A 71,329-nucleotide genomic window follows, 5' to 3' on the forward strand; every position below is an offset into this window, starting at 1 on the left:
AAAAAATAAGATAAAAAATAAAAAATTAATGAAAAAATATCAACTTATCTATAAAATCATACACAAAAATATGTTTTACAGATCATAAGAAATAAAAAGCACAAACGTAGATAAATAAGATAATTAATGTTTTTCATAAATATTTATAATATTTTAAACTTTTAAAAGGTTTCGAAATATAAATTTTGAACCTTTTAAAAAGTTTCAATATTTATAATATTTAAACTTTTAAAAAGTTTCAATATTTATAATATTTTAAACTTTAAAAATTTAAAAATTATAATATTTAAAAACTTTTTAAAAGCTAAGAACTTTTGAAAGTTTCAATATTTATAATATTAAAACTTTTAAAAATTTTAAATATTATAATTTATTTTTTGAAACTTTTGAAAGTTTTAATTTGATCAAAAAAACCCGATCAAATCGAATATACTTTTAAGCTTGGACGCCTAATAAATCAAGTTTTTCTGCTCATTCCTTGTTGGAAGCATATTCATTTTATTTATAATGGACGCATTTAGAAACTTATATTAGTATAGATTTTAGTTTTATTATGTTTTAAATAATTTTCAATGGATAATAAACTAATAATTATTAGAAACGTGTTACATATATATTACACACCAAAGCACACCATTTCTGATTATTTTTAATATATTCACGTCTTTGAACATCTCAGATATTTATCAACATATATCATCACATAAATATCATCATGATGACGCATATACACATACATGTATGCGCATAAAATTAGATATTACGCTGTCTCTCTTTCTCTCTCTCTCTCTCTCTCACTCAATTTCTCTGGGAAAAAAAAAAATCTCAAGTTCTTGAGTATGGGAAGCTTGATGATCTAACAGATCAAATCATCAATGTGATCTGTCTTCTCAGTTTTGCTAATCATCTTCATCTCATTCGCTGTGTTGATTCCTTAGACTTTTTTTTTTCTTTTCCAAAACGGCGGCGATGCCTTTGACAAGGTCAAAGAGTCTTCCGGCGACGGAGAACGGTGGATCCGATCGGGAGAAGCTTCAATCAGGAAGATCAGTAGCTGGGATTGTCTACAAATGGACTAATTACGGTAAAGGATGGAGATCTAGATGGTTCCTACTCCGCGACGGAATCTTATCTTACTCTAAGATCCGTAGACCGGAGAATGTGAATATGTTATCTCCTTCCGATGATGTGAGGTTAATCGGAGATATTTCTACCGATCGTCTCTCCAGGATGAAGAGTTGTAGTGGCCGTAGTCGTCGGAAACATCACAAAACCATCGGCATTGTTCATCTCAAGGTATATATATATTAGTTCGATTTCAAATGTTGAGATTGTTTCGCTTTGGTAGTTCCCGGAACCTTTGCTCTCATGATTGATTTGGTTTGTGTTCTACAGAACCAATTGGTGTGTGATTTTTTATTTTATTTTTTTGTGTGTGTGTGACAGAGTAAAGTACTGTTATATCATCGTCTTCTTCTCTCTATTGGTTGTACTTCTGTAGTTTGTCATTATGCATTTTCAATTCTCTGGTAAGCTTTTTTTGACTAGCTTGCTTATCTGTAGTGGGCCAGATGAACAGGTATTGCAGTACTAAAGAGTGGGTTCTCAACAGTTTTTAAAAGTTCAATTACAGATAAATCAAATAGCCAAGATACAAAAACATCTTTTTTGGCCTGGTGTCTACTAGTACAATCTAGTATTGCAGGACCAGTTTGTTGAACACATTTTGACTCATTTACACATTTTTTACATCCGTTAAAATTTTGGTTTATGTTTGTAGTAAAGCCAATAAGTGTAGAAATTTGTCATCTTTGGTCACATGTAAAAGACTCTTATCTTTTGACTTCTTTTTTTTTTGTTCCTCGATCTTCTTTCCAGGCATGGGTTTGAGAGTTCATTATGATTTTTTTTCTTGGCCATCTTATCCTTGACCAGTAGGTTTTGTCATATCTTTTTTTTTTCGTGGAGTTACAGCATGATTGGTGAATGGTAGGTATAAATAGTCGGTAGGAAATAATGAAGTGTGGATAAATAATGGAGTGTGGCTGTGTGGGAGCTGAAGGCCACCACTGTGGGGAAATTCTGGCCATATATATTTTGTTAACTTTAAGAGTTGTATTTGCTTAATTTAAATAAAAGCTTATCCAGACATAAACTTTGCGTGTGTTTTTTCTTTTTCTTTCCGGGTAACTGCATTATTGTGTGTTTGCTTTCTAATTGTTCGTTGGAACATGGAACTTGTGATTTATTTGTTGTTCATAGTTCATTTTTGAACATTAGAGGTTCTAGTCTGATCTCAACTTATTTACATTTATAGTTGGAAATTTTTTTTACTTGTTTGAGGGATAAAGCTTGTAATTTGATGAATATCATTCCATTCTTTTGTTTTCCAGCAGGTTTCATCTTACCGAGAAAGCAAATCTGATCATAGAAAGTTTTATATATTTACTGCAACCAAGACTCTGCATCTGAGGACTGATTCTAGGAGTGATAGAGCTGCATGGTTACAAGCTTTAGCATCTACCCGAGGCATAGTTCCTCTCCAGTCAGTTAGTGGGGATTTCTCCTTCGTATCACCAAAGGATTTATCCATATCTACCGAGAGACTTAAGAAACGGTTGCTTGAAGAGGGAATGAACGAGAGTTTTGTAAAAGAGTGCGAACAGATTGTGGATTCAGAGTTCTCTGAAGTTCAAGAACAAATTAAACTTCTCCACGAAGAACGGACAAAGTTGCTTGAGGCATTGAGGCAACTAGAGGTAAAACTGCTTTTCTTTTATAATCTTATTTGTTTAGTTTGGTCTTGCACATTGTGTTGTGTCTTTTCATATAATGACCTAGTATTCCACAGGCTTTACAGTACAGTTGCATAACTTGCTTTGGTAACATCTGAGCATTTGCACAAACGCATGCTAGCTATATTTGACATTGAATCGCTAATGAGAAGGTTATTCAAATATATGTGTTACATTCTTTTATCTCCTTTAATGAGGATATCTCGTCCATTGAGTTAATAATTTCTGAACTTCATAAATCTATGCCTAGGCATAACACAAATTATGTATCATGCATACAAAAATTTGAATGTCATTTAATGATATCTGTGAATCTTGCGAAAGATGTCTCACTGCTTTTCAAATTTGTTAAAGATGATTCTGTTGCACTTGCATTCGGTTATATTCTTGTTGACTATTATACAGTGAGAATTTCTTTGTGTCCAGATGGCTAATCTTGAAGCTGAAGCCTCAGGGATCCATGACAATCCCTACCAATTAACAAATCATAACTCTTCCAGCTTAAGACGTGGAAAATATAGTGGTACACACAATTTCAACTGCTTAATTACATCTCTGTCTCTCTTTCTCTGTTTCAGTCCTGCCATTAACCAATCTAGCTGCCGAAGAACTTTAGCTCAGAGTAGAATAATACTTCTGTTATGATATTCTATTATTTGTTTCCTTAATGATAGTTCTTCTTATGCTTCTTTTACATAAACTCAGTGGAATTGCATAGAGATCCCTGTGTTTTTTTGCTTGACATTATTTAGTTTCTAGAATGCAGTACAAGTGCTTCATCTGATGATAAGCAAGAGTTTGAGGATATATCTGAGGAAGACGAGGCTTCATTCCATGACACAAAGGAATCATTTGGCGAACCTGATGTTGGTTCTGTGCACACGCATATCAAGAGACGAACAAAGCTTCCTGATCCAGCAGAGAAAGAGAGAAGTGTCAGTCTCTGGTCTATGATCAAAGACAATGTTGGAAAGGATCTCACACGAGTTTGTCTTCCTGTTTATTTCAATGAACCAATATCCTCTCTCCAAAAGTGTTTTGAAGACATGGAGTACTCTTATCTCTTGGACCAGGCATATGCATTCGGAAAATCCGTAAGTGACTTCAACAACTTACTGTTTTGTGTAATTGGCTTCCCTCTGGAAATGCGAATGTTTTCTCTACTCTATACGTAAGTTTAATACCAATTACTAAAGATTTTGAATACATAAGTTCTATGATCTTGCATGATATGATAGGTGGTCTAGACTTATGACTTTATCTTGAATTGACCTCTCAGATTGTTGGATTAACAGAGTTTTTCATCATCAGGGGAACAGTCTCCTTAGAGCCCTGAATGTTGCTGCTTTTGCGGTCTCTGGTTATGCTTCCACTGAAGGACGGCACTGTAAACCTTTCAACCCTTTGCTTGGGGAAACCTATGAAGCTGATTTTCCTGACAAGGGAATTCGTTTCTTCTCTGAGAAGGTAATCTGACACATGCTGAAGTTTTAATGAAGTGAACATATATGTCAATTTTCTCCAACACATGATTAATGATCTATAAAATACAAAATCTGTGATTCGTGGGCAGAAGCTCTCGGATTCAAGAGCAGCTCTTAGTATTCAAAACACATAAATTTGCTTGTAATGGACACTCAGCTTCACTCATCTGCATTAGAAAAAAAATGAAATTTATGGAGAAAAGCTAAATTTAGAATCTTTTCTTAAGAAGTTGGGCATATAATTCGTCAGGGTATTGTGCTCTCATAATAGGTCAGCCACCATCCAACAGTTATTGCCTGCCATTGCGAAGGTAAAGGGTGGAAGTTCTGGGGAGACACAAACCTCAGGTCAAAGTTTTGGGGGAGATCGATTCAACTTGAACCTGTTGGAATCTTGACTCTGGAGTTTGATGATGGAGAGATTTTCCAGTGGAGCAAAGTATGCAATATATATAAACTACAAAGCTCCTTTATTTTTCTACGTTTTACATCTGTCCCTGATACTGATAACCATTTGCTTTTTGCTCTTAGGTAACAACAACTATATACAATATCCTACTTGGTAAACTGTACTGTGATCACCATGGGACAATGCAAATCCGTGGGAATCGCCAATATTCTTGTATGCTAAAGTTCAAGGAGCAATCAATTCTCGATAGAAATCCCCACCAGGTGATTTCACTGAGATACACACTGTAAATAGTTTTCTAGGTCTTGAATACATGAAATAACTTCATAATCATATATATGTGTATAGGTTAATGGTTTTGTAGAAGATGTAACTGGAAAAAAGGCTGCAACGGTTTTTGGTAAATGGAATGATAGCCTTTACTATCTTGCTCCTGGGGAGGGACTCAACAAGGAAGGCGCCTCATTACTTTGGAAAGCAAGAAAGCCACCACCTAATATCACTAGATACAACTTAACATCATTCGCGATCACACTAAATGAACTGACACCTGGTTTGGAGGTACATTACAGTGTGTTGCTTTCGGTTTATATTTACAAACATGGATTTTTGGGTTTCTGCTATACTTACATCTTGTTCATAATATTGTTCATCTGAGTTAAGGAAGAGCTCCCTCCAACAGATTCTAGGCTCCGACCAGATCAACGTCACTTGGAGAACGGTGAATATGAGAAGGCAAATGAAGAGAAGCAACGATTAGAGAGAAGGCAAAGAATGGTACAGAGAGTATCTCGACACTAGTTCTCTAGTCCATGAATTTTTTTATGTTTTAACAACCATAAATTGCTTTTGATACTGCAGTCACGGCAAATTCAAGAAAGCGGGTGGAGACCGAGATGGTTCGAGCCACAAGGTGAGAGCCAAAGTTACAAGTATACAGGCGATTACTGGGAAGCACGGGATAAGAGAAGTTGGGAAAATTGTCCTAACATATTTGGAGAGTTCACCGATGAGATGGCAGATTGTGCTTAAGCTGAGGTATTACGATATGCCAAAAGTTGTGATGCCCTTCAAGTGGTTCATACCCTCAAGAAACTTGTTCAACTGGAGTCGATCCGTGAATCAGCTTAAGATTATCGAATACATTTGGGATCTAATTTTGCTATGGTTCAGAGCTAAGGAGGAACTTGTGCCGCACTTCTTCCTCGCCCTAGAGATTGTCTCTCGAAAATGAGCACAGAGCTTTCTGTTTATCTTAACTTGGGAGATCTAAAGATGAAGTATTCTTTTTCAGTTCTTTTGTAATAATGTTTTTTTTTTGGTTATAGCTTCAACTTCAAGAGCGTCTTATAAAGAGTTTATAGAGAGCCTCACTGTAAAGGGTCACCAAGAAAAATTTAGTGTGGTTCCAACATTTGGACAAATATTCATTGTGATCTTCTATTTTGTACTTAATTCTATACAGAAAAAGCCACTCAAATAATCTGAAAACAGTACAACTTTGAAAGATTATTTTCACAGACAAGCCTTAACAAATATCATAAAATTTGCAATAGTAACAATTGATACAACAATTTTTTTTTTTTTTTTTTTTTTTTTTTTTTTTTTGCTGTTTGGCTCAACTCAGAGACGTGTTTGTTGTCGGCCAAAGATGGATATTTTATTAATATGAAATAAATAATGGCTATCTCAAGCTGAGTAGTCCATATCTCGTCGATGTCAATGAAGTCGTTTTTGTATTCAACATTAATATGGATCGTCGTTTTTTGTATTCATCATTAATAGGGATCGTCTTATGTTAGATGTTGACGATCATAATTTTCTAAATAAAGGCTCTATATGTTTGGAGTTTTCGTAGGAATTGATGCTATGCCTGTGCGGTCCAAATAGACTAATAAATCATTATTCTACTAAAATATTAGCGGTTTCAAAAAAATGTCAATCCGATGACGACTGAGATTAATCCCGACCACAAAATAAGAGATATTTGTTTACATGTTCTAGCAACCTGCAAAAACATTACGACAATGTTTTCAGAAGTTAAATGTATCATGTATGTATGCGATATAGTGTATGTAGATGTAAGTAGATCCATATAGCAAGTAGAGCTACTTTATTTAGTAGAAAGAAAAAGAAAAAAAAAAGGGAAAACTATTGATAAGATCATTACCAAATTATGAGAGACATTTGATAAGGACGAAATGGTGAAGGACAGTATGTGTGTGTTTCAATATAGATATATCATAATACATGCACTTGTCACAACTCACAATCAAGTCAGGTAATATAGATGTAATTATAGAGTTTAGAGTTGAGTTTGTAAAGCTTAATTATTAGTTTTATTACTTTATATACTTTACGTACTCATTAAATAGATGATCAACTATTACCACGTGTGCGTACATGTAAACATTAAAATAGAATAATTTTTTTTTGCAATCTTTCTTACCAGTTTACTAAAAAGTATGCAAGTAATTTTCAAGAATGGCGAAACACGTAAAAATAATTTAAAAAAAAATGATAACTTTATCAAAACGTAAATAAAGTTTCCTTAAAAGGAAAAAGTTTGACGAAGCAAATGTGAAACTTGGGATCTATTTTTGTCTCATGAAGAATCTTATCATAACTTTATCAAAAAGAAACCCTACTAACTTTAAATCAATCATCAGTCGAATATATAAGAGTCGATAGTACACACAAAAAAAGACGAGGTTAGTCTACGTTTGAACACTAATTGTCATATGATTAGACCCAAAACTAAGTTTTAACTATGCAATTAACTGATATATAAATATAGTTCTAAGCAATCAAAACTAAAATTAGGAAAAAAAATTAAGGTATGCATCTAAATTGTATTAATATAACCCAAACATATGAAAGACGTTGTGAACAGACTCATATTTTAGACAATTAAAGTAAGAAAAATCATTGATCTTTCCGAAAAAGATTTTTTTACTCTTCTTTAAAGTCAATAAACAAACATTTGTCTTCGTAAAAAATATCATTTTTTTCAACGATGATACGACCAAAAATAGTTAAACCCGACAATACAACAAGATTTTTTTTCGAACTTCTTCTAAAGAAACAAAAAAAAAAACAAGAAAATTGTTAAAGAGGGTATGTATTTTGATTGGGCAGCTATTTAATACTTTTCGTATTTAGCATCTCATCACTCGATCAAACGTCAATATCATTTTAATTCTAGATATTTCAAATAGTTGTCTTTCCAGCAAGGTGCTAACTTGTAAATTGTAAGTAAGGTCTTTAAAATACTTTTAAATAGCATATTTATTTATAGTATTCTACATATTTGGCATTTATCCCTTTTTCAAGTAAATAGAAAAATGAATATATATGAATAATATCCACATTTAATTATTTTTAATATCTGAACATATATGAATAATATCCAAGAATGGAACACAAAAGTCTAGAATTTCATATATAAACTGGCTTTAAATGTTACAACTCGTTTGAGTTTTGTTTGAGTTTTTTTATTCAGCTAATTCTTCCATTCCTTAATCAAAATGATTACAACTGTAGTATAATCCCTCGAAGTTCAATGGTACAAATATTTTACTTTACACATGTGAAAGGTAAAACAGCTCATCTCTGATTAATGCACGGATTAATAAATCTATCGAAACCAGTATTAAATAAATAACCTGCTGTATCATCCGTCGCAACTCATAATCATAGACATTACATGACATCACATGCAAACTTTGAGATTCGTTGGTTTATTTACAGACGTAAAAGGGCAAAGGTAATAGGCAGAAAGTATTTGAGTGCATAGTATCGGTTCAAACCGATGGAGGCAATTTTTCACTCGGTATATTAATCCGAAGAGGTAAAAAATTTCTATAAATATTACCTTCTCTCCAACGAGAGAACTCAGAGAAGGATCCAAATTCTTACTCATTTTTATTCTTCACTCGTGGTTATATTTTCCGTTATTTTATGTCGCGCTGAAGAGCGTCAGTAAACACATGCATTATCCAAGTAGAAAATCGACGCGATGAATACATGTAATTCGGATAACACCTTCAATTTTCGTATTCAGCTAGCTATTCATCAAAATGCTAGTTTATATTAGTATTGCTAACTACTTTTTGTTTTTTCCTTTTTTCTTTGAGTCGGTTTTTGCGACTACTAATTTGTAAATATCTTTGCAAGACTTATAATGGAAAATTCTCCAGTGTCCCCACATACATCAATGTACTTCTGTCATTTTACATCATCACGGGTCATACCACCCGAACCGAAGAGACACAAAAACATATTCTTGAAAGTTCCTTTCACGCCATCCTAGGTGTCAAACGTTGATACGAATAGATCGAGTTCGACCTGAGTATTCGTACTAACTCTCAATACCATATTAACCGGTCTCCAATTTCTCGGTTATGTTATAATGAGCTAAACCGGAGAAACTTGAGTTTTAAAGGAATCACTTCTTCAACAGTGAATAAACGAACACTAGCAAAGCATCAAAACGTTCGGCCAAGGATTGATTTCGGTTTAAACTTATCATACCAAAAACTTTCGGTCATAGGCTAATGAAAGAACATGAACACCATTGAACCTTAATGTTCAACTACACCACAATCTTGGAGAATGGTCTATTCATACTTTAGTGTTTTATAATACAATTTTAAGATGATTGAAAGTTATCATTTAAGGGATATGTTTTAAAGAAAAAAAAATTCTTGGCCGAGAGCAAGAATTTGAAAATGAGACGTTGGTTACAAAATCTCTTTCATTAAACAGGTTGAAATAGAAAAAGATTGCTACAAATTAAGATTCACACATTTATAATTCATTTTAACAAATTCAGATTCAAACATAAACTCTATTTTACATGCATTTATTCAAACTGAAATAATTTTGAAAAGTATATTGTGCACGGGCATCACATAGGTGATATCGTTCAAGCACACTCGAAACCAGACGGAAGCTTTTTCTCACAAACGTTGAGAAGAACGGTGAGAGATATAGGAACGTTAAGGTTGATTCCGAGAATGTTGGCCTTAAGAGCAGTGCATAGACAAATCGCAGCGTCAAGGTCAACCAAACCTTCGATGAGCGAGCAACATGATTGAGATGATGGCTGACCCAACTGGATGTTGAGTAGACTGCTTAGGACATTTCCACATAGAGCGAGCTTGAGGGCATCTATAGGGCACTTTCCAGATGAACCAGGGTTGCTCGGAGGTGTGACCGGCATAGGGTTAGGACTTGGGACCGAAGGACTTGGGACTGGAGGAGGACATGGCTTAGGCTTAGGACTTGGGACTGGCTTGGGTTTAGGACTTGGGTTGCAGCTGTTACAGTTAGTTGCAACGGTTAACGTGAAAAAGAGAATGTTGAGAGCAAAGAAAAGAGCAAGAGAAGCTGAGTTCTTTGAAGCCATTTTTCTTTTTATTTTTCTTATAAAGATAGATACTGTGTTTTAAGGGTTATTGGATGAATATAAATGAAGAGAGGGTGTTGGTATTTATAGGGTGTAAGAAGGAGAAGAGAACCAACTTGTTCAATTTTATTCGTAGATATATATAATTATCTGTACTTATCTACTTAAATATTTAAATTATGACCATTTATTTTCCTACATGCATGTAGCTACGTCGTCGAACCTCGAAATTATTTGGAAAATAGTTTTTATATTTGAATGTCATTTATATTTTATAAAAATATGCGATTTATGCAGTCATATATTACTATTATATATAAGTATATATAATGTCATATTATTATATATGCTGTTATTATCACCACCATCATTCAGCTTCTATTGTCTCGTAGCCATTTTACTTGACGGCTTCTATACGTCAAGGTTGGGTACTAAATTCCAATCCTTTTCCGATCCTTGCTTGGGTGACACACCAAAAATATTTCACACGAAAAATGTTATACGTGAATGTTTTTGAATTTAAGAATGCATAACATATATATATATATGAAGACATTAAAACAATGCATGCATTCGGGTTTGTCAGAATATGGTAGTCGGGATTTAAGGGTGTACTATCTAGAACCTCCAAATATGTTCTCTACCCAAGGTTTCAAACGATCAGTAGTGTTCTATATGACTATATCCTTTTATTCTAAGAGTTGATCGAGCAATTTGACTAGGAAAATCTCATGAAAATCACAACTCATCAATTTTGAATATTTGTTTTTAATATTTACTCAATAGTTAGATTAGTTTCTATCATCTTAGTTATATCATTTAAATAAATCCAAAATTAATCAACTGATAGTTTGAGAAACCATGTTCACATATAAACAAAATTATATATGTTTGCACTCGACTATCTCTCTACCAAAAACCACTTCCCTGACAGCCCTCACAACGTCTCCGTAACACGTCCCTCTATTTTAAGAGAGTGTATTAGAATCACAGAAGTAAGTAAAATATTTTTATCTTTGGTTTAACATTTTGTTATGTAAACATTTAATATGTAATTATCAAAATCCTGTATCTTTACTTGTATCCTTCTTGCATATATTAAACTCGTAAGTAACAGATTTTTATTTTTGGTTTAACTCAAAGACGTGTTTTTTTGTCGGCCAAGACTAGATATTTTATCTTTCTTATTCGCTATTATTCAGGTTCACAATTTTAAACAAAGGCTTTATATGTTAGGAGTTTTTGTAGGAATTAATTGACCATATGCGGTCCAAATATAAGCAGAAACCTTTAATTGAGCATTAATCTACGTACTAAAATATTTGTGGCTCCAAATAAAGTCAACCTGACGGCGACTGATTAGTCTTAATCGTTCATTTTCGTGTTTTTTTTGTAAGCATTCGTTAAATGCACAGTAATAATAATAATTATTATTACTTTAAAATTTATTTATTGTGAAGAGAAGTATTTTTAGTTAAATTTATACAGGATCACAGCTGCAACTGATCTCCTCTAAATCGTATTACTTTGTATAGTAGAAATTAGCTATGGATCGCTACTTGCTAGCTTGCATGTTTTGTCAAACTGCGAACAAATTACAAGAATAACTAAGTTTACATGTACGATATAGCTAGTTCTTGTAGATATACATAAACTTGTCACAGTCAAGCCAGTTACTATCCATATATAGATGAAAATAAAGTTTGTATATTAGAGTTTAGCTTTTGCCTTTTGGAGTTAGGATTTACGATTTGTTGTTTCAAATTTAACGTTTAGGGTTTAGCTTGTAAAGTTTGGTTTGATATGGTCTAACTGTACATTAGTGGCGGATTTAGGCTTCTGAGGGGTGGAAAACGTGCCCCATACTCATTTTCTTAATTCTTGTAGTTGTTACTTGTTACTTATGTTTTTTAGTTATTTGTTAAAAATTACAATAAATTTCGAAAAGTTATGCTCTAGGTAAAATCGACTTCCGCATCCCCCAACATTGGAGATCGATCAACTATAACTATGTTTATGTAGTTAAATCGTGTTCGTAGATATATATTTTGAAAGGAAAATTTTCCTTACATGTAGAGCCAAAAAAAATTCTCTATCAAGCAGTACTACCGAAGCCTTAAATCTATCACCCTCCTCCGACGCAGATGGAGCGTCGGGATCTCACTCCATCTGCTCTCCTCGTTGTTAAAGTTTCCTCTCTTTTTTTCTTTATATTTTTACCCGTTTCTTATTTGATTACAAATCTTCCCTCAAACCTCAGATCTCAGCGAGATATCAATAGACAGAGCTAAAGGGCGCTGCAAGACTCCATCGGGCTTGGTTCTGCTGGAATTTTGCTTATCGGAGATGTGTTTAATCCTGCAAATCTACTCACCGTCTCCGACCAGCCACCGCCGCTGTGCTATCATCACAACTAGGTCAACCAAAAAGAGCAATGGGCTTCTTTTGGTGGGCCTTGACACTTTCGTCGGCCCGTTAAGATTTCTAACAGTAAAGGCCTCAAGGAAAAAGCCCAATTTTGCCAAATCTGAGTATCCACGAAGGCATATCATATCGTTATCTCGTTTTGATTGTAAGGGCAGAAGACACCTTTTTAGATCTGGTCGATGTCCGTGAATGCCATCTCCAATCCCTGACTCAAAGCAATCCACTGCCGACCACTCTCCATCTAAGCTCTAGGCTCTTGAGAACTTTGATGTTGGTCTCTAATTACTTCTGCGGAGTGATGAAGAACAACATTATGACCATGCCTCCATAGAGCGCTGGTTACCGAATCTTCCTCACTCCTCTACTTCCATATCCCGTGATAGCTGCATTTAATCATGTTCAATTGATTCTTCTCCGGGAAAAGGCTCATACAATGGTGGCTCCAATCCTAAAGCTATTTCAATCCAGGTACACTACTTTACAACTTATATTGATGTCGATACTTAGCCAATGGTGTGATCAAGATTATGCTCTCTATGGTTTCCATCTGAGAGGTAATTCATCATTGTTGCTTTGGCGTCACTTGCTCCTCCTGAGAACCCTGGTAATAGTAATCTGTTCGGCTCTACCCTTTAAACCCTATCGCTTGAGTGTCTATGGTATTTGGGTCATGAACTCAAGTTGTCCTAGCGTTATTTTCGGTTTTGATTTTTCCAAGACCATTTTAAACCCTATGACAACTCTACTAGACATCCTTAAGCCACAGAGCATACCAACCTTTGCTCGAATTTGTGTCAAGCTCTTGCTCCTACCACGTGTAGACCTTCTCAAACCGGTGAGAAGCTCAGCTTTGACCCCTTCTCTAACGCCAACACGTCATATGGCAGTGGCTACCTCTCATCCATTGACTTGGTCATGGAAGAGTTTGTCGACAATCTTGATCTCACATGTACCAAGATCCTTCCAAGATTCTGGCTCAAAGCTCTCAAGAACCTATTGCCGACTATCTTTATCTCTACTTTGTTTCATTGTTGTTGTGGCATTGGGGAATGCCCTTGTTTCTTCTTGTTGTACAATCTTTGCTTTTATGAACCTTCTCCTTTCAGTAATAAATGCAAGTGGTTTGACAACAAGATATATATTTTGAAATAAAAGAGAAAATTTATGCAATCCTTTTTTTATAATGTGTTCGTCTAAAATACAAAAAAAAAAAATTCATTATCTAAACTTATGTTATTCAGTTCAGCTATTATTCTTTAATCATCTTTGATTTCTTCGTAAAAATATCTTTGCAAGACTCCAAATGAGTGTCCCCACATATACCTCCATTTGCTTCTGCCATTGAACTTGTAACTCACATTCACACCATCACGGGTCACGGGTCAAACAACCCTGAAAATGAACATTTATTCGTGTGAGTGTTAATTAGATCCGAAAGTAAAAATGAACTCACACACAAAAAAAAAAACATTCTTTTGAGTTCTTATCACGCGTTTCAAGATTCTATACGTTCTTACAAAGTTGTTGTGAATTTTTACCAATCACGTTATGCGTGGATGGAGTTCAATCTGCCAATTTATAACCTTGGCTCGATACAAATGAGAAATTGAAGCAAAAGAAAATTAAAGACAGTCGATTAACCAAGTCAGGATATTCGAGCCGAGATATTTATTCATCTTGGCTAGAAGATCTAGTAATTCAATATTAAGAATTTGAAACATGCAAAGATCTCCAACTCGTGACAATAAAGGTTTAAAGCAGAGGAAGAAAAAGCAGAGTGAAAAAATCTTCTATTCAAATCTTATAATATCAAATCCTTCATCCGAATTAAAGACTCCCTCTTAAACCTTAATACTGAATTAACCATTCTCCGGTTTTCTGGTTATGTTTTAATGAGTAAGACCGAAAAACATGAGTTCTAAACTACTCACTTCTTCCACAGTACCGCTCATTATGGATCAAATAGATTAATAAAAAATCAGTATGGCAAGAACACTAGCACGTATAACATCAAAACATTCGCCAAGAATTAATTTTGGTTCAAAATTTTTGTCACAATTTTTTTCGGTCAAGGCCTTTTAAACATGGACTCATGACCACACATATTATCTTCCGATATCATAGGCTATGATTTAATGAAAGCACATAAACATCACTGAATTGACATGATCACTCGAACTACATTCTCTTTCACAAACGAGAACAAAACTTTGATTTCACTAACTGAGCTATTCATTCTCAGATTCGAAAACTTTGATGTTCGTTGGAGAATTGTCTACTAATAAATGTCTTAAATATAGTTTTAGGATACTTGAAATTCATGTTTGAAAGGAAAAAAATTCAAACGAATCTCGAGATATGTAATATCACAATGATCAAGATTTGTCTTAGTAGAAAATAACTGTCCAAGTAAAATTAGCATTTGACATCATAAAAATGTTAATCTGAAAATTGTAATAGTAATCTAAATGCAAGAATTCGAAAATGCGACGTTGCACAAAATCTCTTTCATTAAACTTGTTGAAAATAGAAATAAATTGCTACTATAAAGCATAGACGCCCGGAAGACGGGAACGTTTACAAAAACAGACAAAAGAAAAACAATAAAACCTCACACGTACATTTATTATTTCACTATTAAAAACAAAAGTTTAAAGGCAAACTGTAACTTACACCCATTTATTCAAACTATAATAATGCGCACGTACGCTTTGTATGCTCATATCATTATTCAAACACATTGGAAACCAGACGGAAGCTTTCTGTTACAGGCGTTGAGAAGAACGCTGAGAGATATAGGAACGTTAAGGTTGATTCCCAGAATGTTAGCCCTAAGAGCAGTGCAGAGACAAACCGCAGCATCGACGTCAACTAAACCCTGGATGAGCGAGCAACATTGTTGAGCTGATGGTTGACCCAACTGGATGTTGAGTAGTCTGCTTAGGACATTTCCACATACACCAAGCTTGAGAGCATCTATAGGGCAGTTTCCAGATGAACCAGTGCTCGGAGGCGTGACCGGCCTAGGGTTTGGACTTGGGACCGATGGACTTGGAACCGAAGGACTTGGGACCGGCTTGGGCTTAGGACTTGGGACAGGCTTTTGTTTAGGACTTGGGTTGCAACCACAATCAGTTGCAGCGGTTAAGGTGAAAAATAGGATGTTGAGGGCGAAGAAAAGAGAAAGAGAGGTTGAGTTCTTTGATGTCATTGTTGTCTTTTTTTTTTTCTTTTCTTTTTCTAGGATGGGTGTTTCAAAGATTGAGTATGTTTAAGAGAGTGAGAGATGAAGAAAAATGAAAAGAGGATGTTGGTATTTATAGGGTTGTAGAAGGATAACAAGAGGACCAACTTGTTCTAGTATAATTGATTATTTTAAAAATATTTGTAATTTTACAAAACATCTGTTTTTATTTATTTGCTTGCGCTTATCTTCAACATATACAAACTCTGACCTTTTTATTTTCCTTTATGTAGATTCAAAGAACCTTGAAATTATTTGTTAGATCGTTTTTGTAAAACGATTATAATTAATAAATAATATATGATTCGTGCATTCATATTAGTATTATTGTGAAATTGTCAATGCTGTTATCATCACCACCATCATGAGTTCATGACCCCATTACACATTTTATCATATTCTCTTTGGCTTGTAGCCATTTTACTTGAGAGCTGTTACATCTTAGGTCCGTAAGATAGTTGCGCTCTGCACTCTTTCCCGAACCTTGCTTTGGAAGAAATGTATGTATTTATCACAAACTAGTCCCAGTAGAGGGAGAAGCTAAGGGCCCAAAAGTTTCGAGAACTTCCTTGAAAATATATGTTACATGTGAAACGTTTTCGAATTTTTGGATCCTCTTATGCATAAAGAAGGAGACATCAAAATCATTCATGAACCGGGATGGTCCGTTTACATGGTAGCCTCAAAATTACAAGTTTACAACTAGCTAATCGCAAATAGCAAGAGAATTTATACTTAACCTGTTTTTAAGGTTGTGTATACAGAACCTCCAACTTTTTATAATGTACATAAGGTAATAAGGTTGAAACGATTCATATTATCTTTTTTTTTTTTTTTTTTTTTTTTTTTTTTTTTTTTTTCTTACATCGATTCGTATTGTTTACGACTTAATATGTTTTTTTAAATTTTTTTTTTTACGACTTAATATGTTCCTACATTTTAGAGTTAGAACTATGGAGGTTTAATGATAAACTGATATTATATACAATGTTCTTTAATCTATGCTGTTATTTTCCATTTAGAAATACAACTAAAATTTTAGAAAATATTTTCACAAATAAAAAAACACAGGAATCTAGATTATGGGCATAATGCAAACATGAAACTAAAATGTGAACACTCATAACTTAGAGTAGCGCAAAATCATTTATTTTCTGGAAAAGGCTGGTTCTAATATTTATTAAAGTCAATAATAAATTTTGTCCTCCAAGAAAATATCATCTTTTCAGCAATGTTAGGAAAAAAAAATCAATTTGAAAAAATAACATTTATGACTTCTTAAAAAGAAACCAGGAACAAGGAAAACAAAACACAGTTTTTTAGGGAGTAGAAACACATTAATAATAAGGTTTCACTGTGCATATACTGTATCAAATTTTTTAAGGGATTTTTGCAAAAGAAACATGCAAATCGCTGTTTATTGCAATTTATCTTCTAAATCCAAAAAATGCAGGTTAATCCTGAAAAAGCGATATAATCCATTGTTATCACTGTCAAATTTGTAAAATATTGATAAATATTATGTATATAGTATATCAAACCGAAGTTTCCACAAAAAAAGTCCAAATCCATATTTTCAAATTTTTAAAATATATATTAATATACGTGACTGTAAAAAAGTTTAGAAAATACGTATAAGAATTATAATATATACGTAAACGGTAGTAAGCTAAGAAACTGCAGCTGGCATTAGCATTCTCGGACAATAATCATTTGATTGGCCAAACATGTTTTGTGGCTTAGTGGTTGTTGGATTTGGGGTAAGACGTCAACTCGCTTTTTTCGGATTCAATTTTTTATTCGAAACAAAGTTGTATGTATGCTGGGAATCGGGATGTAGATGCTTAGACTATTTATGTTATCAGGCGGCTATGTTGTATAGTCTTTACAAATCAAGTCGAACTAGATTCCTCCAGTTTGGTGTTGGAGTCCATTTGATTTCATATGATTAGTCGAATAGCTTAAGTTGTTTGTGGTTAGATTATTTTATTAGTTCTAGACCCCATTTTGATGATCACTCTGCTCACCCAAAATTAGAAAAAAGAAAATAATTTGATTGTATTGAACCTCCAATCCAAAATACAAAGGGAATATTTTAATACATAACGATTCACTATGTATATACTTTTTTTTTTGTCAACACATCCACTACGTATATGAAACATTTTTCATTTAGTTTAAGAACAAAATTACAACAGAAACACATATACGCGGAAAAGCGTTTACAAAATAGTGCTAAAGATAACTTAGACAAAAGATTAAAACATTAGACACTTCACTTGCATACATGCATGCAATTATTCGAACTCATGTAATGATTATAAAGAGAACACTGTGCGTGAGAGTAGTATGCATAGCTATATCGTTCAAGCACATTGGAAACCAGATGGAAGCTTTCTGTTACAAACGTGGAGAAGTACGCTGAGAGATATAGGGACGTTAAGGTTGATTTCGAGAATGTTAGCACTAAGAGCTGTGCATAGACAAACCGCAGCATCGACGTCAACCAAACCTTGGATGAGCGAGCAGCATGATTGAGATGATGGCTGACCCAATTGCACGTTAAGTAGACTGCTTAGGACATTGGCGCACACACCGAGTCTGAGAGCATCGATAGGACAGTTTCCAGATGAGCTAGGGGTGGTCGGAGGCGTGACCGGCCTAGGGTCAGGAGTTGGGACTGAAGGAGTTGGGACCTTAGGACTTGGGTTGCATCCACAATCAGCTGCAGTGGTTAAGGTGACAAAAAGGATATTGAGGGCAATGTAAAGAGCAAGAGAGGGTGAGTTATTTAAAGCCATTATTACTTTCAAAAGATGTATTTGGTGTTTTAAGAATTATTAAGTGTGTTTGGGAGAGAGAGATGAAGAAAATGAAGAGAGGTTGTGGATATTTATAGTGTTTTTTGAAAGATGTGAAGAGGACCAACTTGGTTTAGTTAAATTAATTATAGTTACAGATATTTGTAATTCTACAAAATATCTCATATTATATTTTCACTTATCTGTTGTACATATACATATTTTAATTTCTCGTTTTTGTTTTTTGAACATCAAACTTGATCATAATATTAAATGGGGCAAAAACATGTGGTGGTGCGGTCGATAATGGGGTCGATCCTATACATATGGTGGTGGTGTATGCGGCACTTACACCGAGTCGGAGAAGTGAGCTTTGGGAGAGGTTAATTGTGGTTTTGCAGGGGGTTAGTGAGCCGCTGATAATTGGTGGCGACTTTAACTATCGTTCGCCTGACGAGAGATCATGAGGCAATGGGCAGTTGTCTCAGGATTTCCTAGCTTTTGGATGGTGGATTCACCATAATTCTCTAATTGACATGGGTTTAGAGGGTAACAAATACATTTGGCGTAGAGAACGGGTGGTGAATACTTATGTTGCTAAACGCCTTGATCGGGTCTTATGTTGTGCACATACACGTTTGAGATGGCAGGAAGCGTCGGTAACTCATCTTCCTTTTTTGGCCTCGGATCATGCTCCGTTACATGTGCAGTTGTGTCCAATGGCCTGAGGGAACCCGAAGAGGAGACCATTTCTATTCGAAGCAGCGTGGTTGAATCATCCTAGATTTAAGGAGTTACTTGCAACATCCTGGGATTGAGCGGTGACAATGCCACTTGCTTTGCAAAAGTTGCAGGATACTCTTAAGGTGTGGAACCATGAAGTTTTTGGGGATATACTAAGGCGTAAGGAGAGCTTGGCGAATGATATCAAGGTTGTACAAGATCAGTTGGATATTTACCAATATGATGCACTATTACGGAAAGAAGAAGACTTGAACAAGGAGCTGGATATGGTTCTAGAGCAGGAGGAGATCCTCTGGTTCCAGAAATCTAGGGAGAAGTGGATCACTTTGGGAGAGAGAAATACTAAGTACTTTCACACTTCCATAGTTATACGCAGAAGAAAGAACAGAATCGAAATGATGAAGAATGCGGAAGGTAGATGGATATCTGATGCACAAGAGTTGGAGAATACGACAATAGACTTCTATAAGAATCTCTACTCTCTTGAGGGGGTTGATATGAATACAGAATGCTTGCTGGAAACAAGCTTTATGAGGTTGTTGCAAGTGGAAATGACTGAATTGAATCAAACCTTCTTTGTAGATGAAGTGGTGAAAGCGATTAAGAGTATGGGTAAGTTTAAATCCCCTGGTCCGGATGGTTTTTAACCTGGGTTTTACCATCAGGGCTGGGAGGTAGTGGGGCCATCGGTGATACGTTTTGTGTTGGAGTTCTTTGACCATGGGATTCTACCGGAGGCAACAAATGATGCTTTGGTGGTCCTGATCGATAAGGTGATGAATCCAGAGGTAATGTCACAATTTCGTCCCATCAGTTTATGCAACGTTCTGTTCAAGACGATTACAAAAACGATGGTGAACAGGATGAAGAAGGTGATACCTAAGCTTATTGGTCCTGCCCAGGCCAGTTTCATTCCAGGGAGATTAAGCACTGACAATATTGTTGTGGTTCAAGAGGCGGTACATTCAATGCGGCGTAAGAAAGGTAGAAAGGGGTGGATGTTACTGAAGCTGGACCTTGAAAAAGCATACGATCGTGTAAGGTGAGATTTCTTGGAAGAGACTCTGAAGGTTGCGGGTTTTTCAGAGAATTGGTGTCGCTGGATCATGCAATGTGTTGAGAGCCCGTTAATGACGATACTATGGAATGGGGAAAAACAGAGCCGTTTACACCATCGAGGGGACTGCGACAAGGAGACCCTGTCAAGTAACGCAACGGTAAATTCAACCTTCACTACAAGAAAACATGGAATTGCCGACTGCAATTTGCGACTTAAAACACAATCGCTAAATTTAACGACTGAATTGCGATTGTTTTGCTACTCAATAGCTACACAAATAAAACAGTCGCCAAATAGACGCTAATTCGAGACTAATGTATAATGTCGCATTGTAGTCGCCAATTTGCGACTAATTTGGCGACCGGGTTTTCAGTCGCCAATTGTTGCGACTAAGCAGGTACTATTTAGCGACTGGTTTATGTAATTTGGGCCTTAAACCAAATTTGGTCCGTAAGAAAACGGCCCAAACCCAAATCGATCTCATCTTAATCCCAAGAAAACGCTAATCCCTCATTTCTCTTCTTCCCCGAAAAAACCTTAGATCTCAATTGCTCTCAATCGAGAACCCTAAATTTTCATCCCGTTCTTGTTTCCCTTTTGTTGTTGATGGCCGGAGTAAAGAAAAGAGGAGGAGGAAGAAGAAACTCCCTAAATCCCACCTTTTTATGTATTTTCTTCTTCTCCTTCGTCGCAACATCATTTCTCACTCGTCCTCATCCATGGCTAGTGGTTTTCAAGAGAGAGTTGAAACGTTGTTGGCCTTGTCTCTGGATTCTCTGTAACTAGTTTCCTCATCACCACACCCACCCACGGTTGGTAAGTTCTCAGATCTACTCGATTTTCATTTTTTGTTTGTTGTTGTTTTCCTATTTTTTTTTTCAGTTTTAGATGTTCTCAGATCTACTGGATTGCATGTTGTTTTGATGATTGTAGCTGATCTCGACAGGGCAGATTTCTTCACCAGGAGATCTTACTATCGAATGCCATCATCACCGTTGCAGATCCGGCGGCTGTGGAGTCCGTGAACCCTAATTTTTTATGGACTTGTTTTTGTTATCTAATTTGGGCTTGTGTATTGTATAGGGCCCATGATTTATTGGATTGTAATTGTAAATTTTAAGGTCCATTATCATTATTTTGTTCTAATTCGGTTCGAATAAACCGAAACTGAATAACCCGAAATAACCGAATGCCCACGTATTACAAAATCAAATAATTCAATTTGACCGGATTTACAAGAAAAAACCTGATAAATCGATAATTAAACAGTCGTAAAACAATCACGAAAATGTACACGGATCAGTAACCAAAACAGTCGCAAATGAGTAACCAAATCAGTCACTAAAGCGTTGCAACTCAGTCGCCATTTTAGCGACTGTTTCGCGAGGGAACAACGACCAAAACTATCAGTCGCCAATTCGTAGCTATTTGCCGACTATTTAGCGACTGATTTTTTTAGCGACGCTCTGTTTAGCGACTACAGTTTTCAGTCGCCAAATAGTCGTTACTAAGTATTTGCGACTGTTTAGTGACTGTTTTTGTAGTCGGCAATTCTATGTTTTCTTGTGGTGCTTTGATCTAAGTGTTCTTATATGTTTCTACTTAGGAGATGAGTAACAATAAAGTAAAAGACCCCAAGAATTTAACGAGTTCCCCGATTGGTTACGGGTACGTCTCGTGAGGGATCTCTTGCCCTCAAACTTCCACTATAGAAATCAAGGTTACACAAAGCTCTCAAAGAGATTACAAGAAACGACTTAAGAGAAGATAAAAAACGATACATAAGAAGACAAACCCTAGCTTGTATATAAAGGCTATGTTTCCCTTCTACGTCTTAACCGACTTTGTACGTGTGGACTTCTATTACCAAAAGCCCAACTCCTCTTCTCTTTATTCTTCTTGTAATGTGAGGTCCATTTTACTTTGGCCCAAGAAGAAACAAGTTGTGGACTGGTCAACTCTTTCAATCTCCACCTTTGACCAAACACAACTTTGTCTTCTCGGCTGGACACGCTCGACACTCTTCTCTTCTATAGTTTCATGAGACAATTTTTAACATCTTCGATTATGTCTCAAACCGTTATCGGCGTCACTCTCCGTATGTGTCTATCCCCAACCCTTCTCCGATTTCTATGTCTAGTTCCGATGTCTCTGACTCCTTCGGTGTCATCTCCGTCGTCGTTCCTCACGGTGTCAATTTGCGACTCCGATCTCCGAAATTGAGAATGACGAAATTAAGCTCCACATTCTTCTTAGAAAATTTATTCTCCTTGCTTAGAAATTAATTCCGTTAATTGCTTTGAAACACAAGCTAACCCACTTTTTGTTTCACTCCTTGCAATTTCTCACGCTGAATTCTTCACCGATGTGTAGCACATGTAAAGGATTCTAAACTTAGTTTCAGCTTTGTTTAGACTCATAAATCTTCACTTTACAGTATCTAAGATATATGCTGAAACTCAATAACTTTTTACTGTTTTGCGAGATCCAAACCACCGAACAACAATTTCTAGTCACTAATTTCGTCAGACTCTTTCATAGATTCAGCTAACCTTCCAAGACTCTTTATTCTTAGTCTTAGGACCTGTTTAGTACATCAAATAGAGCTCCCCATTTCAGCTGAACCAGAAAACTAACCCGTTTCCTTTGCTTGTCTGAGGCACCCACTGATCCTGAGCTTCTCCCCACAGCTTCAGACGACTCTGAGCTGTAGCAGACCTTCTTCAAATCGATTAGCAGGTAATGATTTAGTAAGTATATCTGCTGGATTGATTGATGTGTGAATCTTCTCAACCAAAATTTTACCTTGTTCAACCATATCTCTGATAAAATGGTGCTTCACAGCTATATGTTTGTCCTCTCATGGAATACACTGTTTTTCGCCATACATAGAGCACTTTGTGAGTCGCAAAATACTTTAACCTGTGATTGAACAAAACCCAAATAAGAACATATTCCTTTCAGCCAAACTGCTTCCTTAGCTGCCTCTGTTAGTGACATATATTCTGATTCTGTGCTTGAAATTGCAACAACTTGTTGCAAACCCGATCTCCAACTTACTGTGTTACCTCCAACTTGAAATATGTAACCAGTAATAGATCTTCTTCTGTCTAGATCCTTAGCATGATCTGCATCACAAAACCCTTGAGCCTGAAAATCCAACTGCTTTGTAAAAGTTAGATTAAGATCCAATGTATACCTTTTAAGTACCCCATGATACATTTTACTGCCTGCCAATGAGATCTTCCTAGTTTTCCCATAAATCTACTCACTAAACCCACTGCATAAGCCAAATATAGCCTTGATCCCACTATAGCGTACATTAAACTACCAACTACACTTGCATATGGAATTTTCTCCATGAGTTTAGCCTCTGTTGCTTCTTCCTCTTGACTTAAACTCTTAAGTTTGAATTGACAACCTATGGGAGTAGCCACATGTGTTGCGTCAAACATAATAAATGTTTTAAGCACTTGACTTAGATACCTTCCTTGTGATAGTTTCAGAATTCCCTTCTCCCTATCTCTGATAACCTCCATACCCAAGATTCTGTTTGATGGGCCTAAGTCCTTCATTTCAAACTCTTCCATCAGACTGTTTTTCAACTTTTGAATTTCTTTCATGTCCTTGGAAGCAACAAGCATATCACCCACGTAGATTAGTAAGTACACTTTATTTGTTTCATCCGAGCCTTTGAAATAAACACATGGATCATATTCACTTCTATGAAAATCTTGATTCTTCATAAATTCATTGAATCTCTTATTTCACTGTCTTGGACTTTGCTTTAAACCATAGAGTGATTTAACCAAGCGACACACTCTATCTTCCTTCCCTTTAACTTCAAATCCTACAGGCTGATGCATGTAGATTTCTTCTTCCAATAAACCATGTAGAAAGGCTGTTTTAAAATCAAGTTGTTCTAACTCCAGGTCTTGATTAGCTACAGCTGATAAGAGAAGTCTAATCGACACTTGTTTCACCACATGAGCAAAAACTTCATTGTAGTCTATGCCTTCCACCTGTGAGAATCCTTGTGCAACCAACCTAGCTTTAAATCTAGGTTCTTCAACTCCTGGAATTCCTGGTTTCCTTTTGAAAATCCACTTGCAGCCAATAATCCTCTTATTTTCTGGTGCTTTAACCAGATTCCATGTGCCATTCTACTTATGAGATTCCATTTCTTCATCCATTGCACCATCCCATAACTTCCAGTCTTTATTTTCCTTAGCTTCTGAGTAGGATGCAGGCTCATATAGATCAACAACTCCTGCTCCAGATAATGCATATGCTACAAAATTTAAATCCGCAAACTTTGTAGGTGGTTTGACCTGTCTCCTTACTCTATCCCTGGCTAGGAGATAATTATCTAAGTTTTCTTGATCTTTTGTATCTTCATTACTTTCATCATTGTCAGTTTCTGGAGATTCTGAATATGAACTTTCGGTATCTCCACCTTCAGCTGAATTTTCTGTTTCTGAGATAACTCCACCTTCAGCTGAACTCTCTTCTTGCAGATTTTTATTTGAAGGACCCTGAATGAGATCTTTGTTGAAAGTTACTTTCTTAGTCTTCCTTTGCGTCTGTTCTTTAGGTTCCAAAAGATCTTTGTAGACTTCCTCCTCATTAAACACCACATCCCTACTAGTCGTACACCTTAGTTCCTCTGGAATCCACACTCTATAACCTTTCACATTTTGAGGATAGTCCATAAAGACACCTTTGATGGCTCTTGGTTCTGTCTTACCTTGAGTAATGTGAACATAGGCAGTGCATCCGAACCTTCTCAAGTGTGATAAATCTGGTTTCATTCCTGACCAGACTTCTTTCAGTAGCTTGTATTCTATTGAAGAATTTGGTGATTTGTTAATCAAGTAGACTACTATAGATGCAGCTTATGCCCAAAACTTTTGCTCCAGACCAGTTTCAGAAAGCATGCATCTTACTTTATCCATGATAGACCTGTTCATACGCTCAGAAACTCCATTTTGTTGAGTAGTGTATGTACAAGTTCTATGTCTCTTGATACCAGATTCCTTACATAACTCATCCATCTGATTGTTACAGAACTCCAAGCCATTATCAGTTCTTAAACACTTGATTTTCTTCACCATCTGATTCTCAACTGCAATCTTCCATTCCTTGAATCTAGAGAATACTTCATTCTTTGTTCTTAAAAAATAGATTCAAACCTTTCTTGAATAATCATCTATAAAAGTAACAAAGTACTAACATTCTGCAAGGCTCATGGGAGTTGAAGGAGAACCCATAAATCTGAATGTATGTAGTCTAAAGTCCCTTTCGAAGTATGTTTTCCCTTTGCAAAGCTCTGCTTGTGTGACTTTCCTAGCACAATTCTCACAAAAGCCCAAGGTCTTCACTTCCTTGTAAGGCAGATAGTCATTCTTTACTAACAACTGCATACTCTTTAGACTCATATGTCCCAGCCTTGAATGCCACCTTGCTGTCATGTCAATGTCCAGTTTAGCTACTAAAACTTCATTCTTCGTGACAGTTCCTTCAAGGTAGTATAGCCCATCCACGTACTTTCCTGAAATCACCTTTTGATCCCCTCTACAAAACTGAATTCTGAAATCCTTACCCTCATATTTGCAGCCTGACTTCTCAAGAAGTCCATATGATATTAGATTTCTGCCAACATATGGCATATATTTAACTTCACTTAAGATCACTTGTGTGCCATCATGATTCAGAATCCTTATCTTCCCCATTCCTTTAACATCACTATGTGTGTTATTAGCCATTAACACTTTTTCTCCTTCAAATTCTATAAGATCAAACAACAGATCTTTGTTAGGAGTGATGTGGAATGTGAATCCTGAATCCATGACCCATTCATCTTTAGGTTCTTGTATACTTGCTGTGAGAATAAGAGGTTCAACACTACTTGATGCAATGTTTGCAGATTCCACTGGGTTCTTCTGGTGATTATTGTTCTTCCTCGCAGGACAATCTCTTTTCCAGTGACCATCTTTTCCACAAATCACGCAACCTTTGGTATTGTTATGCCTTTGTCTTGATTGTGATCTAGCCTTGCTTTTAGATCGTCCTCTACCTTGATTATTGTTTCTTTGATTTTGTCTACCTCTGGAACTGACAAACAAACCTTCTGCAGGAGACTTTGAACCCGACGTTTCCTTAAGATCTAGCTCTTTAGATCTCGCCGCACTAGCTACTTCTTCAAACGTTATGCCTTCTCGACTATATTTGAGAGTTTCTCTTAAGAGTCCATACTTCGCTGGAAGTGAATTCAAAAGAAGAACATCTTGTACCCCGTCTGGAACTTCAATATTCAGATTTCTTAGGTCTGCAATCATCTTCAAGAACTCATCGATATTCTCATCGATTGTCTTTCTCTCTTGCATCTTGAACGTGTATACCTTTAGCTGAAGATATACTCTGTTTGGTAAGGTTTTTACCATGAACAGGCGCTCTAGCATCGTCCATGTCTCTGCAGCAGTAGTGCACTTTTCAATCTTTCTCAGCACCTTATCTCCAACATTTAAGAAGATAATGTACATTGCTTTTTCACATCATTCTTTCCTTTCTGTTTCATCTGCGATTCTCTTTTTCATGTTAGCAGGATCAGCTTCTTCTACTTCTGTTAATGGTGGGGCTTGCTCAACCAATACATCCTTCAACCCAAGTATTCTCAGATTTGCAAACATCCTTGTCTTCCACAGAGAGAAGTCTCCTGATCCGTCAAATCTCGGAACCTCAAGCTTTGAATTCGTCATCTTGAATCAAGTAAGTCCTCCAACACAACCTGTTGCTCTGATACCACTTGTCAAGTAACGCAGCGGTAAATTCAACCTTTGATCTAAGTGTTCTTATGTGTTTCTACTTAGGAGATGAGTAACAATAAAGTAAAAGACACCAAGAATTTAACGAGTTCCCCGACTGGTTACGGGTACGTCTTGTGAGGGATCTCTTGCCCTCAAACTTCCACTATAGAAATCAAGCTTACACAAAGCTCTCAAAGAGATTACAAGAAACGGCTTAAGAGAAGGTAAACAACGATACATAAGAAGACAAACCCTAGCTTATATATAAAGGCTATGTTTCCCTTCTACATCTTAACCGACTTTGTACGTGTGGACTTCTATTACCGAAAGCCCAACTCCTCTTCTCTTTATTCTTCTTGTAATGTGATGTCCATTTCACTTTGGCCCAAGAAGAAACAAGTTGTGGACTGGTCAACTCTTTCAATCTCCACCTTTGACCAAACACAACTTTGTCTTCTCGACTGGACACGCTCGACACTCTTCTCTTCCATAGTTTCATGAGCCGATTTTTAACATCTTCGATTATGTTACAAACCGTTGTCGGCGTCACTCTCCGTATGTGTCTATCCCAAACCCTTCTCCGATTTCTATGTAGAGTTCCGATGTCTCCGACTCCTTCCGGTGTCATCTCCGACGTCGTTCCTCACGGTATCAATTTGCGACTCCGATCTCCGAAATTGAGAATGACAAAATTAAACTCCACCTTCTCCTTAGAACCTAGGTCCTCTAAACAATTTATTCTCCTTGCTTAGAAATTAATTCCGTTAATTGCTTTGAAACAAAGGCTAACCCACTTTTTGTTTCACTCCTTGCAATTTCTCATGCTGAATTCTTCACCGATGTGTAGCACAGGTAAACGATTCTAAACTTAGTTTCAGCTTTGTTTAGACTCCTAAATCTTCACTTTACAGTACCTAAGATATATGCTGAAACTCAATATATTCTTACTGTTTTGCGAGATCCAAACCACCGAGCAACAATTTCTAGTCACTAATTTCGTCAGACTCTTTCACAGATTCATGTAACCTTCCAAGACTCTTTATCCTTAGTCTTAGGACCTGTTTAGTACATCAAATAGAAGAGATTTGTGAATTATCGTCACCATCATCTGATTGTGGCACAAATCCGGGTTATTAGAAGGGTTTTGGAGAGGTTTTGCCTTGCTTCAGGACAAAAGGTGAGTTTGGAGAAGTCTAAAATCTTTTTCTCTCAGAATGTGAGTCGGATCTGGAGGAACGTATTGGTGTGGAAAGTGGAATAAAGTCAACTAAAGATTTGGGTAAATATCTTGGTATGCTAGTGTTACATAAAAGGATTAACAAGGAGACCTTTAGGGATGTTCTTGAGAAAGTAAACTCACGTTTGGCTGGTTGGAAGGGTCGCTTTCTTAGTTTTGCTAGACGGCTAACCCTCACCAGGGCGGTTCTCTCCTCCATCCCAATCCACTCTATGAGTACAATTTACCTACCAAAGTCTACTTTTGGTATGTTGGATAAAATCTCGTGGGAGTTCGTATGGGGTAGTAATACGGAGAAGAGAAAGGTCCACTTATTGTCATGGGAGAAAGTGTGCACACCAAAATGGGAGGGTGGAATGGGTATACGGAAGGGTTGGGGGATGAATATAGCTCTGCTAGGAAAAGTGGGATGGCGGTTACTACATGATAGTAGTGGTCTCTGGGCAAGGGTGTTAAGAGCGAAGTATAAGGTGGGGGATGTTCATGATGGGTCTTGGCATAAGTCTAAAGGGACGTGGTCCCCGACGTGGCGTAGTGTGTGTAAGGGTTTGAGTGAAGCAATTTTGCCAGGGTTAAGCTGGGTGGTGGGAGATGGAAAGGATGTGAGGTTCTGGTCGGATAAGTGGCAACTGAATACAACACTGTTGGAAGTCGCGGCTGGGGAGGTACCAGATACCCATAGTGAGATGAGAGTCAGTGATGTGTGGAGAAATGGTACGGGTGGCAGTTAGGCTATCTGATACAATATTTATCAGACTTTACACAACTCCAGTTGCGATCTGTGGTGATTGATAGTGTCACAGGTGCATCTGATAGGTTGTCGTGGAGTGGGACTCCGGATGGTTGTTATACTGTAAGCTCTGCGTATTCGATGGTGAACAGTAGTGCAAAGTCGAGACAATGTATGAATAAGATTTTTGGCTGTATCTGGCGGGTCAAGACAACATAGAGGATTCAATGCTTTTTTGGCTTGTTGCTCACCAAGTAGTGTTGACAAATGCGGAACGATTCCGAAGGCATATGAGTGACTCCAAACTTTGTTCTATCTGTCAGGGTGGGGACGAGACACTATTACATGTGTTGCGTGATCGTCCAGCAATGGCTGAGGTTTGGGAGAGGTTGGTCCCACAAAGGAAGCTACACTCGTTCTTTGCAGCATCGTTGCTGGAATGGCTGTATGTGAACTTGAATGAGTCAACGGAGAGGAATGAGTACTCGTGGGCTATTTTGTTTGCAGGAGCAGTTTGGTGGGGGTGGAAATGGAGGTGTGGTGATATTTTTGGTGGCATGGGTCTCTTTCGCGATCGAGTGCGGTTTCTCAAAGATTTGGCGACGGAGTGTTACTAAGCGCATTTGGCTGTGAGAGGTGTGACAACTGAATGCATAAGGGAAGAACGTCTGATAGCTTGGATACCACCACGTGTGGGCTGGTTCAAACTTAACACAGATGGGGCATCGCATGGAAAACCGGGAAGAGCTACAGCAGGAGGCGTGTTGAGAGATGGTGATGGTAACTGGGTAGCTGGTTTTGGGCTCAATATAAGAGTTTGTTCTTCTCCTCTTGCAGAGCTTTGGGGTGTATACTATGGGTTGGTCACGACATGGGAGAAGAGAGTTACGCGGGTGGAGCTCGAGGTGGACTCGAGTATGGTGGTGGGTTTTCTCACGTCAGGGATCAATGGTTCTCATTCCCTGTCGTTCCTAGTACGCTTGTGCTATGGCTTTATCTCAAGGGACTGGTCAGTCCGTATTTTTCACGTGTATAGGGAAGCTAACCGTCTTGCAGATGGGTTAGTTAACTATGCTTTCACTCTTCCTTTTGGTTTTTATGCTTTTGATGTTTGCTCGGATGCTTTGAGGGGCATTATGATTGAGGACATTGTTGGTTGTTCAAGGCCAAGAATGATCCGGCTGTAGTTTTTTTTACTTCTGTTCTTTTAATAAACGAGGAGGTTTATCTCCCCTTGTCTTCACCAAAAAAAAATATATTAAATGGAGCAAAAATCCCGATGTATCTAACAATTTCTCAATATTTTCTTAGTAGAAAAAATTAATCCAAAACATTTAGTCTTGGTCATGAGCCCGATGAGTTTTTTTCATGGACTGGCTTCCACCAATCAAAGTTTCTTCATCAAACCCTCTTGTTTGATTGTATAATATGCATGTTTGAACTACATAAGATTGTACTGGTATGATAAGAATTTCATTTTTTTTTGTCAACCATCGGGCCACAACTGGCCGGCCCATTAGTCAAATCCCTACATTCGTAGGAAGCAAGATTCGATCCTGAATGCGATGGTGCCGTGTGCATTAAGAACTTACCATTAGCCACTGCACTAAGGTCACTTCACAAGAATTTCATTTTTTTTCTTCTGAAGAATGTAATAAATTTTTTTATCTGCTAGCTATTATGTACAATTCTTAAAGTATCACACTCTCAAGTCTCTTGCCAATAATACTATATGTTTTAAAAATACTATCAAAAGTTTTTTTTTTAAATACCACAAAACAAAAATTAAACTTTAACCTTCAAAATTAATTCTTAAATTCTTAACAAGAAACACTATCTCTTAAAAAAGTATACCTTAAATTTAAAATGGTCAATCCAAAATTAAAAATATAAATTTGAAAGATTTAAAAATCAATTTTTTGTGTTTGTGGTATTTTTGGAAAACCAAAAGTTTTAGTGATATTTTTAAAACATATACTATTTTTGGCAGCAAAACTTGAAAGTTTGGTATTTTGAGGATTTTCTCTACTTATATTGGTTCATACGATAATAAAGTTAAATCCTAACTTTGATAACCTACTATGATATAAAACGATACTGATCCATCAAGGAATGTAACTAATTAAGTTTGAGAAGTTTGAGAAATTATGTGAACATATTCAAAATTTAGAGTTTCGTAAAGTCAAATAATAACATTTTGTTACGAAATAAAATATAATGTTTTAGTTTGGTAGGACAAAAAAAAAATTAGAGCCAATACTATTCGTACTGAAAGCAATAATCATCGTTTTCAGCAATGCAAAGACAAACAAAATAAAAGTCAATTAAGAAAATAATAACACGGTGATGTGGAAACATTAATAAAAACAAATTAGTAGGTATAAATAACTATTTCAAATGTCAATTACATTTTTGGTACCGCTTTTTCAAGTGGTTAACTTTTCACCACCGGTCGTATGTGAGATAATTAGTCCCATTTTTCATTTCATAATTAATACATACTAGAGTCTAGGGCTATAGGAGACTATACGTACATACATTTGTTTTCATCATTTTTTGAAATAATAGATAATTAAATTTCTTTTAAGTAAACGAATATATTACCAAAATTAATGAGTTTTGTGAAAAACAGTTGATGTTAATATATATGCATTTCGTATGCTTTAGACAATATCATTAATTTATATATCAGTTATTATATATATATATATATATATATATTAGTATCACCAATCTCCACCCATCGTTACTAAAAATACAACTAAAAGCTAGACTACAAAACAATATAGCCGAGTAAGTAGCGAAAAAGGGCGATTTCTCAGATTGTTCCTAGCCGACGACTTGGCCTCACGCCACTGTTGAGAATCTCTTCCTCATTAACGGTTTCTCAGTTCGAAGAGAAAGAAGAAGTAATTCATATTGGACAAACGTTTATTCGGCATAGACCAGCATCACCTAAAACTCATGCTACTCAGAAACCTCAACCTGAACGTCCAAAGGCAGGAAAAGGTAAGAAATCAACAAATACTCTTCAAAGGAAAGATTTTGTCTCCGGTCCTTTTGTTCAGATGGAGGCAAATAATACTAAGAAATCAAAGGCTCAACTTTGTAAGCATTCCACCATTGGACACTCCCTCACACAAGGACGTTCCCATCATCAAGCTTGAAAGCTAGTATTTCAATATCTTTTGTAGTTTTTCCATGATGATGAATGTTTTTTGTTATAATATTCGGGGGTTGAATAAAAATCAAATACAACTTCAGCTTAAGAGTTGGGTTAGGTCAAACAGACCATCTTTAGGAGCCATTTTAGAAACTCATGTCCAACACGAGAATGCATCATCTATCTTAGCTACTAACTTCCCGGGATGGAAGTATGATTACAACTACTCTTCTCAAGCTCAAAATGGAAGAATCTGGTTGATTCTTTTGTCCAACCAATCCTTATATATCCAACAATAAAGGTCTTTATATATCAAAAAACGGATCAGGTTCTTACTTGTGGAGTTTTATGATCTTTTGTCCAACCAATCCTTCACAATCTCCTTTGTTTATGCCTGAAACTGCAAGATAGCTTGGAGGGAACTCTGGAGTACTATAAAGGAAATGCACCGAAACAGCCTCTTGAGAAGTCGGCCATGGTTGCTACTTGGAGACTTTAACCAGATACTACGGGTGGCCGAACATTATTCTCTTTATCCTTATCCTCTTCCACTTCAAGGTATGGCAGAGTTTCAGTCCTGCGTAGATCATTGTGAACTACCAGAACTAACCAGTAGAGGACCAACGAGGCTTGGTTGGCAACTTACCCTCAGGCGTATTGGATCACTCACCAATCCTAGTATCGACAATGAACTCTATAGAGAGAAGGAAGGTGCCATTCAAATTCTACTCTTTCTTTACAAAGCATCCTGACTACCCAAGTTTAATTTATCCAGCTTGGAATATCCCTGGTATCCAAGGCTCAATGATGTATTATCTTTGTCAGAAACTCAAAGCAGTCAAGCTTGGTTGTAGAGGTGCTTAACGGGAACAACTACAGCAATATACAAGCTAGAACGGCGGAAGCTCATGATTCTCTCACCTTACTCCAGAATGAAATACTTACTCATCCATCTTTCACTTTGTTCGACAAAGAAAAGGTAGCTAGAAGGAAATGATTGTCTTATCCTCTGCAGAAGAGTCATTCCTCAGAAAGAAGTCAAAATTTTGTTGGTGCGCAGAAGGAGATGCCAACACAAATTTCTTCCACAACTCTATCATAGGGCATCAAGTAATGAACCTAATTTGGTCCTTACTCAATCAGGATGGAGAAAGAGTTACCGACAAAAACATGCTCAAGGATATGGTGGTTGACTATTACAAGCAATTGCTGGGTACAAAGGACTCCTCGGTGCAGCCACTATCAGCTGAAAGGATCAAATTGCTCAATTTTATCAGATGCTCTTTTGAGATGTATACTCATCATGCTGCAATTCCTACGCCGGAAGAAATTACTAATACTCTATTCTCCCTACGAAGAAGCAAAGCACCAAGACCCGACGGTTTTATAATATTCTTCATTAATTCATAGGGAACAGTTGGTCCAGCCTTGCTGGAAGCTGTTTTGGAATTCTTTAAAATGGGCAGGCTAATGAAGCAGGTCAATGCAACTATTCTAACACTACTTGCAAAGACTATCACGGCTAAGAAGCTTGCTGAATTCAGGCCCATATCTTGTTGCAACACAATTTACAAAGTCATTTCCAGAATCCAAGCGAAGATACTCAAGCTGATCACTTCCATCGCTATGCAAAGAAACCAGGTCGCATTCGTGCAAGACATGCTCCTCTACAAGAACGTCCTACTAGGTTCCGAGCTAGTAACGGATTTTAACATTGATATCACGAGAGGTTGCCTGCAGATCAATATCTGCAAAGCTTTTGACAATGTCAATTGGGAAATTCTAACCAACATTTTGGAAGCTTTTGATCTCCGTCTTGTGTTCATAACTTGGCTGACTACTTGCTTCACTACACCATCCTACTCAATATCTTAAAATGGAGAACTGAATAGTTACTTCCCAGGACACAAAGGTTTGCGACAAGGTGACTCTATATCTGCTCCACTTTTTACTCTGGTAATAAATACTTTATCCAAACAACTAGATGAAGCAGCCAACCTGAACAGATTCCAAACTCATCCCACGTGTGTCGATCCTTTAATCACGCATCTGAACTTCACAGATGATCTACTTGAATTCTTTGATGGTGAAGAAAGTTTGCATGTTGCAATTATGGACGTTCTATCTCAATTCAAGCTTGCTTATGGTCTTGGAATAAATCTTGCGAAAACTTGTCTCTGTTTAGACAAAAATAACAAAGACTTCATAGGTCAACTGGCAGTAAGACACAACCTCACACATGGATCTCTGCCTGTGAGATACTTAGGAGTTCCTTTAATACCTAACAAGCGCACAACAACCGATTATCAACCACTTATTTACAAGATGAAAGGAAGAATCTCTTCATGGACAAATCATCACTTGTCGTTCATAGGAAGACTTCAAATCCTCCATTCAGTGATTAATAGTACCATCAACTTATGGGCATCAATCTTCTTGCTTCCAAATAAGTGCTTGAAAGCTCTTGAGCAATTGTGTAATGCATTTTTGTGGAATTGTGTTGCATCAAGTGCTAGAGGTGCAAAATTTTTCTGGGAAGTTGCTTGTTCTCCTAAATCAGCAGGGGAATTGGGATTGAGAAGACTAGCTAATTGGAATAAGATCTTCCGATTGAAACTCATCTTGATGCTCTTCTCGCAAACTGGTTCTCTCTGGGTATCCTGGGTGAAACAACACTTCATAAGAGGCAGGAATTTCTGGGAAGCATACTTCAGATCAACTGGGAGTTGGATATAGTGACGGCTATCAAAATTGAGGCAACTGGCTAGCCCTTTTGTACACTCCACTTTTATATCTGGTAACAACACTCTATTATGGCATGACAACTGGACAGGTCTAGGGCCTTTGATTGATGTTATCGGTGATACCGGTCCTCGCGTAACATGTATTGGCTTGCTTTCCTCAGTCAGACAAGCTGTCATTGGTGATACCTGGGCTATACCAAGAGGGAGGAATCAATTAGTGCAACTCCTTAGAACCTGCGTTCATAATCAGCCTCCGCCTACTGACCCCCATGAAAAGGATATTTTTACCTGTTTCTCTAGGGCCTTATTTAATTAAGATGCACCTATCTTCAATTTTGAACTCAAAGACGTGTTTTCTTTCGAGCTCAACTCAAAGACGTATTTTGTAGTCGGCGAGATATGGACATCCGAAAGTTTAGTATATCTCGCTGATATTAAAAAAAAGAAATTTTCACCAACCACACCAAAAAAATATTTTCTTTCATGAATTAACAAAGTCAATATAACTTTTCAAGGAAAAGCCATCAAAAAAAAAAAAAAAATACCCTCTATCTAGACAATTATAGTTTGATGTCATTACCCAAACGATACAGTGTTTGGTTAATTAAAAAAGAAAAACATAATTGAAAATAATTTTAAATATTTAGTTCAGTGTACGAAACGAAGAAAGAAAAAAGAGAAAAAGTCAAAGTGTGAAGTTCATCATCTTCCTTTACCAAAAAAACTGGAAATTGAGGGAACAAATTAAAAAATTCCGGTGAAACGAAACTGTGTTTAGAACTATGGCAACTATAGTTTTCGATTAGAACTCCAGCGAGCTGAAAAAGAACAGAAAATTTCAGATTAGATAAGTAAAACTCAAAAAAATTTCCGAACACTTTAAAAACAAAATTTTTAGTTCTTGAATTTAAAAATGCTAATATAAGCTAGATTTACAAGATTTAGGTGTAAAAAATATTAAAATGTAAAGGAAAATAAGGCTTATGAGAAACTGTGAACAATAGCTGCAATACTAGGGGTGTAGAGGATACACATGTTGAAGATGACTGCAAAAATACAATTATACCCTCTATTAAAAACTGACTTATGGACGTACACATTGAATAAAAGAACATTATGTAGGTACACCATATCATAGAGCAAATCATAAGCCTTATTTTTCTTTAGTGTACGTATGTACTCAGAACATTACGTACATTACTGAGCAATTATGGACGTAAACATTGAATAAAAGAACATTACGTACATTACTGAGTACATACATACACTAATAAATTATTACTATGTATGTATATGAACATACATGGTTATGTTAATCTGAAACTAGTTTTAAGAAGATGATTCAAAATAAAAAAGAATATTAAATTAAAATGAAAATATAGTATAATAAAAAATTATAATGCACAGTAAAAAATTATAATCATAAAAGTTAAAAAGAGATAAGGTAAATATTTATATATATTTCTTTTAATTTTATGTTACCATACAAAAAAATACTAAGAAAATAAATAAAGAAATAATTATAGTGTTTTTGTTGATAAAAGAAATGGGAATGAAATTAGAGTGAGATGATTACTTACTCAAATTTTATCGCATAAACTTTTGTAAAAAATATATACACATATATTTATACTTATATCTAGTAATGATCAATATTAATTATATGTTATATCTTCTTTTTGTAAATAACAATAACAAGTACTCTAAGTTGGTTTATTTACAAACTGTAAAATTGCAATTTTGTATGTATGGCAATTGAGAAATTTGGTACAAGAATCTATTTGTTTCATTGTTATTGTAAGATTATAATATATTCGATGCAATATACATTGATTTGTTACATTGTTGTTGCGTACATATATTATAATATATTCGATGCAATATACATTGATTTATTTCATTGTTATTGTGTACGTATATTGGAAAAGAGAAATTTGATACAATAATTTATTTTGTCATTGTTGTTGACTACACTCTTAGGTAAATTTGATGTTATGAACATCTATTTATTTCATTGTTGGTGTGTACGTATATTAGATTTTATTCGTTTTATGCTATGTACGTACATTAGAAACTTAAATTATGAATTAAATACTATGTGACATAATTTAATTAATTTTTTTTTTTCTGTTTAGTTACTGTAGCAACAGACTTCAATGAGCTCAGTTACTTAAAGGAAAGAGATGTAATTAGATCAGTTTTAGTTTCTTTGTTTGAAAGGTATAATTGTCTAAATTTGGTAATTGGCTAATATGTGAAAGATGCTTTTGACTTTGACCTAAAGTGGTTAAAAAACGTACCCTATGACTACTACATATAATTTACCCTATGAAAAATCGTAACTTTTGTTTAGTCCCCGTTAATATGGATCGTCTTGCATGTGTTACGTACGTTGACTAGACCTTTACAATTTTGTACAGCGCTGTTTACGTAAACGTAAAATTTCTTTGGCTTCTATATTTGAAAGTTTCGTATCTATTAGTGGTTCCAAATAAAGTCAACCCAATCGACGACTGGATTAATCCCAACTACACTATATCATTGTTTGAATGTTAACAAATAAGGACAATAACAACGCGGAAAATACGAAAATATGACAAACAGAAACGAAAATGAAACTTAGAAAGTATTTCTGATCCATGAAGTTCTGTTTACTCAAAACTCATGCCAAACTTATGAGTTGTGTTTACTCAAAACTCATCTTTATTAACTGCAGTAATAGAGCTGAAGCCTTGTAATTCATGGTGTTTTACAATTTAAAACGGCATAGATTGCAACTAACTTAGATTTGAATGGACAAAAGAAATATAAATTGTTGACAGATTGTCAAAGATAAGATTTACGATGTGAACGTACTCATATTTTAGACAAGTAGAGCAACAAAAAAAAAACCATTGATCTTTCCACAAAAGATAAAGACTGGTTTACCTTACTTAAAGTCAATTAAAACATTTGTCCTCAAGGAGATATCATATTTTCAATGATCCTATGACCACAAAATAGTTAAAACCGACAATAAAAAAATAGATTATTTAAACCTTCTTATGTTTTGTCAAAGATTATTTCAGACTTCTTCACAAGAAACAAAGAGCAAGAAAAGTTAACACACTGAAGAATTTGATTGGACAGCTATTTAATACATTTTTGTTTGTATTTCCAACAAGGTTGTCAGCAGTAGAGGTGTCAAAATGGGTCAAATTTAATGGATCAGCTCAACTCAAATAACCCATAAACTCTGAGTTAAAAAAATTAACCCTAATGAGTTTATGGATAAAATGAGTTAGTGAGTCAATTGGTTTAGTGAATCAAATGAATTGAACCGTAATGGGTACATGGTTTAACCATTTAATCCATCAATTCTACTTTGAGTGAGTCAAATTAACTCAAAATGTTTAAACCGATTTAATATAACAAAAAATCTGTAACCAGCGGTCGATATTTATCACTCTAGAAGAGTAACACTATAATTGTAACTAGCCGTCGATAACTTGTAATACTATTTTTCCTGCTTAACCTAATAAGTCAAATTTTGTTAACCTTTCAATGTATTGATATTAGCCTATATTATATAGCTCTTTGGTGGCAATTGGAATATGCTAATGTTATGGCTTTGATTTATCTTACGTTGCCTTGCATGTCCAAAATAAATCTGTTGATTCTAATATAACGGGAGTACGTACTGTTTATGTTTAATTATTTTTTTGGACAAACTAATGATTCCATTCATTCAAGTAGAAACAGTCCAAAAGAGAGAAATAAAACTCCAAAATTCAAAAGATTACAAAGATAAATTTTCCTTAAAGCCATAAGCAAAGAGATAGAAAACATCCACCATGGGATCATGAGAGCTGTGAAACAGTCAGCTGAAAAGCGGTTGAGACATATGAGGTCACGGTTGCAGGACTGATCATCATCAAAATATTCAGACAAATGAAAAAGTAGTCAAAGTCATAAGACAATGTGACGTTGATAGAGGAATCAGAACCAAGGGTCTCACCAGAGAGAGGAGCACTAGCAAAAGCAATGCATTATCAGGGATTCGATGGGCTGCAGCCCGGCCCCGATGATGGTGATGATACTAAGAGTGGTTTGTTAAAATCGTTGGATGAACACATTGGAGTCCAGGGCAATAGACTATATAGAGCAGTAAAACTTCACAATCTGCACAAAGAATGGAAGCAAAGACCAAAAATCATCAAATATATATGACAAACCGTGGCAATACAGGTGGGTTCTCTTTTATATGACGTCCTTTGCCAAAGAGATTAAGAAATCCACATCGGTTATACAATAAAAGATGTGAAACATGCTTAGTCTTTTGGGTTGTCGTGAGCACAAACATGGTGCGGTTGATGGGGTTTGGGTGAGAACTGGAATCACTAGATAAAGTATGATTAAATATGACATGATTCTTCCAGTTTTGAGACCCAACAGAAAATGTCACAAATTGAGCAATAACCAATGATCTAACATATACTTTGTTACTCCAAAACAGTCCGGGTGAATGGAGTCTCAGATGCAGTTTTTGGACACCGAGATCAACCTGAAGACCTAGATATATAATGTCTACCAGCTGACCAAGGGATAAATAGTATAGACCTCGGTTTTGGAAGTTGGGCAAGACTATTTGGAATGCTAGCATGCCGAATTCTGGTTGAGAGCTCATCCGCAGAGATCCTATGGATGTTGTGGATGGCCAGGGGAGTTGATTCGTGGGGCGGCTAACTGGAGAGGGTAAAGGATTCCGCTTCTCCGGTAGGAACATACATTGATCTGCCAAGCTTATAGGGTGACATGTACTTGAATTGGGAGTCCAATAACAGAAAAATCGCAGCTCTAGAGGATTCATCGCCAAACATCGATTTTGTCTCCGCCTGGCAAGGCTCATGTGTCGATGAGAGAGAGAGTTCTGCCGAGGAGAAACACAATCCAAATCAAAAATTAGAGAGGCATGAGGGCTTTGATCCCGTCGACAGTGAGAGTGAGCAAATGCAATTGGGGATGGGGTTTGCCAGACTCCACATTCTTAGATAGGGGTTGGGGAGATTGCGAAAAGGGAAAACAAAATGGAAAAAAAAGTTTGAAAAGTAAAATTAAAGAAACAAATGAAACAACAAAGGAGAGCAGAGATTGAGATACCTCGATACCGGCCAGCATGAGCTTTACAAGCGTTGGAGAATTTTGGTAATAATGGCGCTTTGATAATAGTGTCTAAGAGAGAGAGGGTATTAGGGCTGCTAGCTATAATTTCTCTTGATGTTTATGTTTTATTTTTGTCCAAATTAATCTAAAAAATTGTTTACGTACCAACACATACACATTATTGTTCGGTATCATATCGTATTGGTATAGGTCTGTCTATTAGACTTTAAATTAATGAACGTTTTTGTGCGTTTACGTAAATTATGGTTTCAGATCCATTTCCATGAGCGATCAATCTAAATTATTCTGATTCTTTTACCCAACTATGGAGTTCATTTACCAACTTATGTAAATAGTTTCGCAGTTCTTTTTTTTTTTTGGATGACAATATATTTCATATTGTCTACGTTTTAAATCTCAAAACAAAATTACTATATTTTCTTACTATCATTTTAGTACGGACAATTCTTATTAAAAATAATTCAAGGTTTACACTTTCTCTCATTTTTTGTGTGAGTGTAATTACACTTAATCTAATTGATATACGTATTTAAAGAATAGATTAGCATAGATTCTTGCTCTTTCGATCGTTAGAATAACATCAGTGGTATGAATATGATTCTTTGAGAATATAAGCGGAAACAAGAGGCTGATTATTCCTAAAAATCAGAATAAGAAAATTGATTGAAAATGGATACAACAAAAGAAGTATAAGAAACAGTTATTTGAATGAAAAATGAAAACAGGAGAATTTAAAGAATTTTAATAAAAGAAAAACAACAAAACATAGATTAAAGAAGATTTTTTCTTTTGAATCTAATGTTAAATTATATTCAAAAGAAAAATAAACATTTTACAAAACTTTTTTTGACAGTGTTTTAAAACATTTTGGAACCAAGAACATCACTTTTTAATAGAATCTTGCTTGAAACCAAATTTGAATGCCGAAGTCTCCGCCACCTTTGAGAGTACTGAGACGATTGCGGACATTCTTGTCTATGATATTCACAATCTTCTCCGATGGGGTAGGTGCCTCTCCATGTCTTCGGTCATTTCGTTCTCGCCAAAGGGAGTGGAGTGTATTTTGAAAAGCATAGCCCACAAGTAGTCGTTTGGTCCTGTCTACCTCTCTTCCGGCTAGTAAAGTCATGATATCTTGCCAACGGTTTGTGAATTTTTCGGAGAGAAGCTTCTGCACTACTGCCTCCCAGATTTGCGCTGAATACGGACATTGGAAGAACAAATGTTCTCTTGTCTCCATAGGACAACTGCAAAAAATACACCCTGTGTTAACTGGTGGTTTCCATCGTTGCATCCGCTCTCATGTTGCAAGTCTGTTTTTCACCACTAGCCACGTAAGGAATGCATATTTGGGAGTCGCATGTTGGAACCAAATGACCTTGTGTTCCACCATAGTGGGATGAACTACACGAATATGTTGCCAGGTTGCTTTAGTTGAGAACTTGTTCCTGTGAACCCCATCATTTCCCTTCCACAAAGCAATGTCATGTTCTGTGGGTGTCCTAGCAAGTTTATTTTTCCGTATTTCCTTCATCCACAGAGTGGAAAAGAGCTTGCCTGGGTATTCGCCGCCGAGACATAGCGAGTACATCAGCCACTGTGCTTTTTTCCGGAATTCCCATGGCAATATAACCTCTTTCCCCGATCAGTAGCTTTAGTCGGCCTAAAGAACACCAGTTATCAAACGAAAAGGAGGTGGTTGTACCATTCTTTACCTCTACACGATGGAACTGTTTCGCCAGTTCTCTGTATTTAAGTATCTTCTTCCAGATCCATGAACCACCAGTAGTATTATCACGGACCGATCATAGTGAGTTACTTCGCAGAAGATTGCGTTTCACCCAAGCAACCCACATGGAGTCTTTTGCAGATAGAATTCTCCAGATCAGTTTTAGCATGCTCACCTTATTGGTTTCTTCTATAAATCGAAGTCCCAAACCCCCCTCACTCTTTGGGAGGCACACCTCCGTCTATGAAACCTTTGTTTTCCTGGCATTTAATGACGGTCCCGACCAGAGAAAAGCTGAACATATCTTATCAATTTCCTGAATACAAGCTTTAGGCAACCTAAACGCTGATAACCAGAAGTTGATAAGACTGAATATTACTGATCGGATTGGTTGAAGAAGACCAGCAAATGATAGCATCCGAGCTGTCCAATTACTGATTTGAAGCCGGATTTTCTCTAACAAAGGTGAGTAGTCTACCGCTGACATTCTTCTCGGTGACAATGGCAGGACAAGGTACCTAACAGGTAATGTTCCAGTGGCAAAGGGGAATTGTTGTAGGAGTTCAACCTTATCTTCCTGTGAAATACCTGCCGTATATATTGTGGATTTTTCCAGACTTACTCTTAAACCCGAGTGGTGAGCAAAATCATCAAAAACCCGCAGAACACCCATAACAGATCGTTTGTTACCCTTTACGAACACCATCAAATCATCTGCGAAGCATAAATGTGTAAGCTGCAAGTTTTTGCAGTTCGGGTGATAGTCGAAATCATTGTTTCTAGAAACGGCGTCCAATTTGCAGGAGAGGACATTCATACATATGACAAACAAATAGGGGCTAAGGGAGCAGCCTTGCCTGAGTCCACGCTTACTTCCAAAATAACCTGCAAGTTCTCCATTTACTTGCACCGAGAAGAATGTTGTGGTGATACAAGTCTGGATCTAGGACACATACTGTTCAGGAAAGCCAAGTGCACGCAATGTAGTAAGCAAGAAACTCCATTGAACTGAATCAAAAGCTTTGGATATGTCAATTTTCAATGCACATCTCGGAGAGACCATATCCTTGTGGTAATCCTTAACAACTTCAGTTGCAAGTAGTAGATTTTCCAGCAACAATCTATCTTTCACGAGGCTGATTGGTTCGGAGAGATAAACTTAGGCAAGATGATCTTTAGCCGGTTTGCCAGTATCTTAGATTAAAGAAGATTATATAACCAATAGAATGGTTGATAGATAGATCAAGCACATACAAATCCAGAAGGGACCTTCCTGTCACACACATTGAGAAGAAGGCTAAGAGAGAGAGGAACATTAAGATTAATGCCTAAAACCTTAGCCTTTAAGGCGGTGCAGAGACAAGCTGCAGCCTCAAGATCAACCAAACCGTCAAGGAGCAAGCAGCAAGGCTTGACTGGTGGTGTGCCCAACTCGATTTTGAGAAGATTCTTGAGGACATTGGCGTAAACACCGAGCTTGAGAGTGTCCCTTGGCCTTGGGCAGGTTCCGGTGGAGGAGAGGCACGGAGTAGGCTTTGGCTTAGGCTTGGGGTTTAGGGACTGGAGCGCATCCACCACCACATGCGGTGGTCAACGTGAAGAAGAGGATGTTAAATGTGAGGAAAATGACAAGGGAGGCTGAGATTTTTGAAGCCATCTCTCGAAATATGTATTTCTATTTTAAGTAAGATGTTTTAGAGAAATAACTGTTGCGAAAGAGAGTGGGGAAGATAAATGAAGAGATTGATGATGTATTTATAGTAGGGGTTTGACAGTTAACTAAAGCTGTCCTTGCAATTTAATTTTGAGGAATTATTAAACGAGTTTATATTTTAGTAAGCAGTCAGACGATCTTTGTATTATTAAGTAGTTAGTTTATATTTCATTTTTATTTTATTTTATTGCAATGTTGTGAAGCAAATGTTCAATCATGGAAATACAATTAAAAGTACCATATTTGCTGTCACAGTTTATTTTGAAATTGAGATATTTTCGACTGAAACGTAATCGTTAATTGTTCCATCTTTACAGAATACTGTACCTTCAAAGCATATCAAAAATAAAACTAGCTAGTAGTAAAAATACATGTTTCTTTTTTAGCAAATGTAATTGTTTAAAAAAAAAAGAAAAAGACTGATTCATCTTTTATTTCTTGGACGTTACTATATATTCAATTATACATAAATTGATATATTACGGCTTTTAATGTGATTTTTTTTCTTTTTTCTTTTAAGAATGTTGATATCATTAAAAATGAAAATCCAATATGTATTTATGTGCTTGTGAAGTTTTTAGAATATTTGAGAAGATAATATTAAAAAACGGTATGAATAATGAATTAAAAAAACTATTATTTCATTGGTTGATTAAATTGGAGTTTTACAAAAGAAAAGAAAATAGCAAAAAGGAAAATTTGTTTTCTTATGAAATTTGGAAATCTTCTCCTATAATGATTAGAAAGTCTTGTTGGATATATCAGGAGGTGTTGGACACATCTTAGAGAGAAGAGAGCTGAGGCATAGAAAAAAATCCTAGAGACCTTTTTGTGTTTGTGTGACACTTAGTTTCACGGTTTGGTGCTTGCCTGATCATGTATTTTTGTTCGTCGATGTGATGTGTGTGTGAAAGTTGTCCAGAGACTTGGAAAACTGAAGTCTAGGCTTAGGAGAAGTATAGCCCAAGATTATGTTATCTTGGTTTATATCTAAGCTTGGTGTGAGTTTAGTGAAGAATAGAGATTTATCCTTAAGATTTCATGTAATAGAACGGAGCGGTGAATTAAGAGGGTTATACTCGCGTTTGCGAATAGTTTGTATTTGTTTTATTTTCTAGTAGAATCAAATCTGGGGGTGGTTTCAGAAAATAGGAAAAACTGGCATGTGATGAGGGAGGTGAAGGTTAAACTCTCTTCACCGAAAGATAATTCTTTAGTCAAAAATATTGCTTGTAGTGTGTCGAATGAGGGACGTCCTTTCTTCTTATCTCTCGAGGTGTGGTCGTGCGTGGTTACACAATAATTGAGGAGGAGAGGCGGACTGGCTAGTGTTTCTTTTTGGATTTGGATTGGTTTATTGTTAACAGATTTGTTGTACTATGCTTTTGTTTCATTGTAGTACTCTGTTTTGCTCCTTGATTTATTGAAGCCTCAGAGGTTACAAAAACAAAAATAAATTATATTTATGAAGGGCAGCGTTACTCTCGTTAACTCCGATAAATTGTTATTCCAAAAACTTTACTACCACAAAATTTAATAGTTATTCATTCAAGGTCATCAAAGTTTCTTAAATTAGGAAGTACGTTTTATAGCTTTCAATATCATCTTTCATAAATAAATAAAATGTTTGAAACATGCGAAGGAGAAAATTCTAACCACATTTGTTTCCCATTATGGCTACAACTACAACGCTAATCAAACACATAACTTTTCTCTTGTTGTTGTTATTATTTGTGCTTATTGCATCCCCAATCGTAAATGCGATGCTTGTCAAAGACGTGCATGCATTTTGCAAGGAGACAAATGATGTGAACTTCTGCTTGAAATACATTGGAGCAGACAAACGTATATCAGCTGCACGCGATCTCAACGACGTGCTTTTGATTGTGGTAACGTTATTTAATTGTTATGTATTAAAACGACGTGTAAGGTTATGAGATTGTGTTCAGCAAATATTCACAATGTTCATTCTTGATTAGGGAGTGAGTTAAAAAAAAGTTGTGTAAAATTTGAGAGATGAGAATCTCCTTTATACTCTTACTTATTTCTTGATTTCTGATTGAGACTTATTATCAGTTTTCTCAGTGCAAAATTCAAGTGACTGAAGCAACCAAACATATCAGCAAAGTCCGCCAAAAGTTTAGTGGTCCGATTGGGAAAGAACGGATCAAGTTTTGTGAGAGGAACTACGGGTTGGCGTCAGGTTTGTTCCAAGAAGCATATGAAACAGGAAAACAAAAAGCACTTGCATACAGAGCTCACTTAACTGCACAGAGCGGCTCAGACTATGTGCGCAAGTGCGAAGAAGAATGGAAAAAGAATGGTCCAATACAAAAATCTCCTGTGACTTTCTATAATACAAATGTTATAAAACTATTTTCTATTATTCGTGTTATTATCAGCAAGGTGAAGACTTAGTTGTACATGAATTAATCGAAAATTTCATATAATTAAGCTATGTGTTTAGAAGATCCAATATGTATTTGTGTACACTAGACTAGAAGATAATAACATCATTTTATTAAGTTGGAAACTTCATTTTTTTTGTCTAGCGGCGTTAGGAGTGTTTGTGAAGACTCATGCATCACGAGTTCGAATTGCTAGACCTAGAAACTGATACCCAAAAAGAATATAATTATACTTATCATACCCAAATTATATTTTAAAAAGTATCACAACATCATTTTATTAAGTAGGAATCCGACATCGTCCTTCTCATTACAGTGTCATATGAAACAACTAAAACAGAGGGTTACAAATTCATGTTTTAAGTCGATGATGATTTAGGTACTAATAAAAACTTTGAATTTTAAAGCTTTGAGATCAAAAAAAAAATTAATGAGGTAGAAAAATTCTTTTGCTCCAAACGTTGGGTTGAAATCAAACATTTTCTCTAATTATGTTGTTGGAAAAATACAAGGCTTAAAGAAAACATAACCAAATTTAAACAATCAAAATATAGAAAAATATTTGCTTCCAAATCGTCATAGTATATTCGAAATTTATTTCACTTACGATCAACGTTAGTATAAGTTAATCATCATCTTTTATATTATCATATAGAAATCTATATATACTAGAGAGTTCTCTCTTCATGTCCACATCAACATCCATGTATTTTTACATTTTTTTGGATCCACCATCTTATTTGTTAAAAAAAAACATTATAACTAAAATTAATTCACAGATCTAAAATAATTTTTTAATCAAATAAAACAATAATTTACAGAAAATAACTTCAGTACTAGAAGACAAAAAAAAACTAAAAAAATAATATAAAATATGAATAGAGGTTAGAAAAAAATAAAATTAAATAAATATGTCTAAACATATAATGTGTAAATATTTCTAAATAACTAAAAATAGGAAAAACTAATATATCATATATTTAACGGTACAACAACCATTTTTAAGAGTTATAGTTATTTATTAGAATGAAGAACATTAGAATTTTTAAATAATAAATACCAAATTTTTAAAAAATTACCAAATAAAAAGTAATTCATTTCTGAAGAAGAGTACACATATAAGATTTGAGAATATATTTGTTAATTTTAGTTTCAAAAAAATCAGTTCATGATATCATTAAAAAAATAAGAAAGATTTTGTATATATTATTATGGGAGATTTGCTAAACAGGACCGTTTTTAGAAAATAAGTTTTAAAGGGGTACACTCATTGGGAAAATTGTGGAAATGGTACACTTTTAATTGAATTTACAATTTACCCATTTCTTTTAAACTAATAAAAAAAATGCCATTAGTCATGTTTTTACAAGTGACTGATTCCTTCTTTCTCATTTGAACCTTTCGGTCTATTCTTTTTTTTTTTTTTGCAAAAGTTACAAATGAGTAATTTTAAGGATGAATTAGGTAGTTGACCAAAATCACAATAGAAATGAAGAATATAGCATGTTAATTGGGGAAATTAAGTGACTGACCAAATAACAATGTGATTTTACCAAACTACCTCTAGGTGACACACACATAACTACACGCGCTTAGAAAGAAATGAAGAAGATAGAGGATGACATGAGAGTGAAGAGAGAGAAAATAACATAATTGTTTTATTTGTATTTTCATAAAATTTCATAAAATAACCCCTTTTGATTTGTATTTTCATTTTTTGTTTACAGCAAATAAATTTGGATTTTTTTAAATCTTCTAAAAATCTAACTCATTTTTCTACATATATCATGATTTGAATTTTGGAAAACTGACATAAATGTAGTCTAAAGAAAAATTACTGTATAAAAAATTACAAATAAAATAGTATAGAACAAAATAAAACAGTATACAAGTATTGGTAACAGGGGTGGCCAATGATTGCCGAGTTAATTGCATAGAAAAAAATTATACCCTTAGGAATATAACATAGGAAACTCAAACTATCAAGTTAAACGTTCGTAAAATAAAATAGTATGTAATAAAGCATGGTAGTCGTGGTTTGGGCGGCGATGCTAAAAAGGTAATGATGGTGGTAGTAATAGTGGTGTTTGTGACGATGATTATAACGCCCGTGTCTCGAAAAATAAGAATATTGGATTTTTACATCAGAAATTTGGTGGAATCGGTTTAATATCGGTTTAGATAAATTCTGGTTTAATGAAATTAAACCAAGGAACCCTAAATTTCTATAACTCATGCTTCTCTACTCTCTTTTGGGTTTGTAGTCGTTTTTGTAGAGAGGAAAAAGAGAACTTGTTTATGGAGAAGAGGTGTGAGGAAGGGGAGGTTAGATTTTGGTGTGTTAGGCAAAGGACCAGAATCGTTAGGGTTTTGGAGGAAACGGTTTCGACATATCAAATCGTTGTCAAAGGTAATGAAATTTGGTAGGTTTATTCCCAAGTCTTTCATCGTCATTCTACTTTTTACAGAAGTAGATTTGGATTCAAACTTGATGAGTTATTGGCAGTTTCGTGAGACGTTTTCCAGACGCGAGTTGGACCCATCGGGGATTGTAACTGAGATCGTGGTCTCGTCTGGTTCCTGATCGGCACGATATTTTGTGGGAAGCTTCGTGACGTCTAGGGCTAGCTGTTCACAGGAGGGATTTAATAGTTAACTGTTGGTTTTTATTTTAGGGTTTCGTCTTTGAAACTGTTATTTTATGATGTTTCTGTCCAGTTTTGCTATAAAGTCGTTTTTGGTTTTGTGGTTTGTTGTAGGGGGTTTCTGGGCTGTTTCAGACTTGAGGAGAGTCTCAACTTGTCATATTTGTTATAATCAGGTCGAAAAGGTGAGTGCGTGACCATGAGCTTATCTAAGCGATTGTGTTGTATAACTTGTTTTGTGTGATTGTTGTGTAGGTGTGGTGAATGTGTTAATGAGTATTGTGTTTAATGACTGGTTTGTTATGTTTTATTTGCGGTTGTACTCTTGATTTGCTTGTGTGTATAGCTCGTAGATGGGAGGATCGCCTCACTGGGTGTTTCTGGTAATACTCACGCATCTCATTGTGTTTGTGGTGCAGGTAATGTATAGCGTGGAATCATGGCAATGAGGAGGAGGATGATCTAGGGTCTCGGTTTTGTGATGTCGGTTTTTAGTGTTTGTGTTGTTGGAACGTGGTTTAGAAACATGTTAGGTTGTTGGTTTATATTGGTTATGATTGGTAATGTATTTAAATTGAATTGGAGTTGGTTTGGTTTGTCTTCCGCCGTGCATGTAGATTTTGTTATTAGTTTATTGTTTGGGTTGTAATTAAATATTATGGGGTATTTCATTATTATTATTATTATAAAAAACGGGTTGGGTTGTTTCAATGATGGTGGTAATGATGCTAGCGTATGCGATAGCCGGTGACAATGTCATTGGATGGTGGCCAAATAAAACATGCAAAAAAAGCTATACCCTAAAGGATACAATATAGAGAATCTAAACTATCAAGTTAAACGTACACCAAATAAAAAATTACTATACTACAAAAGAATTTATATATATATATATATATATATATATATATATATAATGGACCAAAATTATCGACTTGAATGTTATTAAAAATACCTTGTATTATATATATGATATAATATTTTCTATATTATAATTTTTATCTATATTATGTTTCTCCAATAATAACAAACCAGATATGATCAAAGGAACAAAATTCTAATAAGCTGTAGTCAAATTATTGATGCAATAGTATATATATATATTTTTAGTTATAAGAGAATTAATGCATAATATAGTTAATATATAATTATATAATAAAAAACATTGTAACTGTTGGTCATGTATAAGGGTGAATTTGGACATTAATATACATAATACAGAGAATATAAGGGATGAATGGTTAGAGTAGTCATAAACATAATACAGAGAATATAAGGCATGAATGGTTAGGGTAGTCATAGAGTGAATTATAGTTTTTTTTTTTGAGATTTTTATCAAATCTGCCATGAACAATGTCTATCTTTTCAACCAATGTCTATCTGCCATGTTTTTTATTTTCTTTTCCCGCCTGCCATATTCACTCCCAAAAATGACAAAATAGCCACTACAATTTTATACCACAAAATAGGAAATAAAATAAAAATTATTTACAATCTTTTCTACAAAATACCTAAAACACCTATTCATTTTTTTCTATTACTTACTTATTTTCTCACTTTTGCAGCAATATCTCTATATTTTTCGGCAAATCTCTAGTTCTTTCAGTGAAGCCTTCAACTTTTAAAAATTTTTTTTTTTGTATCCCTCATGACTTTTTGGCAGCGATGTATCATGAAAAACTAACCTACTAAAAAAATCGTTTTTTATAGATCCTTTCCATCTGATTTGAGTACTCATATTGTAGATGAACAATATTTTGTATCTCTCTCCATAGATGTTGAAAAAGAATATGGGTAAGTTGTTGCATAAGAATCCGGTGGACCAGATTCATTTGGTTGTACTCTACTTGCCTATCATTACCAAAATAACTTGTCCATCTTGCTGATATGCTGATGTATTAAACGTGTTGTTCCTCTAGTGGACCATATTCAACCCCGAACATGTTTTTGTCCACCACAACTGTCCTTCTGTCTCTTTAGTGGACAAGATATGCTTGAGTGATGATACTTGTCCACCATAAACAGTCAAAAAATTTTAAAAATTCTCTCAGTTATCTCATGGGTAATTTTTTCTTTTTGTTATATGGCATATATTTAGAAAATGGCATTCTCAAATAGAAAAATTGTAAAATGGCATTTCTTAAAAGTTTCATTTCAAAAATGGCATTTCTCGTAAAAATTCCCTTTTTTGGGTTAATGATGCCAAATTCCCTAATTTTAACTTCTATTTCATAACTTTTTATTGTTTGAATATCAGATTTTGTCACTAAAATATTTCTACATATTTGGCTATAAGAAAGGTGTCGCTTCTGAGAACGTTATAACTTATATGTCATGTTCATCTTTCTATGTATTTGACGATAAAAATGTATCGATTATCTGAACGTTATATGAAAACCCAGCAAATTATACAAACACATGGAAACTCTTATAATTATGATATACTATAAATTTTAAAAATAATAATACGTTTATATATTTTTTTACTTCTTAAATTTTTCTTATTTTTATGAAAATTTTAATTGGAATTTTCAGATATTTCTGATATACATATTCTCATATTTAAAATGGTGATTGGGTAAAAGTTTTTTTAGAAAGAGTGAGTCTCATGCCTTTATAGTCTCAGTTAATTAAGCAATCTGTATCAAAATTGAAGGAGATATGTAGCTTAAAATAGAATGCTCTAATGTGTGATATATTCATCAATTTCTCATATACTGTACATATATATATATATATATACATATGTATATGATATAAATATATTTGTGTGTGTGTGTTCATTTTCAAACAAACAATCAATTTAGAAAGAAAAAAAAATTGTTTATATCACCAAAGATGAACAAATCATTCTCATTTACCGTTTTAATTCTTATCGTCGTTCCTGTGCTAGGTTAGTATTTTAAGTTATAATAATTGTTATATGTAACATTTAGTCATTTTCATAAAATATTTATATATGTGGCATTTAAAACTATCAATTTTAACTATAATTTTAACATTTTTGTCATAATTAACTTTCACTACTGAATTTATTATATTGAGTTTAACTCTTTTATAAATATTCCATACTAGACCTAGAAACTGATACCCAAAAGAATTTTTTTAATACTTTCACCTATTTTTTGATTTTTTTATTTATAGATATAGATGGTCATATGTTAAGAAGAATTATTGTGTTATAATCTGATTTGACCTATTGTTTATTATTGTTTGTTCATCCTAAAAAAAAATTCTTATTAAATCTCTTGATTTATTATTTTTGTTATCGAGAAGACTCCTCCAACCAAGCGCTCCAGCGCCGGCGGTGCTGTTGCTCGCCGGCGGTGCTGTTGCTCACCGGCGGTGCTGTTGCTCGTCGGCGTCGGGATCTGACCACTCCATTACTTGTTCTCCCTAGATCCGATTCTAATAGTTTTCTTTCTTGCAAGTCTTTTTCCCCTTTTTTATAACCGTTTTCAACTCTTCTTAACCTTTGCCCCCAAACCAAACCAAGACCATTTCCTGCTCCCGCTGATCTCTCACTCACCGGAGTTACTTTTTGCTCAGGAAATTTCTCTGCAAAACTCGGAAAGCAGTCTCACTCTTTCTTCAACTTGGCATTTGTTTGAGAAACTAAGATTTTCCCCAGTGGACCTAGGTTCTAGATTCGATCTCTTACATGGCCACCGTCGGCTCCCGCTAACCTCTCACGCACCGGAGATGCTCTCTGCACCAAAAATCTCTCCGTCAATCTCGGACAGCCACCACATTCAATACTCAACTTGGCAAACGATTGTGAAATTAGGGTTTTCTCAAGTGGACCTAATTTCCAATCTCGAATCAAACCACGCCCATCGCCTCTTACTGTCGTTCGTTTACTCACCACAGATGTTCCTCCCACCGCGAATCTCTTTGCAAACTCCGGTCAGCTGCCACACCCAATCCTGCCATTGGTGTCCCCTTGAGAAAGTAGGGTTTTCCCTAGTGTACCTTGTTTCACATATCGGCCCAGTTACCATCACAAGGCCCAAGTCCATAAGCCTTAACAAAAGTTATGAAGCGACAAAATTCAGGTCCAGCGGTCAACCGTCTGTGCTCTGCTGAAGTCAAACGTTGTGTTGATCTCCTCTTCTCAATGGCCGAAGACTCCATGGTAGAAAGGTATCAACAATGTTGTTCTAGTTATCCATATATCATGTCAGAACCCTGGTTTTAGTTGATAGTAGAGACTTGCGGTATAAGTTCTTAAGCCTGCACAATTATGGTCTAAGTATGTTGAATCTGCCTAGTCAAAGTAATAATCAATGTCTTGAAATAGATATGTTCAATGACGATTATCACTTCAGCTGGTCATTTGATGATGTCAAGCATCAATTTTCAATCACTCTCATCAACCGGATCCCATATCACATATATTCTATTGCGTTTTATCGAAGAGATCCACTCCTTATGATTTGGGTCTCAAAGCAATCCTTTAGTGACTACAACAACATAGTCACATGGATCCTTGCTGCCTTGCTACTTTGGGTAGTGCCTCTTACTCCGGTGAGAATGCAAGCATCGATTCCTTCATCAACGTCACCTTATCATATGACCGTGACCAAGCTTTCTTCCTTTGAAGTCCTCAAGGATGACCTCTCGATTCACCATGATCTCACATGTGCCAGTGGATTGTTAAGCCATTGTTTCATAGCTCTCTTGGAATTGAAATCGATGACTCTTATCTGCAAGTCGATCTCCACACAACTTTGGGGATGTCTTGTATTATAATGTTTTAAACTTTGGGACTCTTAGTCCTCTCCTCTGTACTTGTTTCTCTTTGATCTGAATGAAAAGCAAGTTGATTGACAAAAAAAAAATCTCTTGACTTAACAAAAAACAAAAAAAAATCACTTTTTCTTTGATCTGAATGAAAAGCAAGTTGATTGACAAAAAAAAGAATTCTTTTTTAAAATTGAATAACTTATAATTCATGTTTTATGTACAATAGTAATAGGATTGGTGGATGGTATATCGCAAAAAAAAATATTTTTTCTCTCAAGCACTCTTTTCGAGGTAGGTCTTTTTCCCCTCTTTCCTTGTCTTCCCTGAGCCGGTGGCGGCCACTGTCGGCGACTCTCTTCTCTCATGGCCAAGAAAAAGCGTAACCACCATCCTCCGCCTCCTTCGAAGCCACCTCTTCGGTTTCTCCTCCAACCCTCGGTGACCTGGTTCATCCTGTGGCTGCATCGATCCTAGATCTGAAAGTGGACGAAGAACCCTCTTCGTCTCAGGTTCCGTCGAACCCCCTCCCTTCGGAGCCAACCCCTCCATTAACCTGGGCGAAGCGCACGAATGGCGGATCTTGTTCCCTTAAGAAATGTGGCTCTCCTTTACTACTGGATTCAGGTGAGGTCTGTGTGAAAATTCCAAATAAGTTCATCGAAGACAGTAAGCCGCTCTGGAAGAGCTTTATTGTAGGCCAATTCTACCACAAAGCCCCATCTTTTGGTAAGATCCGTGCAATTGTGAACCTGAGCAAATGGCATCATGACGGCACCGTCACGAAGCTCGACACCCCGAACACCTTCCTCTTCAAGATTCTTAACGTCACAATGAGACAGCGGGTCCTTAAAGAAGGTATTTGGTCTATTGATGGATCGACAATGTTTGTAGCTGAGTGGACTCCAGGTACTCAGCTGTCGAAACCATCCCTCAAGACAGCGCCGATATGGATTGAGTTAAGAAATGTTCCGTACGAATTCTACTGTCCTCCTGCCCTTAGTAGAATTGCAAGTTTAGTTGGCCATCCAATATTCCTACACAAAGATACCAAGCAAATGATAAACTTTGAGGTGGCGAAGGTTTTTACGGAAATCGATTTACATAAGCCACTACCTGAGTACGTCTGCGCTCAATTTGAATCGGGTGAAACAAGAAGAGTGTCAGTGTCCTGCCCTCACTTGCCACCAGTGTGTCCGATTTGTGGAGAAGCTGGTTACACATCTAATCACTGTACAAATGTACCACCTCTATGTCAATCCTGCAAAAAAGCAAACCACTCAGAGGCTATATGCCCTTGGAAAAGAGGTAAAGACAAAGCAGGAGTTCATACCGTAGAGGAGATCCCGTTAGTCCCTGTTGTAGATAAGACAAATACGAACACCAAACAATGGGTGAAAAGAGACACGTCGGTACCTTCTCCCTCACTCTCTTAGGCAATGAATCCCAATCCCAATGAGGTAACGGACTCCCCCTCACACTCTCAGGTGCTAACTCCCACTCACAATGAGGAGTATCCTCGCCTAGTGAAAATCCCCCGAGTCACTACAGTAGCAAGCGTGGACCCGAAGAAGGTGAATCCTACAACCAATGGGATAGACCCTATACTCTCTCCAGTCACAGAAGAAAACAAGGAAAAACCTCCAGATGAGGATCCAGGGGGTTTCTTAAGAGTTCTCTCTAAAAGTCAGAAGAAGAAAATTAGAGCTAAACTCAAGAAGGGCTCTATTCAAGCGAGAAGGTTTTCCTTCCGCCACTAGTTCCTTACCAATACCAATTTTTTGTAATGCTGATTTTTTGTTGGAATATTCGAGGGATTAATGATCCCGATAAGCAGCAACGTTTTAGATCGTGGTGCCAGCAACAATGGCCAATTTTGGGCTGTCTTTTGGAGACTCATGTCCTGGAGTATAATGCGCAAACTGTCCTAAAAAGGATCCTCCTAGGATGGAGTCTAATCTCAAATTATAAACACTCCCATATAGGGAGAATTTGGGTTGTTAGTAGTAAAGCTGTGAAGGTGATGCCGTATGTGAAGTCTAGACAGCACATCACTTGTGGCATCTCATGGCTTGAGAAGGGGATAAACTTCACAGCTTCTTTTGTTTATGGAGCAAATCTGAGGCATGAAAAAGTAGCACTCTGGAATGATCTCATGGAGATGGCGGAGAACACGCCATTACGAAGCTCTCCTTGGCTTGTTCTAGGAGATTTTAACCAAACTCTCTTACCTGTAGAACATTCACGGAGGGTAGACTTTGATGTGTACTCAAGAGGATGTAGAGAGTTATAAAGCTGTATGAACACTTGTGGTTTGATGGATCTGCCAGCGCATGGTCCGTTATTCACCTGGTGGAACCACCGACAGAGTACCCCAATAGCAGAAAAGCTAGATCGAATGCTCGGAAATGTGCAGTGGCTTGATGAATTCTCACACTCCATAGCTACCTTCGAGGAACCACTTTTCTCAGACCATGCTTCTTTGTATTCGGTTTCAGGATAGGGGTCCTAGAGTAATCAGACCCTTCAGGTTTAACCACCACTTAATGCAGCATGAGAATTTCCTCCAGATATTTCAGGAGAGCTGGTCATCACTTAACACCTCTAGATCCCAAATGCTGCAAATAAACAAGAAACTTAAACTCCTGAAGGGTAAACTGCGAGAGTTGAACAGAACCGCTTTCTCAGGCATTGAAAATAGAGTTCGGATAGCCCTAGCGGATCTCAAGGCGGCTCAAGCAGTAGTGGTCACAGCCCCAACTCCAGAAACTGGCGCAAGCTGAAGCAACTTTCCTCCATCAAAAATCAGGACTAAAGTGGATCACAGATGGTGATGAGAACACAAGCTTTTTCCATAAGAGCGTTGTGGTAAATCAGGCTTACAATGAGATCAAGAGGCTGCAGCTTCATAATGGGGAGGTAATCACTGACAAACAAGATATAAAAAAATGCTTGTGTGGATTATTATGCCTCCCTATTCGGTTCCTCAAGCCCCACCCCGTGCTTAAAAGCCTGCATTCCGTCAATCCACCCCTTTAGATGCAACTCGGTCCAAAGAGCAAGTTTGGAAAAACCTTTCACTCAGGCAGAAATCAAGGCAGAATTGAGTACACGAGTGAGTTCTTTAGACACTGTTGGCCAATTGTTGGGGTAGACGTTATTGCTGCAATACAGTATTTCTTTACTCATGGAAAAATGGAACCAAGTTGGAACTCTACAGCGGTTACTATGATTGCCAAGGTTACAAATGCAGAATCTGTCTCCGAGTATAGACCTATTTCATGCCTCAATGTGCGGTATAAAGTAATTCCAAAATTACTAGCGAGGCGGTTGCAAAATCTCTTACCAGAGATGATTCAGGAAAACCAAACCGCTTTCATCAAAGACAGACAGATAGTGGAGAACGTGCTACTCGCTTCTGAACTCGTCTAAGGCTATAACAACGCCGGAATCTCCAAGCGAGGTATGCTGAAGATTGATCTGAGGAAAGCATTTGACTCTATTGAATAGAATTTCATTCTGGACATTCTTACAACGACAAACTTTCCAGCTAAATACATTCTTTGGATCAGTCAATGCATCAAAACCACCAGGTTCTCTATCTTTGTAAATGGGGAGTTATGTGGATATTTCAAGGGGAAAAAAGGTCTCAGGCAAGGAGATCCCCTCTCACCGTACCTGTTCGTCATTGTCATGGATATATTCTCAAGATTACTTGACCTTCGGTTCCAAGCTGGTAAGATAGGGTATCATCCTAGGACAAAAAATCCTGATGTTACTCACCTTATTTTCGCGGATGATGTGATGGTTTTCTTTGATGGTGAACAGTCCTCGCCTCATGCCATTGTTAATCTGCTTGACTACTTCTCCAGGATTTCAGGTCTGGTTTTAAACAGAAACAAGACTGAGATGTTTCTCGCGGGTACTTTGCCATCGGACTAGTCCCGCTTAAGTCTGCTATAAGGTTTCTCTTTAGGAACTCTACCAGTCCGTTATCTGGGGCTTCCACTACTGCCAAACCCCCTCTCAAGAGTAGATTGTGAACCTCTGATACAGAAAGTTCGACAAAAGATTCAATCTTGGAAAAACAAGCACCTATCATATGCAGGCAGGCTCCAGCTCTTGTCGTCTATTATTCAAAACCTGATTGCATACTGGCGTGCTGCTTTCATCCTCCCTGCCAAGTGCATCAGAGACATTGAAAAGATCTGCCAAAATTTTCTATGGTCTGGTGCTGCCGAAATACCAAAACAGGCTAAACTTAGCTAGAAACAACTGTGCACCCCTAACGAAGAAGGTGGTTTAGGACTCAAGGACCTCAAAACCTGGAACACGATCTTTGGACTAAAGCTTATCTGGTACTTGTTCTCGTCCTCTGGTTCTCTCTGGGTTGCTTGGTGTCGGAAAAACAAGCTGAGACGGAGATGTTTTTGGAGACTCTCAAATACCAGTAAGGGTTCCTCCATGTGGAAACAGATGATAAAACTTCGGGATCTAGCAAAACCTTTCCTCTCATGCTGTGTTGGTGATGGCAAGTCTTGTTCTTTCTTGTTTGAAAAATGAACTCCTTTTGGAGATCTGTTCTCTTTCCTGGGACCTAACGACCATCAAAGATTGGGTCTTCCTCCAGACTCGATAGTGGCAAATGCTCGAACAACAACTGGATGGATCTTTAGGGGTGCCCGCAGCCAAACGCAGAGTCACTCCTTCTCCATCTCACAGAGCTTGAACTTAACGCTAATGCAAAAGATACTTACCTCTGGGCCAGAATGAACGGAGACTCTCAAGACCGTTTCAGTTTTACGGACACCTAGAAAATTTGCAGGACAACACCAACGGAAGTACCCTCGCACAAACAAGTTTGGTTTTCAGGTGCTATCCCCAAATACTCTTTCATTATGTGGTTGTGTTGTCTAGATAGATTGCCCACACTAGCGAGACTACGAACTTGGGGGGGGGGGGGTTGTGGAAGATGATACTTGTGCTCTCTGTGAGATATACCACAAAGCAACAGATCACCTTTACTTGAGATGTCCATTTAATTATGATCTTTGGAGGTGGTGTCTATCCAAAATGGGGCTCCATTTCAGCGGTTTCCATACCTGGGAAAGGTTCCTCCTCTGGCTGCAGACTCCATCAACTAACTGTAAACTGGACACATGGAAGCTAATCCTAGCCCAAGCAGTGGTCTATACCTTATGGCATGAGCGCAACGCACGGTTGTACACAAACACCCATACCCCGGTCGAGGGTCTATTCCATCTATTCGACAGAAGGATCAGGAACACCTGCCTAGCCCGAAATCACAAGCAGAAGCTCCAAGGTCTACTGGAGATCTGGTTCCAAAGTTACTCTTCTCCCTCTCTTTAACTCCTTCTGTTTAAATGTATTATGTTTATGTACCGGGTATGTTCATCCTGGAGTCCGTTGTCGCTGAGGCACCATGTAATCTAAACTAATCGGAAGTATAAAATCAGAAATTTTATTAAAAAAGATATATCGCAAAAAAGAGAAAGACACCCAACAGAGGGGTGGTGTAAAATGCCTTTACCTGACCAAAAAGCCGGGCGATGTAACCAAGACCGTTGTTTGGACAGGTGTAGATCGCATCCTAATTTTAAGTTTAAAGGAGGGAAAGCAATGGGTACTTGCACAAGTAGTAATACTTGCTTTTGCACTTATCGTTATCGATAGTTTTTTTTTTTTTAGTTAAAAGGCATTCAATTAAACTTAAAAAAGAGAAAATAAAAGTTTACAAGGCCATTGGCCCAAACGTAAGCCCATATAGTTAGAGAAACAGAACTGAACCAGTAATTGAGATGTGACCATAGAATTAGAATTGAACCAGAAATACGGTTGGGAGTTTAACCGCCTAACCCGTCTTCAATGAGGGTGTACGAATCAATCAGTGAGAGAGAGAAAGTTGAAGAGATCGCATCTGAGATTAGGGTTCCTTACTCAGATGCCGTCAAAGTTTATGCTGCAGAAAACCAGAGATGTAGTAGAGACAAGGAGAGGTCAGGGTTACTATCATGGAAGCTTAAACCTCTGTTTCGAATGGTGGAATTGATTTGACGAAGAAGGAGATCAGCCGATTTGAAAAAGTTCCGGTGCAATCGGTGGTTTCTCTCAGTCCAGATCGTGTAAAGTACTGACTGCCAAGCAATAAGTAGAAGTTTCTTAGCCACCCGAGGACCACTATATCGTGTAAGGGATTCAATGGACTGAGACCATGAATCTGAGGGAACGAAAGCGCATCGCCTAGCAACAACCGACCAGATCGACCAGCTAAAAGGACACTCAAAGAAGATGTGATCACGCGACTCAGGCATGGAGGTGCAGAGCATACAAGAGGGATCTACTTGTAGACCCCAGTTCAAAAGACGATCCCTTGTTGGGCAACGATCCAACACAAAAAGCCAAGTTAGAAATTTGTGCTTTGGGATTCCTCCTGAGAACCACACGATGGTATGCCAGGGAGCATTGGGGAATGCTTCTCTAAGGGCAGAACATATACTGCCAGTGTTGTGCTGGTCCTTACGTTGATCATCGATCCACCAATGGTAAGAGTCAACTTCTTCGTCTGATAAAGAAATCATAGAGAGTTCAGTGTGAATATTGACTTGAGCTTCTGATCTTGCAGGGGGAAGTTTCCAAGCTCCTCGTCTCCAAAGGTCAGCTAGTAGAGGGCCCCGACGAATACCAACTTGATAGAGCCCATCACTTTCAATGTAAGTCCACATCTTTCCTAACCGACTCCAATTGTCTGTCCAAAATTGACATGATTTGCCATTGCCTAGTTTGATTTTGATCCACGGGTAAGCAGATTCTCTAATCTTTAGCAATTTATTTGTTAACCAGGAGAAACGGTTGCTAGGCTTGCGAGTCCATAAGGAACTCATGTCATTAGATAAAATCTCTTTCCGAAACCAAGCTACCCAAACCGAGCCAGACCTAATAAAGAGCAACCAGATGAGCTTGACCATGCAAGCTTTGTTCCATAAAAGTAAGTCTCTTAAGCCTAAACCTCCCTCCTTCTTTTCCCGAATGATTGTTTCCCATGCGACACGAGCTGAGTGATGACCATCTATCTTTCCCTTCCATAAAAAAGCACTTGAGAGTGAGTTTAACTGTTTAATAACCTTTTTTGGCACCAGAAGTTAGATATGCCAGCAATAACAGAGTTTAACATTTGGAGCCTTCCAGCAAACGAGAGAGATTTCGTTGACCAAGCAGTAAAGCGACCTTTTACTTTCTGAAGCAATGGAGCACAATCAAGAATGGTAAGTTTTTTTGTGCATAGAGGCAAATCCAAGATATCTTATTGGAAGTTGGCTGTGACTAATTCCCGTAGTGGCTGCTATGTGATCTATTTCAGGTTGAGATAATCCTGATTTGAAAAAGGTAGTCTTAGGAAGGCTTATCGCTAACCCTGACACTGCTTCAAAATCTTTGAGTACTTGGATGACATTATGTAATGAGGAGGCCGAGCCATCAATGAAAATCATAAGTCATCTGCAAAACATAAGTGAGTCAGTTTTATTTCTGAACAGCGATGATGATACTATATTTTTCCTTGTTCTGCAGCTTTATCTAGACAAACGGAGAGGCAGTTCATAGCCAAAACAAATAGGTAGGGCGAAAGAGGATCCCCTTGGCGCAGTCCCCTTGCTCCCTTGAGGTAACCATGAACATAGCCATTAAAACCCACCGAAAATGATGGTGTACAGACACACGCTTTAAGCCAACGAAGGTAAATCTCTGGGACCTCTATTCCTCTGAGACAACTAAAAATAAATTCCCACCTTACGGTATCAAATGCCTTTGCGATGTCCACTTTGATAGTTATTCTCTTAGGCCCATTTTGTTTTTGATAAGCATTTACTATTTCAGCCGCTAACAGTGTATTTTCCACTAAAAGCCTTCCTTTTATGAATGCAGTTTGATTGTTTTGCACCAGATCAGGGAGGATGGGCTTCAATCTAGCAACAAGCAACTTAGAGACAACCTTATACAGAGTGTTGAGGCAGGAAATGGGACGATAGTCGGATATTAACGAAGCTCTTAGCGACTTTGGGATGAAAGCAAGGATTGTGGCATTGACCGCTGTAGGAAGGAACCCCGTTATGAAGAAGTTGAGGATACTGGATTTTACATCCTTTCCCAGAATCCCCCAAGCAGCTTTGTAAAAACCTGAAGTGAAGCCATCTGGTCCAGGTGATTTATTTGCATTTAATCTGAACATTACCCTCTTAATCTCTTCTTCAGTTGGGATCCTTATCATTGCCTGAATTACTTCAGGAGAGCAACGATAGGAAAGTAGTCTACCAAACCAAGAAGGAGGCATATTGACTGGTCTAAGAATAGCTGGAGCAAGGAGAGACTTAAAGTGATTCACCGCCAACCAGCTCATCTTTTATGGGTCATCAATGATGGAGCCTGTGAGGGAAGTGAAAGATCTGATAGCATTGAACGCATTCCTCATCTGCATAACCCGATGGAAGTAAGTGGTGTTTAAATCTCCTTCTTTCAGCCAGTTGATTCTTGATCGTTGTCTAAAGTAGGCCTCCTCTAGTCGCCTTAGGAATTCCCACTGAGTTTGAACTTGTTTTTCTTGAAGGAACAGAGTTGGGGAAGGGTTAGCCAAAGCTTGAACCTGCACAGATTGAAGCAAATGGTTAGTCTCTCACACTCGATTTTGGATATCAGAAATTTTTTCTCTCGAAAGTGTTTTTAAAACTCTTTATAGTGATTTTTGTTTAGCACTCAACACTGATAAACAGGGTGCCTGAGGAGATATGCTTCCAACCAGATTCCAAGTAGATTCAACCGTGTGGAGGAATTTTGGGTGTTTGGTTAGGAAGTTGAAGAATTTGAAAGGCTTAGTTCCAGCTGAGGGGAGAGGGGCAGAGAAGTTTAAAAGGCTAGGCGAGTGATCAGATATATCAGGCGCAAGGAATGAGACAGCACTATCCGGGTAATGAGACAACCATTGATTATTTACTAGAACACGGTCAAGCTTTTTGGCTATTGGGTTAAGAGAGTTTTTGTTTGTCCAGGTAAAGAGGGGTCCTTGAAACCGCAAGTCGAACAACTCAAGCTGCAAGAGACAATCCCTTAGCTCCAACATACGAGAGGTAAGATGATTAACATTTGGATTTGAATGTTCTGCAGGGTGTATGATTTGATTAAAGTCTCCACATAAAACCCAAGGAGTTGCATCAAGCTAAAGAGATTGGTGAAGGCTTAAAATCTCGCACCAGAGGTCAGTTCTTTCATCACTAAGGTTTGGAGCATAGATAACTGTGAAACAGAATCGATGACCTCCTTGAATTGTAACTTCACATGTGAGCAGATGCTTTGACTGGTGAAGAACAGACACTGAAGCAGGGGCTTTCCAAATGACAACTATCCTTCCATTATCAGTAGAGTTGTGGTTTGAGGTAAAGTTCCAACCAGGACAAGCTAGGTTCATAACATGGTTCAGATTAGTTTCTTTTATATGGGTTTCTATAAGGGCACCAAAAGTAGGCTTATTAAATGCAAGCCAGTTAGCTAAAGGCCGATGCTTATCCGTGTCATTTAGACCTCAGATATTCCAACAAAAAGGTTTTATATACATAGAAAAGGGAAAAAGGTTAATGGGATAGAGGAAGCCCCCTTCGAGAAGGAGACTTAGCCTCAGTTTGAGTAACAACAGGGTTAGCAACAGGTGAGTCTATCACCATATCAGAAGAGGAAGGGCTATTAGGAGTTTGTGAAGGGGGGTTTAAATGGTTAGGGTGGTTTGAATCTTTTAGAGATGGTTTAGTGGGGCTTTTGGGTTTTGAGGAGGTGGAAGATTGGCCTAGAGCCTCAAATGAGTTTTTAGTGGGTATGTCAGGGGTGGACAGGGGAGGTGGACATGGTAATTTTTGTGGTCTGGGTTTGGTGGTAGAGATATCAGAGGTAAGATTAGGTTCCTGACTAGGATGAGAACCTTGTAACACAGAGGGAGTTGATGGAGCATTTGGGGCATACACAACTTTATCTGACTTGGTTGAATCAGTGGTGAGCTTGCCTTTGCCTTTATTTATTGCTGTATTTTCTTTCATTACTTCAGTTGTTGTTTCCTGCTTCTTTTTAGTCCAGGAGGGGGTCACCGAGGGACAAAACTTGATGACATGCCCTATTTCGTGACAGTGAGGACACTTAGGAGGAACCCAGGGATACTCTACCTCAATAGTAATGACTTCTCCACTTTCCCTAACTACTTCAACCGAAGAAGGTAATGGCTCATTTAGATTTCTTTCAACTTTAACATGCGCAACTGACAAATTTACTAGATTCTTTGTAAATTCGTCCATTTCTTTTGGCTCCCCCACTAATCCTGCCACTAAGCAGATACCTTTGTGATGCATCAGGTCAAATGGCATTCCTTTTAGGTAGGCCCAGATAGGAATAGCATCGAGGTCAGTCTTCGCACCAACAGAGGAGTCCCACTGTGCTACCATGAACATACACTCACCAATGTACCACATCTTCTTCTCAAGGATTTTTGCCCTCAGGTACTCATTAGGAACTCACACTAACATGGAATTACTAGAGTGATTGAGATGAATCTCAAGACGTTTTCCACGTCCCCATATATGACTAAGCACGTTCTGAATATGCTTATAGGTTGGGAGCCGACCTTTGAATCTACCAACTATGAAGTCCTTGTGGATATCAGCACCCTCCTGAAAGACAAAATCAGGGATACTTACTCGTGGTTTCCCAGCGTCAGAGTCAGGTGATGGAGGGTTGGGGATCTCCACTATGGGGATTTGCTCAGTAACATCATGGCCAGAACCAGAGTTGATAACTACCTCTTGTCCAGCAGGAGGATAGTTTTCCACAGTCAGAGCTGTGGAGGAGGGGGACTCCACTGATGAGAGAGCATTGACTTGTGATGAAATACCTCCTGTAAGTTAGCTATTGGAAGATTGCGAGTGGGAAATATAACGTCGGGCAACCTTTGGCGGGAATTTTTCCTACTGCTACAGTACCAGTTTGAGCAGACCTAGGGTTTTGACCCAAACTTTTATAATAAGAATTGAGAATAGTTTGCGCCTGAGGATTCACTATCACAGGAGTAGATTTATGCTGAGCAGGGAGGGCTAGAATAGTTCTCTCCATCTCGAAATAATCAGACTGAGTAATGATGGGGAGATAGGAGAAAGGGGGGGGGGGAATCAGAAAGGGAGGGAAGGGGGGAAGGGTCAGGAGGATCAAGAGGAAAAGGGAAGACGGTTGGATCTACCCTCAACCAAGGTTGAGGCAGGAATCGGGTTGGAAGAACGGTCTTCGAGGAACCAACAGTTCGCCATTGTCTTGCCTGATTTAAATTGTCGTCCATAGTTTTAATGCATGTTATAAATAAAAATCAATTTTTTTTTTGTTTCTTCATAATAAAATAAGCATATATTTGTTGATTTCAGAGTATAATATTTTGTATTAGTGTTATTACCAAATTTTGATATAGTTTAATATCTGGTAATTTGCGTGTGTTATAGAGGGAAAAAACTGAAAAAATGGCTGTCTATTTTGTTGTTAGGACGTTAAATATCCCTTTTTATTGGAATAAAAAATCGCTGTCTATTTTGTCTATTTCACAAATAAAACTGAAAATTGCTGTCTATTTTATTATTTGGACGTTTAAATTTGTTCTAAAAAGTAGTATTCGTTTGCATAGTCATTAGTAGACTTCTACCTAAAGGTAACAGCCGTTTATACAAGTGACATAATTAATGGCTTTAAATTTTAATCCCATGTGAAATGATATGATAAATTTGGAAACATGATTTATTTATATGCTATAAAAAATTACTTTTGTGTTATTTGTGAGAAATTATATACAATAAACCTCTATAAATTAATAATGTCGGAGTAATGAATTTTTATTAATTTATAGAGGTTTTAATGGTGTTATAGTTTAAAAAATAAGATAATTTTGTTTTAGTTCACATTTTTATATATATATTAATTTATATTATTGGCTATTGTAATAGGATAAATGTCATTAGTTTACTAGATTACACATATAAAAAAGATATATGTTCAGAAGTTCATAAGAAATTGCTGCTACTATTTTTCATAATGATGTTAAAGTCGAAGAAGAAATTGTGGTATCCTTAGAACCAATTACATGTAAGAAAAAAAATTATCGCGTTTAGGGCTCCCCACAATTTTTAGATGCGATTTAAGAAAATAATACCAAAATTTTTTGATGCAACGAGAAAAATTAGAAATGAGCTCCAATAAATATGCAAATTCAAAATCTTGTGATCACTCAGGCGATCCCTGAGGTTAGTTTCTAATCATTGGTGTCATTATATGGTAATACATCAAAACAGAAGCGAAATTTGAACAGATATAATAATCAGTAAAAGCATCAAAACAAAGCGAAATTTTAACGGATCCGGTTATCTACAAATTGCATAGGAATTAAAAACTAAAATTTGTGCCCTACCTACCCCGTGTAACATTAAAAAAGGAAATGTTAAATAAGTAAGACTTGAAATGTTCCTTTAATCAAATCGAATATGATAACAAAATATAACAAATAGACCATGCAAAATTCTTCAATACAATGGATTTTCTATATATATTAGAGCAAACGTGAAAGTTTTTATTTTCCTGAGCGAATATGAAAGTTTTATCTCATCCTTACAGTTCTAAGTCAAAGGTGATGTTATGCCCAAACATTTCTAATCGTAATATTATTTTCAGTTTAGTTATGTTTTTATTTAAGAAAAAAGAAGAAAATTACTACGACAAATTTGGTTTGTAGTTTAGTGTCAAAGATATAAGTGTTTCTTCACATAAAAAATAACTTCCAGTTTAAACCTTCAAACTATTATAACCCCAACTAAAATCACCAAAATATCAAAATTATTAAATCAAACATTCAATGTGGCATTCGTGTTCGCAGACCCACATTTATCACCGGAACAGTTAACTGCATTAACGGAATAGTTCATTCCGTCAACTGAACACTAATTTCGTTTGTTTAATTACTCACATGTGATATTTATTAATATATTTTTTATTAATAAAAATCGAGTTCTTTATTTTTTATATATATTTGTGATCATATCTTCAAGGTTATGCAATTTGAGTTCTTCAAAGTTTTGATTTAAGTTTCAGGTTATACAATTGAGTTTCGTCAAAGTGTAGCATCTAAGTTGATTTTTAGTTGTAGCATCTCAGTTGGGTTTTGATCGAGTTCAGTATTTTTATTTTATAATACAGTGATGACCAGCTAGTAAAACTCTCAATCCTCAATGATGGAACGATGAAGAAAGAAGATGATGGTTTAATTATATTTGTGAATTGGGTTGTAAGAGCATTTCCTGGAAACTTTATGAGATTCGATGACTCAGAAGTATTTCATATGAACTTTGTTTATGTTTTATGGAATGATTTTTTAAAACCTTATTGTTTTCCTTTGATTTTTTTTTTTTTTTGTTCTTTTGTGATGCAATCCTAGAAATATCAACTCATCAAGAATTTGTTCAAGGAAAATCAAGATCAAATTATAAAGAAGTTTCTAGAAGACAATCAATTCATGGCTACATCAAGAAAGTGTCTAGATACAAAAAATTAATCTCCATCAATGATGATTGATAAAATCTCTCAAATTTATTCTTGATTTATTTATGTAATTAATTTGATTTATTTTGTATTTATGTTATTGATTTATGTTTCCCTTCATTGTAAATATAGAATATTTTTGGAAAAATAAAAGAGAGAGTTTTCTCACTTTGAAACTTAGGCTTTTGTTTTACTTGTCTTTTCTATTGTGTGTGATTCCTTTAGAAAACAAGTTGACTCTTTATCTTTGTGTGTGATTCACTTAGATATTGATTTGTGTTCTTATCACAAAGTCATTCCGCAACTTTGTGTGGCGAACTTCGATCCATCATTCATCTTCATCCTATCCGAGTTAGTTAGAGAGGTCCTTTAGACCAGCTATCGACTCACCCCTATTTTGGCTCACATCACTTTGTAATGTTTTTATCTTTTTACAAGTATTTATGGCATTTAAAATCCTAAATTATGAAAAAGAATGTTAGTTAATAGAACGAACGAAGTTATTGTTCAGTTGATAGGGTGAACTATTCCGTTAATGAAGTTAACTGTTCCGGTGATAAATGTGGGGCCATAAACATGAATGACACATTGAAGGTTTGATTTAATAATTTGACATTTTGATTGTTTTAGTTGGAAGTATAATAGTTTGAAGGGTTTTTTTGTCAACCAAACATTAATTAATAAAGAACTATGTGATTGGAGGCCCAACATGGAGGGATAGAGTTTACAATAGTAACTTCAGAAATTAACGATCTAGACGACCAGACGAGACAATCCTCTTTCAAGTCTATAGTTTGGAGGTCTTTTATGGGATTTTTTTTTAAAATAAGCTATCTTTAAAAAATTTACTGTAGTTTCAAACTCTATTTAGTTTTAAGTGTTTGCTCAAAAAAAACAAAAAAAATTAGTTTTAAGTATACTCAATTAAGTGTGTGTGTTTCATCAGATGAACTGCTGTAAAAATATTTAAGTATACAGTAGAATTTTTAATCACAATTAGACTCAAAAAATATATTTAAATCAGAATCGATGCACATGTGTTCAATAATTTCCATGTGTAGCCCCGTATGTGATTTATAAGCTTTGGTTGGCGATTATGTTATTAGTAATTTGGATTTTTATGACAACATAAGTCTGGCTTTCAGAATTATATGGGCCCTACCTTTTACGCAATATTTTAAGAAAATTTTGAACTATAACAAAACTAAAACATCCATAATTCATCAGATGACCTCAAAATAGTTCCTATAACAAATATAAAATAGTTATATACAAAACTCGAATAATCTGCGTACTCGATTACTTCTTCAAGATTCCAAATTGGAAGTTCTTAGCCAGCTGTATGGATGTTCGTAGCCACTAACTTCAAGTTTAAATCAACGTGAGAAAAAAATGCAATAGTACATATTTAAGATAAGATGCGGGACAGTGACCAAGTTATATATAAGAGGAAATAGCATTTTGTTTTTGATTCCATTATTGCTTCCTGGTAGTCCCAAGGACTTTTTCCTTGGGATAATCTTATATCGGCTAGGCAAGGAGAAAGGATACAGAAGTAACAGTTCCCATATAAAAAAATAGGAATAAAAAAAATGTACAAAAATTTACTTTCTATCTGAAGATAAATTATCCGTTTTAAAGGTGTCAAGTTGATGGTAGTGAAAAAATTTAAGATTCAATTTTAGGGATTTTTTCTTTTTTTTTTTTTTTTGTCAAACCACCTATACTCAATATTCAAAAGAACGTAAGATTTTTACAAACGTAACTTAGAAAACAAGATATAAGGGCAGTCCTCAATGCCACAACAACATAGAAATAAAGCAAAGATAACATTAATCGACAATGGGTTTCTGAGAGCTGTGAGTCAAACTCTTGGAAGAGATTTGGTACATGTGAGATCAAGATTGTCGATAAACTCTTCCATGAACAAGTCAAAGGATGAGAGATAGCCACTGTCATTAGACTTGTTGGCGTTAGTGAATGGGTCAAGATTGAGCTTCTCACTGGTTTAAGAAGGTCTACACGAAGTAAGATCTTGACAAGATTTCGAGCAATGTTTGGGATGCTCTGAAGATTGAGAGTGTTTGGTAGAGTTTCTTTAGGGTGTAAAGTGGCCATGGCCACACCAAAATCGTATACATAGCTAGTGCCGCTTGGAAGTGGGATCCAATAAGCATAGAAACTCAAGCAGAAAGGTTCATATGTCAGGATTATAAGGGTTACTAAAATTAGAGTTCTCAAGGAAAGCAAGTGGCGCCAAAGCAACAATGATGAATTACTTTTCAGATGGAAACCATAGAGTTCGTGATCTTGACCACACCATTGGCTAAATATTGGCATCAACACAAGATATAGATAAGGCCCACCAGAAGAAAGCCTCGATCCTTGTTGGTTGACCTAATTGGAGTGAACGTACGGCTTTTCGGAGACGGTGGATAGATTTTCAAGACAAAGAGCATCTCCGGTGAGCAAGGCTTCAGCAACATCAAGCCAGAGGTAAGGTCGGAGGTTGGGATGGGAAACCACAAGGACAGTCCGAGAATGGAAGGATGCAAGCTTTGCCTGGAAAAGGAGCTGCTGTGTGCCATCGACATCTCCATCGGGTGAGATGTAGCGGATGGTCCAAAACGGAGATCAGCTGCTAAACTTGGTGCCTCAAAATAAGATTTCTCACGGGTGAACAGACAGTCAGATCTTGAGGTATGCACGTCGCCTGTTTGTGGGTCCTTTATACCGGCTGAAGCATTCAGGGAGAAGAGAAGGAGGTTCACCGGAAACCATCTGCGCTCTCTCTCCCTGTCTAGTGATAACACGCCGGGATCTGAGCTGATCGGGGAGGATTGTAACCAAAAGAGAAAAAGAGACGGGGACAAAACTAAACAAACAATGGAAATGCAAGCAGGAGAGAGAGCGGGACGAAAGAGATCCCGACGCCGGCGAGCAAAAGCTACACCAGCGTCGGAGAAGGGATGCGAACTGGAAGCCTCGATAATAGTGCCTGAAAGAGTTTTTTTAATTATATTCTAGATATTCTTTATTCAATTTTAGGGACTAAGAGCCCTAAAGACGATATATATATTTGTTCACCACTTCAACACATATACGAGAAATTTAAGAAAAATACAACGAGTTTGGTTTATGATTTCTTAGCGAATATTATGAAGTATGAACCATGTTTTTTTTTATATAACAAAAAATATCCGATGAAAACCTAAGCATGAGAATGTAATTAGTTATGCAAATCACATCTTCATTTTAAAATTATTTTCTTACTTTTTAAATTATTTTATTTTCTTATATTTTTAAATTCTGGCCTGAATGAAAACTCAAAAATCATTTTCTTTCATTATATTGTACTTGTGAACTTAAGGTTTGGCGAGTTTGGATTATAATTTCTGAAAGAATATTATGAAGTGCGAAATATGTATTTTTGGTAACAAATAATATATAATAAAAACCTAAGCATCAAAATTAAATTTTGTACTATCGTTTATGTGACTCAAATCATTGCACATCCCATTAATATCGGGTCAACTTTCAAAAAGAAACCAAAATATACAGCAAAGTTTGACTTCGTTTTCACTTGATTATTCTTTTTGTCTTTTTGATCATTGATTTTATTCCATTATTAGATCTGTATGTAGTCTTACAGAACTATGTTCTTTTATTCCTTTTTGTAAGAAAATCTTACACATTTAGTTCAGTAAAATTTAACTTTGCCTTAATCATCAAGAAGATGATCACCAAAATATCATTACTAGCATATCAACTTCTTTCATTTTTCCACGTCTTAATTCATTATTAAAAAAATTAGATAATAAGAATATAATCGACCAATCAATTTTATAGTAAAGAATTAAATGGCATGATGATTATCATATTGTTACTAGCCTGTCGAAGGGAATAACTGAATTCTTGATCTCTCCAATAGCTACTACCCGTGAACCACATTTTGGCATGTTCGACCATGTTTAATAATCGAAGATGATAAAATAGATAAAACTTATACACGAATCTAGCAAAAGGATACAGGTAGTATGACCTCGCAGGTACATCTCATTCACTATAGAAACATATGATTCGAAAGAGATATCTACAACGATGATTTTGTCGTTATAAACTTATAACTCTAACAAATTAGGCTGAGTCTCATGCAACACGATTGTTATATTAGTTTGTTTGTTTTTTATTACAAGTCAATATTAGGATTTAGTTAACAATTTTTTTCGAGAAGTTTTACATTGTGAACTGCATACCAA

At 36.4% G+C, this 71,329-nt stretch overlaps 7 protein-coding genes and 2 pseudogenes across 17 annotated transcripts; 3 read left to right on the plus strand and 6 right to left on the minus strand.

Annotated features, from left to right (window-relative positions):
* Positions 1 to 620: 620 nt before the first annotated feature.
* On the plus strand, positions 621 to 6,168 carry LOC104737255 (oxysterol-binding protein-related protein 2B). 11 transcript variants are annotated; one of them, XM_010457388.3, is made up of 10 exons: positions 621 to 1,296; positions 2,397 to 2,759; positions 3,222 to 3,318; positions 3,555 to 3,889; positions 4,107 to 4,262; positions 4,551 to 4,718; positions 4,811 to 4,951; positions 5,037 to 5,249; positions 5,352 to 5,465; positions 5,550 to 6,168. In XM_010457388.3, the coding sequence occupies exons 1-10, from the start codon at positions 970 to 972 to the stop codon at positions 5,718 to 5,720; spliced, it is 2,085 nt and encodes a 694-aa protein (XP_010455690.1). In that variant the 5' UTR covers positions 621 to 969; the 3' UTR covers positions 5,721 to 6,168. The 11 variants fall into 11 exon arrangements, 9 of the variants coding, with proteins under 9 accessions (XP_010455690.1, XP_010455689.1, XP_087337272.1 ...); XM_010457387.3 differs by having other exon boundaries at positions 646 to 1,296; positions 2,394 to 2,759; XR_015577890.1 differs by having other exon boundaries at positions 713 to 1,296; positions 4,530 to 4,718.
* A 3,262-nt stretch (positions 6,169 to 9,430) lies between these two features.
* Positions 9,431 to 10,205, minus strand: LOC104737257 (pEARLI1-like lipid transfer protein 1). The gene has a single exon (XM_010457393.3). It carries the CDS (start codon positions 10,096 to 10,098, stop codon positions 9,616 to 9,618), a length of 483 nt encoding a protein of 160 aa, XP_010455695.1. The 5' UTR covers positions 10,099 to 10,205; the 3' UTR covers positions 9,431 to 9,615.
* Positions 10,206 to 15,017: 4,812 nt separating this feature from the next.
* Positions 15,018 to 15,824, minus strand: LOC104737258 (lipid transfer protein EARLI 1). The gene has a single exon (XM_010457394.3). The coding sequence runs from the start codon at positions 15,734 to 15,736 to the stop codon at positions 15,257 to 15,259; it is 480 nt and encodes a 159-aa protein (XP_010455696.1). The 5' UTR covers positions 15,737 to 15,824; the 3' UTR covers positions 15,018 to 15,256.
* A 2,098-nt stretch (positions 15,825 to 17,922) lies between these two features.
* On the minus strand, positions 17,923 to 18,616 carry LOC104737259 (lipid transfer protein EARLI 1 pseudogene; annotated as a pseudogene).
* Positions 18,617 to 43,188: 24,572 nt separating this feature from the next.
* Positions 43,189 to 43,603, minus strand: LOC104737260 (putative lipid-binding protein AIR1B pseudogene; annotated as a pseudogene).
* A 1,699-nt stretch (positions 43,604 to 45,302) lies between these two features.
* LOC104738419 (pectinesterase inhibitor 5-like) lies at positions 45,303 to 46,193 on the plus strand. The gene is made up of 2 exons (XM_010458596.2): positions 45,303 to 45,549; positions 45,737 to 46,193. The coding sequence occupies exons 1-2, from the start codon at positions 45,334 to 45,336 to the stop codon at positions 46,076 to 46,078; spliced, it is 558 nt and encodes a 185-aa protein (XP_010456898.1). The 5' UTR covers positions 45,303 to 45,333; the 3' UTR covers positions 46,079 to 46,193.
* Positions 46,194 to 51,551: 5,358 nt separating this feature from the next.
* Positions 51,552 to 59,150, plus strand: LOC109128395 (putative defensin-like protein 169). The gene is made up of 3 exons (XM_019234607.1): positions 51,552 to 51,606; positions 53,686 to 53,710; positions 58,967 to 59,150. The coding sequence occupies exons 1-3, from the start codon at positions 51,552 to 51,554 to the stop codon at positions 59,148 to 59,150; spliced, it is 264 nt and encodes an 87-aa protein (XP_019090152.1).
* Positions 59,151 to 59,431: 281 nt separating this feature from the next.
* On the minus strand, positions 59,432 to 60,199 carry LOC104738422 (uncharacterized). The gene has a single exon (XM_010458598.1). It carries the CDS (start codon positions 60,197 to 60,199, stop codon positions 59,432 to 59,434), a length of 768 nt encoding a protein of 255 aa, XP_010456900.1.
* Positions 60,200 to 61,872: 1,673 nt separating this feature from the next.
* Positions 61,873 to 62,586, minus strand: LOC147929887 (uncharacterized). Its single transcript, XM_087480774.1, has 2 exons — positions 62,245 to 62,586; positions 61,873 to 62,112 (listed from the first exon to the last, which is right to left on the minus strand). Exons 1-2 carry the CDS (start codon positions 62,584 to 62,586, stop codon positions 61,873 to 61,875), a joined length of 582 nt encoding a protein of 193 aa, XP_087336900.1.
* Positions 62,587 to 71,329: the final 8,743 nt, after the last annotated feature.

Source organism: Camelina sativa, chromosome 13, assembly GCF_030686135.1.
Source record: "Camelina sativa cultivar CO46 ecotype springtype chromosome 13, ASM3068613v1".
NCBI lineage: Eukaryota > Viridiplantae > Streptophyta > Magnoliopsida > Brassicales > Brassicaceae > Camelina > Camelina sativa.

Coding starts and splice junctions, on each gene's coding strand:
- LOC104737258 (XM_010457394.3), bottom strand. CDS start 15,736: ATGACATCAAAGAACTCAACCTCTCTTTCTCTTTTCTTCGCCCTCAAC.
- LOC104738422 (XM_010458598.1), bottom strand. CDS start 60,199: ATGTGGACTTACATTGAAAGTGATGGGCTCTATCAAGTTGGTATTCGT.
- LOC104737255 (XM_010457387.3), top strand. CDS start 970: ATGCCTTTGACAAGGTCAAAGAGTCTTCCGGCGACGGAGAACGGTGGA. Junction 2,760..3,221: donor AGGCATTGAGGCAACTAGAG/GTAAAACTGCTT, acceptor CTTTGTGTCCAG/ATGGCTAATCTTGAAGCTGA. Junction 4,719..4,810: donor AGATTTTCCAGTGGAGCAAA/GTATGCAATATA, acceptor TTTTGCTCTTAG/GTAACAACAACTATATACAA.
- LOC147929887 (XM_087480774.1), bottom strand. CDS start 62,586: ATGTTGGAGCTAAGGGATTGTCTCTTGCAGCTTGAGTTGTTCGACTTG. Junction 62,113..62,244: donor TTGGAAGCATATCTCCTCAG/GCACCCTGTTTA, acceptor CAATCTGTGCAG/GTTCAAGCTTTGGCTAACCC.
- LOC104737257 (XM_010457393.3), bottom strand. CDS start 10,098: ATGGCTTCAAAGAACTCAGCTTCTCTTGCTCTTTTCTTTGCTCTCAAC.
- LOC109128395 (XM_019234607.1), top strand. CDS start 51,552: ATGAACAAATCATTCTCATTTACCGTTTTAATTCTTATCGTCGTTCCT. Junction 51,607..53,685: donor TATCGTCGTTCCTGTGCTAG/GTTAGTATTTTA, acceptor TATGTACAATAG/TAATAGGATTGGTGGATGGT. Junction 53,711..58,966: donor GGATTGGTGGATGGTATATC/GCAAAAAAAAAT, acceptor ATCGCAAAAAAG/AGAAAGACACCCAACAGAGG.
- LOC104738419 (XM_010458596.2), top strand. CDS start 45,334: ATGGCTACAACTACAACGCTAATCAAACACATAACTTTTCTCTTGTTG. Junction 45,550..45,736: donor ACGACGTGCTTTTGATTGTG/GTAACGTTATTT, acceptor ACTTATTATCAG/TTTTCTCAGTGCAAAATTCA.